The sequence below is a fragment of the Magallana gigas genome, chromosome 4, assembly GCF_963853765.1.
Source record: "Magallana gigas chromosome 4, xbMagGiga1.1, whole genome shotgun sequence".
NCBI lineage: Eukaryota > Metazoa > Mollusca > Bivalvia > Ostreida > Ostreidae > Magallana > Magallana gigas.
The window spans coordinates 45046205-45118293 of record NC_088856.1 but is presented as its reverse complement, the minus strand read 5'-3'; the positions used below and the strand labels follow the sequence as shown (position 1 = coordinate 45118293).

General features: G+C 33.4%; 3 protein-coding genes and 2 non-coding genes across 6 annotated transcripts in view; 2 read left to right on the top strand and 3 right to left on the bottom strand.

Annotated features, from left to right (window-relative positions):
* The first annotated feature begins 37657 nt into the window (after positions 1 to 37657).
* LOC136274323 (E3 ubiquitin-protein ligase TRIM71-like) lies at positions 37658 to 41552 on the top strand. Its single transcript, XM_066080839.1, has 2 exons — positions 37658 to 37731; positions 38510 to 41552. The coding sequence occupies exons 1-2, from the start codon at positions 37723 to 37725 to the stop codon at positions 40241 to 40243; spliced, it is 1743 nt and encodes a 580-aa protein (XP_065936911.1). The 5' UTR covers positions 37658 to 37722; the 3' UTR covers positions 40244 to 41552.
* A 170-nt stretch (positions 41553 to 41722) lies between these two features.
* Positions 41723 to 41794, bottom strand: Trnae-uuc (transfer RNA glutamic acid (anticodon UUC)). The gene has a single exon. It is a non-coding gene; the product is annotated as a tRNA-Glu (tRNA).
* A 4626-nt stretch (positions 41795 to 46420) lies between these two features.
* LOC117681758 (uncharacterized) lies at positions 46421 to 49797 on the bottom strand. The gene is made up of 2 exons (XM_066082565.1): positions 49042 to 49797; positions 46421 to 47779 (listed from the first exon to the last, which is right to left on the bottom strand). The coding sequence occupies exon 2, from the start codon at positions 47772 to 47774 to the stop codon at positions 46671 to 46673; it is 1104 nt and encodes a 367-aa protein (XP_065938637.1). The 5' UTR covers positions 47775 to 47779; positions 49042 to 49797; the 3' UTR covers positions 46421 to 46670.
* Positions 49798 to 62453: 12656 nt separating this feature from the next.
* Trnae-uuc (transfer RNA glutamic acid (anticodon UUC)) lies at positions 62454 to 62525 on the bottom strand. Its single transcript has one exon. It is a non-coding gene; the product is annotated as a tRNA-Glu (tRNA).
* Positions 62526 to 63841: 1316 nt separating this feature from the next.
* The window catches only part of LOC105325773 (uncharacterized), a 10783-nt gene continuing 2535 nt past the window's right edge, over positions 63842 to 72089 (top strand). Inside the window, exons 1-3 of one of the 2 annotated variants that reach the window (XM_011425469.4) lie at positions 63842 to 64094; positions 71429 to 71677; positions 71970 to 72089. The exon at positions 71970 to 72089 is cut by the window's right edge and continues 2534 nt beyond it. In XM_011425469.4, coding sequence (XP_011423771.3) covers positions 64021 to 64094; positions 71429 to 71677; positions 71970 to 72089 — 443 coding nt within the window. In that variant the 5' untranslated portion in view covers positions 63842 to 64020. Of the gene's footprint in view, positions 64095 to 65532; positions 66326 to 71428; positions 71678 to 71969 lie in introns of those variants that run through there. The other variant, XM_011425470.4, reaches the window with a different exon arrangement.

The following is a 72089-nucleotide window of genomic DNA, read 5'->3' as shown; positions in this document are numbered from 1 at the left end:
GTTACATTTGTGTTGCTAAAAATCTCTTTTACTGGTCGAGATTAGACGTGAAAAGTATGTGCTTGTACCACAAATTGTGAACACAATGGGAACAAAATGTTAGCTGAGAGTCGGGCAACGTTGATTCTATACGATTTTAACACTTTTGAATAGTATGTTACCAAGTGTGATTTTTCACTGTCTTGCAGGCATCTGAAGTAGAAACATTCACGGACTTGCAGGCTGTTATTTTGGTTATGACTATTACGTTATGAAAATAACACAAGCACACAAACACCATACACAGTAGAACATAAAGGATACACCTTTATGAGAATTCGCCAATTAGAATAAAACGTGCAACACATGAAAGCGAAACCTCATACACGCTAAAAATCTCTTTTACTGGTCGAGATTAGACGTGAAAAGTATGTACTTGTACCACAAACTGTGAACACAATGGGAACAAAATGTTAGCTAAAAGTCGAGCAACGTTGATTCTATACGATTTTTACACTTTTGAATAGTATGTTATCAAGTGTGATTTTTCACTGTCTTGCAGGCATCTGAAGTAGAAACATTCACGGACTTGCAGGCTGTTTATTTTGTTGTGATTATTTCCTTATCAAAATACCACAAGCACACAAACCTCATACACACTAAAACATAAAGGATACATCTTTATAAAAATTATCCAATTAGATAAAAATTTACAATACTTTAAAGCTTTATCTAGAGCGATAGTTATTTGAAATAAAGATGTTAACAGGTAAGACGGTGTTTACTCGATAACTGTTGCCATCAAACTATATCAAATATGATTCCATTATAAATACAATGGTAATACAAAAACCAAAAGGCGCATGAGGTTGGACAATAAAAGCACATCCAGAAGATGTTACTGTTGACTCCATAATGAGCGCTAGCTTTATGTTTAGCCATGTCTTAGAGTTCGATTCCCTAAAGCGAACACTGATATAAATCACTCGATTTTGCAGTTAGATGAATGTAAACTGAAAAGTCTGGAGCCATGCGCAGTTTCAATGTAGCACAAACTGTTGTTACATTTGTGTTGTTAAAAATCTCTTTTACTGGTCGAGATTAGACGTGAAAAGTATGTACTTGTACCACAAACTGTGAACACAATGGGAACAAAATGTTAGCTAAAAGTCGAGCAATGTTAATTCTATACGATTTTAACACTTTTGAATAGTATGTTATCAAGTGTGATTTTTCACTGTCTTGCAGGCATCTGAAGTAGAAACATTCACGGACTTGCAGGCTGTTTATTTTGTTGTAATTATTTCCTTATCAAAATACCACAAGCACACAAACCTCATACACACTAGAACATAAAGGATACATCTTTATGACAATTATCCAATTAGATAAAAATGCGCAACACTTTAAAGCTTTATCTAGAGCGATAGTTATTTGAAATAAAGTCGTAAACAGGTAAGACGGTGTTTACTCGATAACTGTTGCCATATATATTTAATGGTAATAAAAACAGAAACAAAAGGTATTGAGGTTGGACACTAAAAACACGTCCAGAAGATGTTACTGTTGACTCCATAACGAGCGCTAGCTTTATGTTTAGCCATGTCTTGGAGTTCGAATCCCTCTAGCGGACACTGATATAAATCAATCGCTTTTGCAGTTAGATGAATGTAAACTGAAAAGTCTGGAGCCATGCGCAGTTTCAATGTAGCACAAACTGTTGTTACATTTGTGTTGCTAAAACTCTCTTTTACTGGTCGAGATTAGACGTGAAAAGTATGTACTTGTACCACAAATTGTGAACACAATGGGAACAAAATGTTAGCTGAGAGTCGGGCAACGTTGATTCTATACGATTTTAACACTTTTGAATAGTATGTTACCAAGTGTGATTTTTCACTGTCTTGCAGGCATCTGAAGTAGAAACATTCACGGACTTGCAGGCTGTTATTTTGGTTATGACTATTATGTTATCAAAATAACACAAGCACACAAACACCATACACAGTAGAACATAAAGGATACACCTTTATGAGAATTCGCTAATTAGAATAAAACGTGCAACACATGAAAGCGAAACCTCATACACGCTAAAAATATCTTTCACTGGTCGAGATTAGACGTGAAAAGTATGTACTTGTACCACAAACTGTGAACACAATGGGAACAAAATGTTAGCTAAAAGTCGAGCAACGTTGATTCTATACGATTTTTACACTTTTGAATAGTATGTTATCAAGTGTGATTTTTCACTGTCTTGCAGGCATCTGAAGTAGAAACATTCACGGACTTGCAGGCTGTTTATTTTGTTGTGATTATTTCCTTATCAAAATACCACAAGCACACAAACCTTATACACACTAGAACATAAAGGATACATCTTTATAAAAATTATCCAATTAGATAAAAATTTACAATACTTTAAAGCTTTATCTAGAGCGATAGTTATTTGAAATAAAGATGTTAACAGGTAAGACGGTGTTTACTCGATAACTGTTGCCATCAAACTATATCAAATATGATTCCATTATAAATACAATGGTAATACAAAAACCAAAAGGCGCATGAGGTTGGACAATAAAAGCACGTCCAGAAGATGTTACTGTTGACTCCATAATGAGCGCTAGCTTTATGTTTAGCCATGTCTTAGAGTTCGATTCCCTATAGCGAACACTGATATAAATCACTCGATTTTGCAGTTAGATGAATTTAAACTGAAAAGTCTGGAGCCATGCGCAGTTTCAATGTAGCACAAACTGTTGTTACATTTGTGTTGCTAAAAATCTCTTTTACTGGTCGAGATTAGACGTGAAAAGTATGTACTTGTACCACAAACTGTGAACACAATGGGAACAAAATGTTAGCTAAAAGTCGAGCAATGTTAATTCTATACGATTTTAACGCTATTGAATAGTATGTTATCAAGTGTGATTTTTCACTGTCTTGCAGGCATCTGAAGTAGAAACATTCACGGACTTGCAGGCTGTTTATTTTGTTGTAATTATTTCCTTATCAAAATACCACAAGCACACAAACCTCATACACACTAGAACATAAAGGATACATCTTTATGACAATTATCCAATTAGACTAAAATGCGCAACACTTTAAAGCTTTATCTAGAGCGATAGTTATTTGAAATAAAGTCGTTAACAGGTAAGACGGTGTTTACTCGATAACTGTTGCCATATATATTTAATGGTAATAAAAACAGAAACAAAAGGTATTGAGGTTGGACACTAAAAACACGTCCAGAAGATGTTACTGTTGACTCCATAACGAGCGCTAGCTTTACGTTTAGCCATGTCTTGGAGTTCGAATCCCTCTAGCGGGCACTGATATAAATCAATCGCGTTTGCAGTTAGATGAATGTAAACTCAAAAGTCTGGAGCCATGCGCAGTTTCAATGTAGCACAAACTGTTGTTACGTTTGTGTTGCTAAAAATCTCTTTTACTGGTCGAGATTAGACGTGAAAAGTATGTACTTGTACCACAAATTGTGAACACAATGGGAACAAAATGTTAGCTAAAAGTCGAGCAATGTTAATTCTATACGATTTTAACACTTTTGAATAGTATGTTATCAAGTGTGATTTTTCACTGTCTTGCAGGCATCTGAAGTAGAAACATTCACGGACTTGCAGGCTGTTTCTTTTGTTGTGATTATTTCCTTATCAAAATACCACAAGCACACAAACCTCATACACACTAGAACATAAAGGATACATCTTTATAAAAATTATCCAATTAGATAAAAATTTACAATACTTTAAAGCTTTATCTAGAGCGATAGTTATTTGAAATAAAGATGTTAACAGGTAAGACGGTGTTTACTCGATAACTGTTGCCATCAAACTATATCAAATATGATTCCATTATAAATACAATGGTAATACAAAAACCAAAAGGCGCATGAGGTTGGACAATAAAAGCACGTCCAGAAGATGTTACTGTTGACTCCATAATGAGCGCTAGCTTTATGTTTAGCCATGTCTTAGAGTTCGATTCCCTATAGCGAACACTGATATAAATCACTCGATTTTGCAGTTAGATGAATTTAAACTGAAAAGTCTGGAGCCATGCGCAGTTTCAATGTAGCACAAACTGTTGTTACATTTGTGTTGCTAAAAATCTCTTTTACTGGTCGAGATTAGACGTGAAAAGTATGTACTTGTACCACAAACTGTGAACACAATGGGAACAAAATGTTAGCTAAAAGTCGAGCAATGTTAATTCTATACGATTTTAACGCTATTGAATAGTATGTTATCAAGTGTGATTTTTCACTGTCTTGCAGGCATCTGAAGTAGAAACATTCACGGACTTGCAGGCTGTTTATTTTGTTGTAATTATTTCCTTATCAAAATACCACAAGCACACAAACCTCATACACACTAGAACATAAAGGATACATCTTTATGACAATTATCCAATTAGACTAAAATGCGCAACACTTTAAAGCTTTATCTAGAGCGATAGTTATTTGAAATAAAGTCGTTAACAGGTAAGACGGTGTTTACTCGATAACTGTTGCCATATATATTTAATGGTAATAAAAACAGAAACAAAAGGTATTGAGGTTGGACACTAAAAACACGTCCAGAAGATGTTACTGTTGACTCCATAACGAGCGCTAGCTTTACGTTTAGCCATGTCTTGGAGTTCGAATCCCTCTAGCGGGCACTGATATAAATCAATCGCGTTTGCAGTTAGATGAATGTAAACTCAAAAGTCTGGAGCCATGCGCAGTTTCAATGTAGCACAAACTGTTGTTACGTTTGTGTTGCTAAAAATCTCTTTTACTGGTCGAGATTAGACGTGAAAAGTATGTACTTGTACCACAAATTGTGAACACAATGGGAACAAAATGTTAGCTAAAAGTCGAGCAATGTTAATTCTATACGATTTTAACACTTTTGAATAGTATGTTATCAAGTGTGATTTTTCACTGTCTTGCAGGCATCTGAAGTAGAAACATTCACGGACTTGCAGGCTGTTTCTTTTGTTGTGATTATTTCCTTATCAAAATACCACAAGCACACAAACCTCATACACACTAGAACATAAAGGATACATCTTTATGACAATTATCCAATTAGACTAAAATGCGCAACACTTTAAAGCTTTATCTAGAGCGATAGTTATTTGAAATAAAGTCGTAAACACGTAAGACGGTGTTTACTCGATAACTGTTGCCATATATATTTAATGGTAATAAAAACAGAAACAAAAGGTATTGAGGTTGGACACTAAAAACACGTCCAGAAGATGTTACTGTTGACTCCATAACGAGCGCTAGCTTTACGTTTAGCCATGTCTTGGAGTTCGAATCCCTCTAGCGGGCACTGATATAAATCAATCGCGTTTGCAGTTAGATGAATGTAAACTCAAAAGTCTGAAGCCATGCGCAGTTTCAATATAGTACAAACTGTTGTTACGTTTGTGTTGCTAAAAATCTCTTTTACTGGTCGAGATTAGACGTGAAAAGTATGTACTTGTACCACAAATTGTGAACACAATGGGAACAAAATGTTAGCTGAGAGTCGGGCAACGTTGATTCTATACGATTTTAACACTTTTGAATAGCATGTTATCAAGTGTGATTTTTCACTGTCTTGCAGGCATCTGAAGTAGAAACATTCACGGACTTGCAGGCTGTTTATTTTGTTGTGATTATTTCCTTATCTAAATACCACAAGCACACAAACTTGATACACAGTAGAACATAAAGGATAAATCTTTATGAAAATTATCCAATTAGATAAGAATTTACAACACTTTAAAGCTTTATCTAGAGCGATAGTTATTTGAAATAAAGTCGTAAACACGTAAGACGGTGTTTACTCGATAACTGTTGCCATATATATTTAATGGTAATAAAAACAGAAACAAAAGGTATTGAGGTTGGACACTAAAAACACGTCCAGAAGATGTTACTGTTGACTCCATAACGAGCGCTAGCTTTACGTTTAGCCATGTCTTGTAGATCGAATCCCTCTAGCGGACACTGATATAAATCAATCGCGTTTGCAGTTAGATGAATGTAAACTCAAAAGTCTGGAGCCATGCGCAGTTTCAATGTAGCACAAACTGTTGTTACATTTGTGTTGCTAAAACTCTCTTTTACTGGTCGAGATTAGACGTGAAAAGTATGTACTTGTACCACAAATTGTGAACACAATTGGAACAAAATGTTAGCTGAGAGTCGGGCAACGTTGATTCTATACGATTTTAACACTTTTGAATAGTATGTTAGCAAGTGTGATTTTTCACTGTCTTGCAGGCATCTGAAGTAGAAACATTCACGGACTTGCAGGCTGTTATTTTGGTTATGACTATTATGTTATCAAAATAACACAAGCACACAAACACCATACACAGTAGAACATAAAGGATACACCTTTATGAGAATTCGCCAATTAGAATAAAACGTGCAACACATGAAAGCGAAACCTCATACACGCTAAAAATCTCTTTCACTGGTCGAGATTAGACGTGAAAAGTATGTACTTGTACCACAAATTGTGAACACAATGGGAACAAAATGTTAGCTGAGAGTCGGGCAACGTTGATTCTATACGATTTTAACACTTTTGAATAGTATGTTATCAAGTGTGATTTTTCACTGTCTTGCAGGCATCTGAAGTAGAAACATTCACGGACTTACAGGCTGTTTATTTTGTTGTGATTATTTCCTTATCTAAATACCACAAGCACACAAACTTGATACACAGTAGAACATAAAGGATAAATCTTTATGAAAATTATCCAATTAGATAAGAATTTACAACACTTTAAAGCTTTATCTAGAGCGATAGTTATTTGAAATAAAGATGTCAACAGGTAAGACGGTGTTTACTCGATAACTGTTGCCATCAAACTATATCAAATATGATTCCATTATAAATACAATGGTAATACAAAAACCAAAAGGTGCATGAGGTTGGACAATAAAAGCACGTCCAGAAGATGTTACTGTTGACTCCATAGTGAGCGCTAGCTTTATGTTTAGCCATGTCTTAGAGTTCGAATCCCTATAGCGAACACTGATATAAATCACTCGATTTTGCAGTTAGATGAATGTAAACTGAAAAGTCTGGAGCCATGCGCAGTTTCAATGTAGCACAAACTGTTGCTACATTTGTGTTGCTAAAAATCTCTTTTACTGGTCGAGATTAGACGTGAAAAGTATGTACTTGTACCACAAACTGTGAACACAATGGGAACAAAATGTTAGCTAAAAGTCGAGCAATGTTAATTCTATACGATTTTAACACTTTTGAATAGTATGTTATCAAGTGTGATTTTTCACTGTCTTGCAGGCATCTGAAGTAGAAACATTCACGGACTTGCAGGCTGTTTATTTTGTTGTAATTATTTCCTTATCAAAATACCACAAGCACACAAACCTCATACACACTAGAACATAAAGGATACATCTTTATGACAATTATCCAATTAGATAAAAATTTACAACACTTTAAAGCTTTATCTAGAGCAATAGTTATTTGAAATAAAGTCGTAAACAGGTAAGACGGTGTTTACTCGATAACTGTTGCCGTATATATTTAATGGTAATAAAAACAGAAACAAAAGGTATTGAGGTTGTACACTAAAAACACGTCCAGAAGTTGTTACTGTTGACTCCATAACGAGCGCTAGCTTTATGTTTAGCCATGTCTTGGGGTTCGAATCCCTCTAGCGGACACTGATATAAATCAATCGCTTTTGTAGTTAGATGAATGTAAACTCAAAAGTCTGGAGCCATGCGCAGTTTCAATGTAGCACAAATTGTTGTTACATTTGTGTTGCTAAAAATCTCTTTTACTGGTCGAGATTAGACGTGAAAAGTATGTACTTGTACCACAAATTGTGAACACTATAGGAACAAAATGTTAGCTGAGAGTCGGGCAACGTTGATTCTATACGATTTTAACACTTTTGAATAGTATGTTATCAAGTGTGATTTTTCACTGTCTTGCAGGCATCTGAAGTAGAAACATTCACGGACTTGCAGGCTGTTTATTTTGTTTTAATTATTTCCCTATCAAAATACCACAAGCACACAAACCTCATACACACTAGAACATAAAGGATACATCTTTATAAAAATTATCCAATTAGATAAAAATGCGCAACATTATAAAGCTTTATCTAGAGCGATAGTTATTTGAAATAAAGTCGTTAACAGGTAAGACGGTGTTTACTCGATAACTGTTGCCATATATATTTAATGGTAATAAAAACAGAAAACAAAAGGAATTGAGGTTGGACACTAAAAACACGTCCAGAAGTTGTTACTGTTGACTCCATAACGAGCGCTAGCTTTATGTTTAGCCATGTCTTGGAGTTCGAATCCCTCTAGCGGACACTGATATAAATCAATCGCTTTTGTAGTTAGATGTATGTAAACTGAAAAGTCTGGAGCCATGCGCAGTTTCAATGTAGCACAAATTGTTGTTACATTTTTGTTGCTAAAAATCTCTTTTACTGGTCGAGATTAGACGTGAAAAGTATGTACTTGTATCACAAATTGTGAACACTATAGGAACAAAATGTTAGCTGAGAGTCGGGCAACGTTGATTCTATACGATTTTAACACTTTTGAATAGTATGTTATCAAGTGTGATTTTTCACTGTCTTGCAGGCATCTGAAGTAGAAACATTCACGGACTTGCAGGCTGTTTATTTTGTTTTAATTATTTCCCTATCAAAATACCACAAGCACACAAACATCATACCAACTAAAACATAAAGGATTCATCTTTATAAAAATTATCCAATTAGATAAAAATTTACAACACTTTAAAGCTTTATCTAGAGCGATAGTTATTTGAAATAAAGTCGTAAACAGGTAAGACGGTGTTTACTCGATAACTGTTGCCATATATATTTAATGGTAATAAAAACAGAAACAAAAGGTATTGAGGTTGGACACTAAAAACACGTCCAGAAGATGTTACTGTAGACTCCATAACGAGCGCTAGCTTTACGTTTAGCCATGTCTTGGAGTTCGAATCCCTATAGCGAACACTGGTATAAATCACTCGATTTTGTAGTTAGATGAATGTAAACTCAAAAGTCTGGAGCCATGCGCAGTTTCAATGTAGCACAAACTGTTGTTACATTTGTGTTGCTAAAAATCTCTTTTACTGGTCGAGATTAGACGTGAAAAGTATGTACTTGTACCACAAACTGTGAACACAATGGGAACAAAATGTTAGCTAAAAGTCGAGCAATGTTAATTCGATACGATTTTAACACTTTTGAATAGTATGTTATCAAGTGTGATTTTTCACTGTCTTGCAGGCATCTGAAGTAGAAACATTCCCGGACTTGCAGGCTGTTTATTTTGTTGTAATTATTTCCTTATCAAAATACCACAAGCACACAAACCTCATACACACTAGAACATAAAGGATACATCTTTATGACAATTATCCAATTAGATAAAAATGCGCAACACTTTAAAGCTTTATCTAGAGCGATAGTTATTTGAAATAAAGTCGTTAACGGGTAAGACGGTGTTTACTCGATAACTGTTGCCATATATATTTAATGGTAATAAAAACAGAAACAAAAGGTATTGAGGTTGTACACTAAAAACACGTCCAGAAGATGTTACTGTTGTCTCCATAACGAGCGCTAGCTTTATGTTTAGCCATGTCTTGGGGTTCGAATCCCTCTAGCGGACACTGATATAAATCAATCGCTTTTGTAGTTAGATGAATGTAAACTGAAAAGTCTGGAGCCATGCGCAGTTTCAATGTAGCACAAATTGTTGTTACATTTGTGTTGCTAAAAATCTCTTTTACTGGTCGAGATTAGACGTGAAAAGTATGTACTTGTACCACAAATTGTGAACACTATAGGAACAAAATGCTAGCTGAGAGTCGGGCAACGTTGATTCTATACGATTTTAACACTTTTGAATAGTATGTTATCAAGTGTGATTTTTCACTGTCTTGCAGGCATCTGAAGTAGAAACATTCACGGACTTGCAGGCTGTTTCTTTTGTTGTGATTATTTCCTTATCTAAATACCACAAGCACACAAACTTGATACACAGAAGAACATAAAGGATACATCTTTATGAAAATTATCCAATTAGATAAAAATTTACAACACTTTAAAGCTTTATCTAGAGCGATAGTTATTTGAAATAAAGATGTTAACAGGTAAGACGGTGTTTACTCGATAACTGTTGCCATCAAACTATATCAAATATAATTCCATTATAAATACAATGGTAGTACAAAAACCAAAAGGCGCATGAGGTTGGACAATAAAAGCACGTCCAGAAGATGTTACTGTTGACTCCATAATGAGAGCTAGCTTTATGTTTAGCCATGTCTTAGAGTTCGAATCCCTATAGCGAACACTGGTATAAATCACTCGATTTTGCAGTTAGATGAATGTAAACTGAAAAGTCTGGAGCCATGCGCAGTTTCAATGTAGCACAAACTGTTGTTACATTTGTGTTGCTAAAAATCTCTTTTACTGGTCGAGATTAGACGTGAAAAGTATGTACTTGTACCACAAACTGTGAACACAATGGGAACAAAATGTTAGCTAAAAGTCGAGCAATGTTAATTCTATACGATTTTAACACTTTTGAATAGTATGTTATCAAGTGTGATTTTTCACTGTCTTGCAGGCATCTGAAGTAAAAACATTCACGGACTTGCAGGCTGTTTATTTTGTTGAAATTATTTCCTTATCAAAATACCACAAGCACACAAACCTCATACACACTAGAACATAAAGGATACATCTTTATGACAATTATCCAATTAGACTAAAATGCGCAACACTTTAAAGCTTTATCTAGAGCGATAGTTATTTGAAATAAAGTCGTTAACAGGTAAGACGGTGTTTACTCGATAACTGTTGCCATATATATTTAATGGTAATAAAAACAGAAAACAAAAGGAATTGAGGTTGGACACTAAAAACACGTCCAGAAGTTGTTACTGTTGACTCCATAACGAGCGCTAGCTTTATGTTTAGCCATGTCTTGGAGTTCGAATCCCTCTAGCGGACACTGATATAAATCAATCGCTTTTGTAGTTAGATGTATGTAAACTGAAAAGTCTGGAGCCATGCGCAGTTTCAATGTAGCACAAATTGTTGTTACATTTTTGTTGCTAAAAATCTCTTTTACTGGTCGAGATTAGACGTGAAAAGTATGTACTTGTATCACAAATTGTGAACACTATAGGAACAAAATGTTAGCTGGGAGTCGGGCAACGTTGATTCGATACGATTTTAACACTTTTAAGTAGTATGTTATCAAGTGTGATTTTTCACTGTCTTGCAGGCATCTGAAGTAGAAACATTCACGGACTTGCAGGCTGTTTATTTTGTTTTAATTATTTCCCTATCAAAATACCACAAGCACACAAACATCATACCAACTAAAACATAAAGGATTCATCTTTATAAAAATTATCCAATTAGATAAAAATTTACAACACTTTAAAGCTTTATCTAGAGCGATAGTTATTTGAAATAAAGTCGTAAACAGGTAAGACGGTGTTTACTCGATAACTGTTGCCATATATATTTAATGGTAATAAAAACAGAAACAAAAGGTATTGAGGTTGGACACTAAAAACACGTCCAGAAGATGTTACTGTAGACTCCATAACGAGCGCTAGCTTTACGTTTAGCCATGTCTTGGAGTTCGAATCCCTATAGCGAACACTGGTATAAATCACTCGATTTTGCAGTTAGATGAATGTAAACTCAAAAGTCTGGAGCCATGCGCAGTTTCAATGTAGCACAAACTGTTGTTACATTTGTGTTGCTAAAAATCTCTTTTACTGGTCGAGATTAGACGTGAAAAGTATGTACTTGTACCACAAACTGTGAACACAATGGGAACAAAATGTTAGCTAAAAGTCGAGCAATGTTAATTCGATACGATTTTAACACTTTTGAATAGTATGTTATCAAGTGTGATTTTTCACTGTCTTGCAGGCATCTGAAGTAGAAACATTCCCGGACTTGCAGGCTGTTTATTTTGTTGTAATTATTTCCTTATCAAAATACCACAAGCACACAAACCTCATACACACTAGAACATAAAGGATACATCTTTATGACAATTATCCAATTAGATAAAAATGCGCAACACTTTAAAGCTTTATCTAGAGCGATAGTTATTTGAAATAAAGTCGTTAACGGGTAAGACGGTGTTTACTCGATAACTGTTGCCATATATATTTAATGGTAATAAAAACAGAAACAAAAGGTATTGAGGTTGTACACTAAAAACACGTCCAGAAGATGTTACTGTTGTCTCCATAACGAGCGCTAGCTTTATGTTTAGCCATGTCTTGGGGTTCGAATCCCTCTAGCGGACACTGATATAAATCAATCGCTTTTGTAGTTAGATGAATGTAAACTGAAAAGTCTGGAGCCATGCGCAGTTTCAATGTAGCACAAATTGTTGTTACATTTGTGTTGCTAAAAATCTCTTTTACTGGTCGAGATTAGACGTGAAAAGTATGTACTTGTACCACAAATTGTGAACACTATAGGAACAAAATGCTAGCTGAGAGTCGGGCAACGTTGATTCTATACGATTTTAACACTTTTGAATAGTATGTTATCAAGTGTGATTTTTCACTGTCTTGCAGGCATCTGAAGTAGAAACATTCACGGACTTGCAGGCTGTTTCTTTTGTTGTGATTATTTCCTTATCTAAATACCACAAGCACACAAACTTGATACACAGAAGAACATAAAGGATACATCTTTATGAAAATTATCCAATTAGATAAAAATTTACAACACTTTAAAGCTTTATCTAGAGCGATAGTTATTTGAAATAAAGATGTTAACAGGTAAGACGGTGTTTACTCGATAACTGTTGCCATCAAACTATATCAAATATAATTCCATTATAAATACAATGGTAGTACAAAAACCAAAAGGCGCATGAGGTTGGACAATAAAAGCACGTCCAGAAGATGTTACTGTTGACTCCATAATGAGAGCTAGCTTTATGTTTAGCCATGTCTTAGAGTTCGAATCCCTATAGCGAACACTGGTATAAATCACTCGATTTTGCAGTTAGATGAATGTAAACTGAAAAGTCTGGAGCCATGCGCAGTTTCAATGTAGCACAAACTGTTGTTACATTTGTGTTGCTAAAAATCTCTTTTACTGGTCGAGATTAGACGTGAAAAGTATGTACTTGTACCACAAACTGTGAACACAATGGGAACAAAATGTTAGCTAAAAGTCGAGCAATGTTAATTCTATACGATTTTAACACTTTTGAATAGTATGTTATCAAGTGTGATTTTTCACTGTCTTGCAGGCATCTGAAGTAAAAACATTCACGGACTTGCAGGCTGTTTATTTTGTTGAAATTATTTCCTTATCAAAATACCACAAGCACACAAACCTCATACACACTAGAACATAAAGGATACATCTTTATGACAATTATCCAATTAGACTAAAATGCGCAACACTTTAAAGCTTTATCTAGAGCGATAGTTATTTGAAATAAAGTCGTAAACAGGTAAGACGGTGTTTACTCGATAACTGTTGCCATATATATTTAATGGTAATAAAAACAGAAACAAAAGGTATTGAGGTTGGACACTAAAAACACGTCCAGAAGATGTTACTGTTGACTCCATAACGAGCGCTAGCTTTACGTTTAGCCATGTCTTGGAGTTCGAATCCCTCTAGCGGGCACTGATATAAATCAATTGCGTTTGCAGTTAGATGAATGTAAACTCAAAAGTCTGGAGCCATGCGCAGTTTCAATGTAGCACAAACTGTTGTTACGTTTGTGTTGGTAAAAATCTCTTTTACTGGTCGAGATTAGACGTGAAAAGTATGTACTTGTACCACAAATTGTGAACACAATGGGAACAAAATGTTAGCTGAGAGTCGGGCAACGTTGATTCTATACGATTTTAACACTTTTGAATAGTATGTTATCAAGTGTGATTTTTCACTGTCTTGCAGGCATCTGAAGTAGAAACATTCACGGACTTACAGGCTGTTTATTTTGTTGTGATTATTTCCTTATCAAAATACCACAAGCACACAAACTTGATACACAGTAGAACATAAAGGATAAATCTTTATGAAAATTATCCAATTAGATAAGAATTTACAACACTTTAAAGCTTTATCTAGAGCGATAGTTATTTGAAATAAAGTCGTAAACACGTAAGACGGTGTTTACTCGATAACTGTTGCCATATATATTTAATGGTAATAAAAACAGAAACAAAAGGTATTGAGGTAGGACACTAAAAACACGTCCAGAAGATGTTACTGTTGACTCCATAACGAGCGCTAGCTTTACGTTTAGCCATGTCTTGGAGATCGAATCCCTCTAGCGGACACTGATATAAATCAATCGCGTTTGCAGTTAGATGAATGTAAACTCAAAAGTCTGGAGCCATGCGCAGTTTCAATGTAGCACAAACTGTTGTTACATTTGTGTTGCTAAAACTCTCTTTTACTGGTCGAGATTAGACGTGAAAAGTATGTACTTGTACCACAAATTGTGAACACAATGGGAACAAAATGTTAGCTGAGAGTCGGGCAACGTTGATTCTATACGATTTTAACACTTTTGAATAGTATGTTAGCAAGTGTGATTTTTCACTGTCTTGCAGGCATCTGAAGTAGAAACATTCACGGACTTGCAGGCTGTTATTTTGGTTATGACTATTATGTTATCAAAATAACACAAGCACACAAACACCATACACAGTAGAACATAAAGGATACACCTTTATGAGAATTCGCCAATTAGAATAAAACGTGCAACACATGAAAGCGAAACCTCATACACGCTAAAAATCTCTTTCACTGGTCGAGATTAGACGTGAAAAGTATGTACTTGTACCACAAATTGTGAACACAATGGGAACAAAATGTTAGCTGAGAGTCGGGCAACGTTGATTCTATACGATTTTAACACTTTTGAATAGTATGTTATCAAGTGTGATTTTTCACTGTCTTGCAGGCATCTGAAGTAGAAACATTCACGGACTTACAGGCTGTTTATTTTGTTGTGATTATTTCCTAACTAAATACCACAAGCACACAAACTTGATACACAGTAGAACATAAAGGATACATCTTTATGACAATTATCCAATTAGACTAAAATGCGCAACACTTTAAAGCTTTATCTAGAGCGATAGTTATTTGAAATAAAGTCGTAAACAGGTAAGACGGTGTTTACTCGATAACTGTTGCCATATATATTTAATGGTAATAAAAACAGAAACAAAAGGTATTGAGGTTGGACACTAAAAACACGTCCAGAAGATGTTACTGTTGACTCCATAACGAGCGCTAGCTTAAGGTTTAGCCATGTCTTGGAGTTCGAATCCCTCTAGCGGACACTGATATAAATCAATCGCGTTTGCAGTTAGATGAATGTAAACTCAAAAGTCTGGAGCCATGCGCAGTTTCAATGTAGCACAAACTGTTGTTACATTTGTGTTGCTAAAACTCTCTTTTACTGGTCGAGATTAGACGTGAAAAGTATGTACTTGTAACACAAATTGTGAACACAATGGGAACAAAATGTTAGCTGAGAGTCGGGCAACGTTGATTCTATACGATTTTAACACTTTTGAATAGTATGTTATCAAGTGTGATTTTTCACTGTCTTGCAGGCATCTGAAGTAGAAACATTCACGGACTTACAGGCTGTTTATTTTGTTGTGATTATTTCCTTATCTAAATACTACAAGCACACAAACTTGATACACAGTAGAACATAAAGGATACATCTTTATGACAATTATCCAATTAGACTAAAATGCGCAACACTTTAAAGCTTTATCTAGAGCGATAGTTATTTGAAATAAAGTCGTAAACAGGTAAGACGGTGTTTACTCGATAACTGTTGCCATATATATTTAATGGTAATAAAAACAGAAACAAAAGGTATTGAGGTTGGACACTAAAAACACGTCCAGAAGATGTTACTGTTGACTCCATAACGAGCGCTAGCTTAAGGTTTAGCCATGTCTTGGAGTTCGAATCCCTCTAGCGGACACTGATATAAATCAATCGCGTTTGCAGTTAGATGAATGTAAACTCAAAAGTCTGGAGCCATGCGCAGTTTCAATGTAGCACAAACTGTTGTTACATTTGTGTTGCTAAAACTCTCTTTTACTGGTCGAGATTAGACGTGAAAAGTATGTACTTGTACCACAAATTGTGAACACAATGGGAAGAAAATGTTAGCTGAGAGTCGGGCAACGTTGATTCTATACGATTTTAACACTTTTGAATAGTATGTTATCAAGTGTGATTTTTCACTGTCTTGCAGGCATCTGAAGTAGAAACATTCACGGACTTGCAGGCTGTTTATTTTGTTGTGATTATTTCCTTATCTAAATACCACAAGCACACAAACTTGATACACAGAAGAACATAAAGGATACATCTTTATGAAAATTATCCAATTAGATAAAAATTTACAACACTTTAAAGCTTTATCTAGAGCGATAGTTATTTGAAATAAAGATGTTAACAGGTAAGACGGTGTTTACTCGATAACTGTTGCCATCAAACTATATCAAATATAATTCCATTATAAATACAATGGTAGTACAAAAACCAAAAGGCGCATGAGGTTGGACAATAAAAGCACGTCCAGAAGATGTTACTGTTGACTCCATAATGAGCGCTAGCTTTATGTTTAGCCATGTCTTAGAGTTCGAATCCCTATAGCGAACACTGGTATAAATCACTCGATTTTGCAGTTAGATGAATGTAAACTGAAAAGTCTGGAGCCATGCGCAGTTTCAATGTAGCACAAACTGTTGTTACATTTGTGTTGCTAAAAATCTCTTTTACTGGTCGAGATTAGACGTGAAAAGTATGTACTTGTACCACAAACTGTGAACACAATGGGAACAAAATGTTAGCTAAAAGTCGAGCAATGTTAATTCTATACGATTTTAACACTTTTGAATAGTATGTTATCAAGTGTGATTTTTCACTGTCTTGCAGGCATCTGAAGTAGAAACCATCACGGACTTGCAGGCTGTTTATTTTGTTGAAATTATTTCCTTATCAAAATACCACAAGCACACAAACCTCATACACACTAGAACATAAAGGATACATCTTTATGACAATTATCCAATTAGATAAAAATGCACAACACTTTAAAGCTTTATCTAGAGCGATAGTTATTTGAAATAAAGTCGTAAACAGGTAAGACGGTGTTTACTCGATAACTGTTGCCATATATATTTAATGGTAATAAAAACAGAAACAAAAGGTATTGAGGTTGGACACTAAAAACACGTCCAGAAGATGTTACTGTTGACTCCATAACGAGCGCTAGCTTTATGTTTAGCCATGTCTTGGGGTTCGAATCCCTCTAGCGGACACTGATATAAATCAATCGCTTTTGTAGTTAGATGAATGTAAACTCAAAAGTCTGGAGCCATGCGCAGTTTCAATGTAGCACAAATTGTTGTTACATTTGTGTTGCTAAAACTCTCTTTTACTGGTCGAGATAAGACGTGAAAAGTATGTACTTGTACCACAAATTGTGAACACAATGGGAACAAAATGTTAGCTGGGAGTCGGGCAACGTTGATTCTATACGATTTTAACACTTTTGAATAGTATGTTATCAAGTGTGATTTTTCACTGTCTTGCAGGCATCTGAAGTAGAAACATTCACGGACTTGCAGGCTGTTTATTTTGTTGTAATTTTTTCCTTATCAAAATACCACAAGCACACAAACCTCATACACAGTAGAACATAAAGGATACATCTTTATAAAAATTATCAAATTAGATAAAAAATTTCAACACTTTAAAGCTTTATCTAGAGCGATAGTTATTTGAAATAAAGATGTTAACAGGTAAGACGGTGTTTACTCGATAACTGTTACCATCAAACTATATCAAATATGATTCCATTATAAATACATTGGTAATACAAAAACCAAAAGGCGCACGAGGTTAGACAATAAAAGCACGTCCAGAAGATGTTACTGTTGACTCCATAATGAGCGCTAGCTTTATGTTTAGCCATGTCTTAGAGTTCGAATCCCTATAGCGAACACTGGTATAAATCACTCGATTTTGTAGTTAGATGAATGTAAACTGAAAAGTCTGGAGCCATGCGCAGTTTCAATGTAGTACAAACTGTTGTTACATTTGTGTTGCTAAAAATCTCTTTTACTGGTCGAGATTAGACGATGAAAAGTATGTACTTGTACCACAAACTGTGAACACAATGGGAACAAAATGTTAGCTAAAAGTCGAGCAATGTTAATTCTATACGATTTTAACACTTTTGAATAGTATGTTATCAAGTGTGATTTTTCACTGTCTTGCACGCATCTGAAGTAGAAACATTCACGGACTTGCAGGCTGTTTATTTTGTTGTGATTATTTCCTTATCAAAATACCACAAGCACACAAACATCATACACAGTAGAACATAAAGGATACATCTTTATAAAAATTATCCAATTAGATAAAAATTTACAACACTTTAAAGCTTTTTCTAGAGCGATAGTTATTTGAAATAAAGATGTTAACAGGTAAGACGGTGTTTACTCGATAACTGTTGCCATCAAACTATATCAAATATGATTCCATTATAAATACAATGGTAATACAAAAACCAAAAGGTGCATGAGGTTGGACAATAAAAGCACGTCCAGAAGATGTTACTGTTGACTCCATAGTGAGCGCTAGCTTTATGTTTAGCCATGTCTTAGAGTTCGAATCCCTATAGCGAACACTGATATAAATCACTCGATTTTGCAGTTAGATGAATGTAAACTGAAAAGTCTGGAGCCATGCGCAGTTTCAATGTAGCACAAACTGTTGCTACATTTGTGTTGCTAAAAATCTCTTTTACTGGTCGAGATTAGACGTGAAAAGTATGTACTTGTACCACAAACTGTGAACACAATGGGAACAAAATGTTAGCTAAAAGTCGAGCAATGTTAATTCTATACGATTTTAACACTTTTGAATAGTATGTTATCAAGTGTGATTTTTTACTGTCTTGCAGGCATCTGAAGTAGAAACATTCACGGACTTGCAGGCTGTTTATTTTGTTGTAATTATTTCCTTATCAAAATACCACAAGCACACAAACCTCATACACACTAGAACATAAAGGATACATCTTTATGACAATTATCCAATTAGATAAAAATTTACAACACTTTAAAGCTTTATCTAGAGCAATAGTTATTTGAAATAAAGTCGTAAACAGGTAAGACGGTGTTTACTCGATAACTGTTGCCGTATATATTTAATGGTAATAAAAACAGAAACAAAAGGTATTGAGGTTGTACACTAAAAACACGTCCAGAAGTTGTTACTGTTGACTCCATAACGAGCGCTAGCTTTATGTTTAGCCATGTCTTGGGGTTCGAATCCCTCTAGCGGACACTGATATAAATCAATCGCTTTTGTAGTTAGATGAATGTAAACTCAAAAGTCTGGAGCCATGCGCAGTTTCAATGTAGCACAAATTGTTGTTACATTTGTGTTGCTAAAAATCTCTTTTACTGGTCGAGATTAGACGTGAAAAGTATGTACTTGTACCACAAATTGTGAACACTATAGGAACAAAATGTTAGCTGAGAGTCGGGCAACGTTGATTCGATACGATTTTAACACTTTTGAATAGTATGTTATCAAGTGTGATTTTTCACTGTCTTGCAGGCATCTGAAGTAGAAACATTCACGGACTTGCAGGCTGTTTATTTTGTTGTAATTATTTCCTAATCAAAATACCACAAGCACACAAACCTCATACACACTAGAACATAAAGGATACATCTTTATAAAAATTATCCAATTAGATAAAAATGCGCAACATTATCAAGCTTTATCTAGAGCGATAGTTATTTGAAATAAAGTCGTTAACAGGTAAGACGGTGTTTACTCGATAACTGTTGCCATATATATTTAATGGTAATAAAAACAGAAAACAAAAGGAATTGAGGTTGGACACTAAAAACACGTCCAGAAGTTGTTACTGTTGACTCCATAACGAGCGCTAGCTTTATGTTTAGCCATGTCTTGGAGTTCGAATCCCTCTAGCGGACACTGATATAAATCAATCGCTTTTGTAGTTAGATGAATGTAAACTGAAAAGTCTGGAGCCATGCGCAGTTTCAATGTAGCACAAACTGTTGTTACATTTGTGTTGCTAAAAATCTCTTTTACTGGTCGAGATTAGACGTGAAAAGTATGTACTTGTACCACAAACTGTGAACACAATGGGAACAAAATGTTAGCTAAAAGTCGAGCAATGTTAATTCGATACGATTTTAACACTTTTGAATAGTATGTTATCAAGTGTGATTTTTCACTGTCTTGCAGGCATCTGAAGTAGAAACATTCCCGGACTTGCAGGCTGTTTATTTTGTTGTAATTATTTCCTTATCAAAATACCACAAGCACACAAACCTCATACACACTAGAACATAAAGGATACATCTTTATGACAATTATCCAATTAGATAAAAATGCGCAACACTTTAAAGCTTTATCTAGAGCGTTAGTTATTTGAAATAAAGTCGTTAACAGGTAAGACGATGTTTACTCGATAACTGTTGCCATATATATTTAATGGTAATAAAAACAGAAACAAAAGGTATTGAGGTTGTACACTAAAAACACGTCCAGAAGATGTTACTGTTGTCTCCATAACGAGCGCTAGCTTTATGTTTAGCCATGTCTTGGGGTTCGAATCCCTCTAGCGGACACTGATATAAATCAATCGCTTTTGTAGTTAGATGAATGTAAACTGAAAAGTCTGGAGCCATGCGCAGTTTCAATGTAGCACAAATTGTTGTTACATTTGTGTTGCTAAAAATCTCTTTTACTGGTCGAGATTAGACGTGAAAAGTATGTACTTGTACCACAAATTGTGAACACTATAGGAACAAAATGCTAGCTGAGAGTCGGGCAACGTTGATTCGATACGATTTTAACACTTTTGAATAGTATGTTATCAAGTGTGACTTTTCACTGTCTTGCAGGCATCTGAAGTAGAAACATTTACGGACTTGCAGGCTGTTTATTTTGTTGTAATTATTTCCTTATCAAAATACCACAAGCACACAAACCTCATACACACTAGAACATAAAGGATACATCTTTATAAAAATTATCCAATTAGATAAAAATGCGCAACATTATAAAGCTTTATCTAGAGCGATAGTTATTTGAAATAAAGTCGTTAACAGGTAAGACGGTGTTTACTCGATAACTGTTGCCATCAAACTATATCAAATATGATTCCATTATAAATACAATGGTAATACAAAAACCAAAAGGCGCATGAGGTTGGACACTAAATACACGTCCGGAAGATGTTACTGTTGACTCCATAACGAGCGCTAGCTTTATGTTTAGCCATGTCTTGGAGTTCGAATCCCTCTAGCGGACACTGATATAAATCAATCGCTTTTGCAGTTAGATGAATGTAAACTGAAAAGTCTGGAGCCATGCGCAGTTTCAATGTAGCACAAACTGTTGTTACATTTGTGTTGCTAAAACTCTCTTTTACTGGTCGAGATTAGACGTGAAAAGTATGTACTTGTACCACAAATTGTGAACACAATGGGAAGAAAATGTTAGCTGAGAGTCGGGCAACGTTGATTCTATGGTGGCAGGGGATAGTTTTGAAGGAAAGACCCGTTCAAAATTTTGAAATAAAGGGAGAACCTGGGGTTTGGCTGGTTATTTGAGGGGTATAAATTGCTAGAATATTTATTGCATTCATTTTGTGGATAGAGGAGCTCATGTCAATTTCATTGATATATGACACTTTAATACTGGTAGCACTTTTCATCAGATATGGAATGAAAATGCGAAACTGTGGCCATAATTTTCACTTTCGGTTTTGTGCTTGAAAAGTAGGGTGGGTTCAGAACACGAAATGTCACTCGAAAAGAAGGTGATTGACCCCCCATCAATTGGTGATTATTTGCATGGGTATACATTAAGCTACCAATCCTATGGTAGTTTATGGCAGTTGCTCGGGACTGGAGCGTGGTTCTGGACCCGTGAAAATGTGAAAAAAGGGCAATTTTTCAGAATATTTTGAGACCGTCCCTGGCTATTCTTTATAGTGCTATATGTAGGTTGTACTTGTTTTATTCTGAAATGTTTAAAAATTCTCAAGAGTCGGGACCATGTGTCCCCTGCATGCAAACCAATTTTAGCAAATTTAAAAACCCACTGAAAAATTAAATCTCATATATGAGCACTATCTGCCTCAAATTTCCTCAACCAAAAAAACTATCCCCTGCCACCTATACGATTTTAACACTTTTGAATAGTATGTTATCAATTGTGATTTTTCACTGTCTTGCAGGCATCTGAAGTAGAAACATTCACGGACTTGCAGGCTGTTTATTTTGTTGTGATTATTTCCTTATCAAAATACCACAAGCACACAAATCTCATACACACTAGAACATAAAGGATACATCTTTATAAAACTCATCCAATTAGATAAAAATTTACAACACTTTAAAGCTTTATCTAGAGCGATAGTTATTTGAAATAAAGATGTTAACAGGTAAGACGGTGTTAACTCGATAACTGTTGCCATCAAACTATATCAAATATGATTCCATTATAAATACAATGGTAATACAAAAACCAAAAGGCGCATGAGGTTGGACAATAAAAGCACGTCCAGAAGATGTTACTGTTGACTCCATAATGAGCGCTAGCTTTATGTTTAGCCATGTCTTGGAGTTCGAATCCCTACAGCGAACACTGATATAAATCACTCGATTTTGCAGTTAGATGAATGTAAACTGAAAAGTCTGGAGCCATGCGCAGTTTCAATGTAGCACAAACTGTTGTTACAATTGTGTCGCTAAAAAACTCCTTTACTGGTCGAGATTAGACGTGAAAAGTATGTACTTGTACCACAAATTGTGAACACTATGGGAACAAAATGTTAGCTGAAAGTCGGGCAACGTTGATTCGATACGATTTTAACACTTTTGAATAGTATGTGATCAAGTGTGATTTTTCACTGTCTTGCAGGCATCTGATGTATAAACATTCACGGACTTGCAGGCTGTTTATTTGACTATTTCGTTATCAAAATACCACAAGCACACAAACCTCATACACAGTAGAACATAAAGGATACACCTTACTAACAATTCTACAATTAGAATAAACCGTGCAACACTTAAACATGAAATTCACAAAGGTGAGAACTAGATCAAGCTTCATTTTCGACACTCTATTACTCCAAGAATGTATGTCGTCAACCTTATTATAGTTAATTTCAATTTCAATGAATGTGAGGGCAAGAGGAGTCACCTTAAGCTTTATATAGAGTGATAGTTATATGAAATAAGGTTGTTCACAGGTAAGACGGTGTTTACTCGATAACTGTTGCCATCAAAATATTTCAAATATGATTCCGATATATATTCAATACCGATAAGAAACAGAAGGTGCAAGAGGTTCGACACTAAAAGCACGTCCAGAAGTTGTTACAATTGACTCCATAACAAGCGCTAGCTTTATGTTTAGCCATGTCTTTGAGTTCGAATCCCTCTGGTGGGCACTGATATAAATCTATCGATTTTGCAGTTAGATAAATGAAAACTGAAAAGTCTCAAGCCATGCGCAGTTTCAATGTAGCACAAACTGTTGTTACATTTGTGTTGCTAAAAATCTCTTTTACTTGTCGAGATTAGACGTGAAAAGTATGTACTTGTACCACAAATTGTGAACACAATGGGAACGAAATGTTAGCTGAGAGTTGGGCAACGTTGATTCGATACGATTTTAACACTTTTAAAAAGTTTGTTATCAATTGTGACTTTTCACTGTCTTTCAGGCATCTGAAGTAGCAACATTCACGAACCTGCATGCTTTTCATTTGTTTGTGACTGTTTTGTTGTCAAAACAACACAAGCACACAAACTTCATAGTACACAGTAGATCACAAGTGATACCACAAGCACCAAACTTGATATAAGGCAGAGCAAGTGCAGAAATGATGCACTTGTTTGAAAATTATCCAATTAGAATGAATTTAAAGCATGTAATTTGTAAAGAAAAAAAAATGGAAGAGACTTGATTGTTGACACTCTAATATTCTAATTATGTATTTTACTAACCTTCTTATAGGTAATTTCAATTCAAATGTGAGCGCAAAGGGGAATCCGTTTAAGACTGTTCTAAAGTGATAGTTATTTGAAATAAGGTTGTTCACCGGCAAGACAGTGTTTACTCAATTACTGTTGCCATCCAGCTGTTGCTAATCAGGAAAATCTTTAATGTGTTCCCTTTTTGTATTCAACAGCGATAAGAAAAACAAAAAAAAAAAAAGACGCAAAAGCTTGGACACCAAAATTTCGCCCCGTAGATGGGACTGTTCATTTGATAACTAGCGCTAGCTATATGTTTTGCCATATCTTAACTTCTATCAGTCGATAATGACAAGAACCCCAGGGGCCATATCGCACACCTGAGCAACAATAGGCATGATAAAACCAGCTTAATTGAGTCATCATACAACATATATAGACAATATGGTATAATAAATGTCAACCCTTTATAAATAAAAATCTATTTTCCACCTGGTTGTTCCTATGTTTATAATCAAGTGCCATTTGAATATGATGATTCTATAGTCAAAATACATGTTGAGCATTGCAGATTTAAAAAAAAACCTCTAAACAATTGCTTTCTTTAAGAAATAAATCTACATTAAACTTTAAACTCCTTGTGAGACCCAAGAATCGTCCAGACGCGAAAGTCTTAACATTTTACAAGAATAAGCAATGTGACAAAATGCTTGCATATGGGTAAAACCATACATGTATGTGATAACATTTCAGGTTTTGTGAATAATTAAATTTGTTTCCTTAGTACAATGGGATGCCCAAGATTGGCCCCAACCGACTCCTCAGGATTTTGATTTAAAAAAATTTGAATCTACACTATCTGAAGTTGTTTCCGATAAAGTTGCATTTTTTTTAAGCAAATGGTTTTTAAGAATTTTTTTCATCTATATATTCCTATTAAAAGTTCCCCCTGTCGTGATCCAATTCTACCCTCGGAGATAATGAGTTAAACAGATTTGAATTTATACAAGCTGAGGATTCTTTCACACAGGTTTCAGCTGTCCATGCTGATTGTTTTCTGAACAGATTTTTGTTTAAAATTTACTTAATACATTCCTATGTAAAATTTCGACCTCCCGTTGTGGTCCCATCATACCTTCGGGGGTCCTAATTTGAATTTGAATCTACATTACCTGAGAATGCTTCCACATAAGTTTCAGCTTTGCTGGTTGATTGATTTCCTAGAAGAATGTTTTTAAGGATTTACTCTATATATTCCTATGTAAAAATTCGCCTTCCCGCCGTGGTCTCACCCTACCCCGGGGAATCAGGATGTTCAAAAGGTTCGCGGGTAGGTTAAGGCAACTCCGAGTTTAATGACCGTCAAAATTATGATCAATTTAAAAACTGTTTATTTTTATGAAAACAGTGCTGAATATTAATACCAAGTGAATGTGTTCACCAGGATTTTATTTTTCTACTTCGGAATCGACTCGATCTTTGAAGCTGTCGTACCATGGTATCATGTGACAGTTAAAAATAGATCACTTTTTTACCTTAACAAATAATCAAAAAGTGTAACACTACCCCGAAGTTCATTTGTATGTTTGCTACAATAATTCGATCGGCAATTAGTTCATGTTTATTAGTATTACTGCTAGAATCCTATTGTTAATCGCATAAAATAAATATTGTAAATATTTATCGGAAACCCTCTCAACTTCTATAATTGCATTGAAAATACTACGTATTTTTCGTTTAAAACAACAAGCACAGGATTCTAGCAGCACTTTTCAAGTAGTTTAGGTCATATACCGTTGATATTTACCAAAGTCATCTTTCATAATATCCGGGGTAGTGTTACACCTTTGCCTTTTTTGTACAGACTGGCAGAGGAAAGGCTGGTCAAGCCATATAAATGTCATTCTGCTTACCTTATAAAACTCGCTGAATAAACAAAATACCCATGCCTGTATTATCCTGATAATATCCTAACTGACAGTTATCTAAATCTTATGTATCTGTATTGAATAAGTCTTATTTAGGCATTGTTTACACTGCATTCCGATGATTAGTGTCTCCCGACATAGTCTTCTCTATTAAACATGCTGGTGACGTCATCAATGATAATTATACATAATAGAGAGAAATCGAAGATATATTCAGTTAGAAGAGTTTCTTGTGATATTTTATGCCTGTAGTTTTTATAATTTAAATCAGAGATAAAGTTAAAATCGACAAGTTTCTGAGTAAAATATGACATCATGCTGCTTATTGTGACGTCATATTGATCAGAGGAATTTGATCGCTGAAAGTTGCCTTATCATACCCGCGTTGAATATATTATACTATACCTAAGAATGCTTCCACATAAGTTTCAGCTTTGCTTGTTGAAAGGTTTCTGAGAAGATTTTAAAAGCTTTCCTCAATATATTCCTATGTAAAAATTCGACGTCCCACCGTGGCTCCATCATAATTTTCACAACTATGAATCCAAACTACCTTAGGATGCCTCTACATAAGTTTCGGCTTTCCTGGCCAAATGTTTTTAATAAAAAAATTCACGAACATTTTCAATAATTTCTAGTTATTTTCCTTTGTAAAAGGGCGTGGTCCTTAAATGTAACAACTTTGAATCCTCCTTCCCTAATGATATTTGTGCTAAGTTTTGTAGAAATTGGCCCAGTGGCCCGTTGGAGAAGATGTTGGGAATGTGAAAAGTTTACGGACAGATGGACACACAGACAGACATAAAGACGGACGACAGACAAAATGTGATCAGAAGACCTTATTGAGCTTTCAGCAAAGATAAACTTAAAACTAGATAATTTGAAGCTGAGTGCATCTTAACTCCTCAAGAGGCTCATAAAATTGTGAACCTATTTGGAACGAAATTTAGTTGGGAGTTGGAAAACTTTGATGCAACACGATTGAAGTTAATTGAAACAGAATGTTAGCTGACTGTAGGAAAAGGCTTATGTAAAACGTGTTTAATAATTTGTTATAGTCAAGTGTCATATGTGTTTATTCATCTGAAATAGGAACATTCATTTCGGTATTTCGGTATAAAAGTGTCCAAGCATACAAACTTTATACACAATAAAGTGTAAATGATACACTTGAATGAACAATTCCAGAGAGAATTAAATGCACGTCACTTATATAATCTAAAATAGCAAAGGTAGGAAATGGATGAGAATATATTGTCAAAACTCCCTTATTTGGTTTTTTATTTCGACATCAATATGCTTGCTTTTTAATTCAAATGTTAGTGCAATGGCAAACAGTTTAAGCTTGTTCGTCAGTGATTATTATTTGAAAAAAGGTATGTCCACAGAATGTCATCTTGCGATTATCAGTTTAAAGGGGCCTAAAGTTGATCCTTTATATTATGCATCTCCAAACAAAATAATTAACTCGTAAACCAATAGTTTTGGGCATTCACAAGACCAATCTGACAAAGAGTCATACGTTTAGCTAAAGATTGTCAAACAGGACAGAGTGCATCCACAAAATACTTTGCCTTGACGAAGTCAAATCGCGTAATCAAATTTTACACTTCAAATCCCGTTTGCAAAAAAATAAATCGTAAGAAAATGTGTTTAAATGGTTTAACGCTGCAACGTTACAAAAGGTATGCAATTCTTAATAATATTTTTAAGGAAAGGATCTTTTCTGGTTTTCGACTTGTCAAACGTAAATTTGATTAATTGTTCATTAAATCAAGATGAAAGTATATTAAAATAGTATATTTTACTTTCTTTTTTATTATGATACAACTTGGCATAGAAAAAGTAATCAATGTTTAGAATCTAACAAGGACTATATTTTTTGGCATAATATTGGCGTAGGAAAATATCACATGTTTTGCAATTCAGAATGGCTGCAGATTAATGAGTCTATTTTAGCATTTTAAAACAATAACATTAAGGATGACGTTTACTCAGAATGAAAAAAAATTCCACTGATGATAATGAAAAACCAACTATTGTGTGTTATAGACCTTTTATTGTAGTGTTATTTTTCATTTTTTCAAAAAAGTAGGTCAATGACCTACTTTTTGAGTTAATGTCCATTGTATATTTTTGGAAAATTAAAGGAAAATCACTTAAAATTTTACACTATGATTAAGATTTTCTTAATTGTGAAAATAATACAAATTGCTCAACACTTTTGAAAATGAAATACAATTCATGAATGGCAATAACACTAAATACATACAAAGAATTAGGTTTTCCTTCACAATTTTTATAAATATTCCAGTCCGAATTTCCTCTATCACTTTTCAAATTCCTACCCATTTTTGGTCCAATTTTACAAAAAGTTGAATGATGATAATACAAAAACATTTATAGTATTAAACTACTTATATTGATCTTATTCTGTTGGCATATAATTTATATGAGGTCAATGATCAACATTTTGAGATATGGTGTCTTTTCTCGTTTTTAAGCATATTTCAATATTTTTGAATTTATGCCATACGGTTATTATAATGAATAAATGAGGAAAAACTACCAGAAAATATGCAAAATTATATAGACTAAAATATATAATCTTAACTTTAATATTAGAGTACTTCCAAAAGTGTTTTAGCAGAAAACAAAATCTGCAAAATTTAGTCCGAATTTCCTCTGTTTGACTAAAAGTCTATTTTCGTTTTGGCATAATTTCATAATATAGTAGAAATATCAAATGTTATGTCAATAATAATTCATTTCACAGATACTTTTTGTGTTTAGAACAAATTTTACTCATGACATTGAGCTTTATAACAATCCGAATTCGAGAACTCAAACCCTGAGTAAACAACACCCTTAATGTTGAATTTTTTTTTACTAATGTGAACTGATGATATGATACTTGGGTTTCAGAATATGTTTTTGAAATATGATCTGCCTATCAAATTACATTTTTCTAAACCTTTTAACGCTCCCGTTCTATACATTGATTTTTGTGAAAAAATCACTAAAATCAGTTTTCTCTCTTATTAAAGGGTCAATATATTAGCTTTTCTGTCAATTTATTTATTTATATAAAGTCTTCATTATACATAAAATTAGAAATATTTTATTATTGGAAGCATAAAAAAATAATCAAATTTTAAGAAAATTAGAGGATATACGGGCTAACCAATATCAATTTTAGTTTAAATATTTATTCCAATTTAGTAGTATAAGCTGATAGACATTCTGATATTCTATCATTTCATTGAAGAATAGAATCTTCAAATCTTAAACAAATGTCTACAGAACTTCAAAGAGCAACACTTATTTTTATCATCCTTTACGTTGAGGAAAAAGGTAGTGACCTTGACCTGACCTTTTTGTGAAAACAAAAAAGGTTTAATTTGATTAAACTGATAAGTTATTTGGTAATATGATTAGTTTAACTGTGTCAAAATTTCATGAATTTCTTATTATAAGAAGTATGTTTGACAACGAGAAGACCCCTTCCTTAAATGTATTGTTAACCATTTAATTGTATAATTTTACATGGTTCATGATAATAGTGAATTGCTACAATATTTATTTATGAACTGATTGATATGTTGTTTTTTTTAATTTGTAACCTCCCTTAAACTTCTCGAGATTAACTGTGGGGTGCTGTCTGGGAGGGGAACATACTTCACCAGCAACTTTATTAATCTGTAAATGCCTTTGCAGGGGTAGAGTAGTCCGTATAAATAGATGTAAATTGCCTAAAACGGTGTAGTCTAGTGTTGAAGATGTCGGAGGCTCAATCTAGACGGGCACTAGATAGATTTGTAATTAAGTTTTACATTATTTATTTATTTGGATTTACCGAGTGGCACTATTTATATTACCGACGTTCTTGGTAAAATTATTCCACACCAAGGACTGTTTGATAAATAATATAGTGATAGCCTTTAATTAAATGGCTATCTTTCCCCTGTTATATAAAATTAACCGGTTTGCACCTAAATATTAACCAAGGTAAAATATTTTGGTAGTTTGGTTACTTGGTTAATTACCGAGTCCACTTAAATATTTACCAAGGTGGAGTCTGTGTGATTGGGTTGCCAAGTAAATCACCAAACATCACCACAACATTTTCCGAGGTGTTTCATTGATTAATAATCTATTTATTGTGTATTTTTGTTTATTAGATGAAGAATATCAAATTATTATTTTTAGATTTATAGCATGCCGACTCAATATATCGAGTATCTGGGTCGCATGCTGACTGACGTTTTTCGTACTAATTGCTTGAACATAATTATTCACCATGTTGTCTACGGACTTTTCCGTTATTCTCCCGATTAAGACAAAGAACACACGGCGGGTGTGACCGGTCAGCACAGGGTGTTCACTCTTCCTAGGCACCTGATACTACCTCCGTGGCGCTCTGCTTTGAAATTGTATTTCGTTTTAAGGATTTTTTAGATGGTTGACAGTTTGTTATTTTTTTATTGTAAATAAACTGTATATGAGGTTTTTGGTCCTTCGTTGTTATTAAAACTATAAAATATATAAAATATAAATTTGGTATTTATCAATTCTGGGAAATTCATAGTTTTCGCCAGGATCAAATACCCTAGAAATAAAACTGTGTTGACGTGTTTGCCTCGCGTCATAATACTCGTAAAAGATATTTTCTATTTAAGGCGTGACTACTTACAAAGCAGCAAGATGTTTTTTTAATGTCCCGAGCTTTAAATTTCATTTAGAGATAATGACATATACATTATTTTTAAATGCTTTCTGTCTAAAAAAAAATACTGTTTGATAACAGTTTTATCAATGTACATTTATTTGTATTTCAATTCACTCTTAATCTAAAGTTCTATATGTATTCTTCCAAATTACATTTGAAATTACAATTGCTTATAAACATACTGATAAATTTTTGTATCTATGAAATCTACCCCCCCCCCCCCTCCAAAAAAAAAGGAATTAATTATATCGAAAATCTTCTTTGATGATTAAAAAAAATATGTTTACTTATAGAAATGCAAAAAAAAGTTATTTTCTCGATACGAATGCAGCTTCCTGGTTCTTAATGTTCTTTATGTTATTATTTTTACCTGCCATAGAAAAGCCGGTCAGATTAAATGTATATAGATGAATGAATTAAATGGGTTTTTTGTAGACGAATATTTCTTCTCATAGCTTTCATTTTATAGCATTTTAATCTTTAGTTAATATTTAATTTTTGACATCAATGTATTTTGTTATCAAGGTAAGTGCTGAATTTTTTGCTATTAAAATGTGCAGTCTTATATAGACGAATGAATCTATTGAAAAGAAATAGTTCTTATTGATTAAAGTGCTTACATAAGTCTATTAGTAAAATGTTTTTATTACATGTATTTTTATAATCAATGTCTTCATATAGAAACGGTTTCATCTGTTTCAGCCCATTACATCCATAAATTACTGTTAACTCCTGCCATTTTTTTTTATATGAACAGTAATTCTGTGTTCCTATTTTACAAATTGAACTATTTTCTGACCTCGTCTTCGTGATATAACTCAAATCTAATGAGCGGATAAAACACTTAATGCTCATTTGATGATTTAATGCAATTATAATATATGAAAAAATGTTATTAAAACGATGTTAATGATAACTATATAACAAATGTTGAAACAATAATACCTTGATTTAAAAAGATTTACCTTTTATTTGATAATTAATACTTTTACTGCTACTACTACTACAACTTCTTTTACTACTACAACTTATTATATTTTTTTGACAAAAGTCGATCGTCAAATTAATAGGAAAATCATAGAAATAATATGAACGAGTATATTATTAATGAACTCTTTTTAAATTAAATTTGTTGATTAAAAACAATAAAACTATCAGATCACTGTGGGCGTAACATATATTAAAAATATTTATTTTTACATACATACATTGTTGCCGGAGGACACAATTACATGTACAAGGTAAGAAGTTAAGCTTTTTAAATAATCAAATTATGACTCGCAAGACTGGCAATGCTCTCAGTACTTTGATTTATATATAATGTGGGTTAAAACGAAGGATAACTCTTTCAAACTAACTGCGCGATACATTGTTTACGGCGTTTTGTGTTTATTTAAATCAAACTTAAGGCATGTTTTGTTACTTGAAGTAAATATAAGAGACAACGATTTCTTTGAAACGACAACAATTTGCACATTTGCGCTATCCTTATGTGCAAAAAAATGAATAATTAAAAAACGATCGACAACAAGCTATATAACAGTCATATAGTAAACAAGACGATACCCTGTATGAGAAACTTTTCCAATGATATCAATGTAATATTCCATCTTTTTAAATCATTAATCTGTTATTCAAACACTAAAGCATACATATGTTTGAGTTTTCTTAACTTATGTTTACTTATTATTTACATTATAACAGCGTAGATGTAAATAAGACTGCTACAGTTTTCCCCCTTAACGGCCGCTAACGTTGGTCAAATGTGAAAAAAAGTTGCAGGCATCTAAAGTAAAAAATTTTGAAACTACTTCATATTCCTTAGAGGATGGTGAAAATTAAAATTCATATATCTTTTTTATCAGCTCTCAAAACCTTTTGAAATCTTAAGAACACCCTTAGATTAGTCCACTCTAACATATTAGCGCGTAAAAATCATAGAAAATATTTGCAAAAGTTCCTTTCTAACCGACAGCCTGCAAGACAGTGATTTTACATACTCCGGCGCTAAGCCGGGAACCGTAGTTATATATATATATATATATATATATATATATATATATATATATATATATATATATATATATATATATATATATATCAGGCTTGGGGTAATGCTAAATGTAATGGTAATGCATTGCAATAAAAATAAAAATAAAAAATTAATATTTGAAATTGAATTTGATTAAATTTATTTATAAAGAAGAAAGAAATAATTCTTGAGATAAAAATGTTAATATTACTAAATATAACAGCACAATTTCATAACATTTTTAAGAGTGTTGTTATTAAGAGTTTTTCATCATTTAAACAATTTACTCCAATTAGTTTGCACTTCAATAAGAAATGTGTCAACAACACACTATGCCCCCAGGATAATCTAAGTATCAAAACAATCTATTGTTATAAGAAGTGCTAAACACCCCAATCTCCTTCCCTTCGCTATGTCCCAATAGAATAGGAGACACATGCACTTTTAAAAGCAAAATGAATGCAATGTCCATCCATGATGAAAATAAATATCACTTCCAATATTATTACCATATGAAAATAATTTTACTTATTATCTCTCTCTCCCCCTTTCTCTCTCTTTCTTCTGTCTCTCTTGTATCTTAAGTACACTGTACATTAGTTTGGACTGATAGAAAATACAAGATTTATGTATTTTTAGCCGGGCTCTGCTGAAAGCAGAGGCTTGGCTATAGGCAGGCAAAACGCCAATGTTACTATAAATAGCAAAAGTAAACAAAAAACCAAACAGCGTCAAAGTAAAAGCTTCCGCTATACCAAATAGTTACACAAAGAGCCACGTTTTGTCAAAAGTGTTGGCATTTTGTTTGCTCTTTTTTTTAATTTCGAAAGAATTGTCTTTATTTTTTAGTTTTCTTAATAATAACGTGTTTTATAAACAAGACTATGCATTTTGGACACAATGCGCATGGATTTCCATAAACTACTTTGCTGCGCGTTGAAGAAATGGGAATTGAATATATAACGCTTGTTGAAAAATTCAAGGCAGCAACTGTTGAATTTTTTTATACTAGACAGACATATTTTTGTTTATAGCCGCTTACAAAATTTGGTAGCTCTCTGACGCTTTGCCGACAGTAAAAGCATGAGAGAGGGAGAGATATTTCAGATATTTACTACACAATATGCATAAAGACACACCAACAGAGCTCGGCTTTCAGTACTTCAGTACTTTGATTTTCTATTATTGCACTTAAATGGGCATGGTCACGATTTTGGTCAAAAATTATTTTTTCGATTTTAATATTTACAATGCTTCATTAAGGAATTTTTAATAGGCAACCAAAATGTGAGTGTCACTTGTTGAGTTAAAAGCGATTTATAGAGCTTACAATTCTTCGCTATGTAAACAAAGAGTTTGTTTACATTTTGAATGTTGAAGTGAAAATTCCAGTTTACGACCTCAAATGAATATGTTAATCGTTAAGAACTGTTTATCTATGCTTAAAATGAATAAAAAGATAGACAAATCAGCCTGAAAAAGATTTTTTACTGATATATTGAGCCTATGTAAACAAAAACAGGACACGAGCCTTGTTTACATGACGAAGAATTGTGAGTCCTTTATCTTGCTTAAAACTCATCGACGGGCACCCAAATTTCATTTGATCATTAGAAATGCATTCCTAAAGCATTGTAAATAAGAAAAACAGAAAAATAAAATTTGACCAAAATCGTGACCATGCCCCTTTAATATATCCTTAGATAAAGATCGTTAACAGTACTTTTAAGTCCAAGCTTCGACTGCTCCTGTAAAACATTTATTTAGTATAGCTCGGAAGATTTTCAAACTAACCGGATGCAGTTAAAAGATGAACCCTTTGAAACTTCGATCATAAAGTGCAACAGTAATCTTTTGTCTTAAAGTGTCCTCAGTAGAAAGAAATACGATTAAAACACTGTATCTTAAGAAATATAACTGGGAAAAACCATCTGTTTATGAATGTCCAAAATTATAGAGATTTGTGTAATCTGGGGAAATATCTCTATTTAGCTTTTAATAACTGCAACATTATTCCATAAATTGTTTTTATGCATGTAATTCTGTGTCTCTATTTCGTATCCTATATTGTATCAAGCCAAATGTTAATCAATATTATTTTACTTATTTGATACGCATGTTGTTCATAATAACACAAAATGATTATATATTGAGCAAATAAAGAATGACTCTTGTATAGTCATTGAATTTGAACCTGATACTGAGCATGAACCTGTAGATATGTTAAAGAGTGTTTTATATTTGAAACATTTGCAGAAACTCTTTATTAGCTTTGCTTTTTTAAAACATGTAATGGTAATGTAATGCATTACTTCAAGAAAATCAAGTAATGGTAATGGTAGTTTAATGCCCAAATTCATGACGTAATGGTAATGTAATGCATTACTTTACAATGTAATTCGCCCCAAGCCTGATATATATATATATATATATATATATATATATATATATATATATATATATATATATATATATATATATATATATATCTTTTCTTTTCTTTTCTTTTTTACGTACCCCATTTCAGACAATTTATGGTTTGAGTGTAATAAATGAACTTGAACTTGTCATGCACAACCCCTGTGTACATCTGGAGGAAATAAAAGTAGTCCTGAAAGAAATGAGATTGTCAGGAACCCCACCACTTCATAAGTATTGAACTTCTTGTGTTTTTTTTAAATGACACATTAAGTTGGATTGTATAGCAATTTTGTTAAAAAATTCCAGGTTGTTCAACTACAAAATGGTTTCTCATTTGCTGCTTTATATTGTATATCAATTACTCAAAAAAAACTGCAACCTCATTAAAAAAAATTACAATTTGAAATAGTTCTTATCGGGATCAGGTTTTTTTTTCAATCGGGATAGGTTCAAATTTGATAAATTGCACTTTTTCTAAAATTTCGCATTTTCGTTTCAATTTCTTTGTAAAATATCATGGTTTGTTAAGTACCTTATATGGCTATTTGTTATTCTTAACATTACAAACATAAAAAAATAGCTTTAATTTTTAGAAATAAATATTTTTATTAAAAGTTAAAATTTGACCAGAAAATATTTGGCATGTATTTATTCAAAAATATTCATTAATTAAAAATGATTCTTTATCGATCCATCAATTAACATTTTGGTGTGATAAGGAACCTTAATGTAGCTTTGATTTATTGATGATTTGATGATGATTTGAACTGTTTGATTTTTTATTCAATTTTTGTCCTAGTATCCGTGTTAAATTCTGATGCACATTTTAGATTAAAATTATAAGCTAGACTTGAGCGTGGAATTTAACGCTTTAATTGAGCGAATATTTGAGCAGTAAAGAACCAGGTACTGTTGTGCAAGTACACAAGCCTAAAACTTTGAACAGTGTTTGTGTTGCTCACAAGAGCAAGATATTTACATAATAACAAAATGAAACTCGATAATAAATTTCAATCGGAAAATATTACCTTGCAAACCGTTGTTAAGCAACAGAAGCTTTATATATAGGCATTTTTTTTAAAAACCGGAAATTCAAATAAAATTTGGAACGCAGGCCTCGAGCAAAACCAAACATGATTCAAATGAATATATTAATAAATAGAAAAAAAAACCTTCAAAATTTGTTTACTTTGTTTAAAGCTTGTGCTGTTAGTTTCATTTTCTGTGTTGTTACGAGTTTTGGGTCGGATTCAGTGGAGGTGTACCGTGTTTAAGGATAGCATAATTTTTTCTAAACCATTATGTTTATTTCAAGAAAGAAATGTTGTCCAGATAAGATAAATGTATCGTCAGTATTTTTCATAAGTTATATTATTTTTGTCAAAGTTTAAACATGTTCAAAATAATTTATACGCAAGTTACATGATCGTCATGATGAAAATTGTACCGTAACTATCGCAACAAGCATTGATTAAAACATTTTTTATTAAAACACTTTTCATTAGCGTTATCACAGTACTAAAACATTACTTCTTAGTTAAATATAGTATAATTGTAATGAAGATCTCGATCATTTTGTAGCATGCATGTAGCTAGGTTTTTTATCGACTTTATAGCAGTCAAATTATCAAAGTATTTGCAACTGCTTCATTATTCAACGGTATTGTATTAATTATTAAAACAAATATTATTTAACATCCATGTTAAGTTTTATCTTTATAGAAAAAAGTTATAGTCCCTTATTGTTCTAAAAGGATATATCAGATATATATCATTTAGAATAATAAAGTATGGCAGGGATACACTGTTTCCATCACACTCTGGTAGACTTTTATTCCCGCCATAATATCTTGTCTTTAAAATACAACAGCTGCACGAAGTACATTTTCCGTCTTCAGCTGGTCAACTTATGATATCTTCACATCAAGTATATAGTACAGAAAAGGCTGTCTTTAAAAAACAGTTCGCCGTATCTTATTAAAAACCGACTTTAAAATGTCTTCCAATCGGGTTTTTTGTACTACTCTTTAAGAACTTTTTGGTGTCAATATTAAGAATATTATGAGACACTCTAATAAAAAAACTAACTTTTATCTTTTGATATATATTTGACACAAAACAAGGTTCTTTCAAAAAAAGAGATTAAAAATGCTTGTTGAGTACTTAAAATAAATATATGAATAAATCTACCTTTTCGTGTAATAGATACACTTTATCAGAAATAATATAGAAAAAACAACCAGGTATTGAATACTGTTTTCTTTGTTAAAATGTTTTCAAGCATGTCAAGTTATATCGACCTACTGTTTACCAAATAACGAATTACACAATGAACAATTTATTATCACCCAGTAACCGAGGTCAGTCGAAACGTCGGTAAACAAATGATAGCGTACGCATTAAAACACCAACGAGTAATGCATTTAATAAACCTAAATATAGACAATCAAGCTTTAAAGCATTCCATAATCATGGTGTTCATGAAATCAAACGGCAAGGTTATTAATGGAAAATGTGAGTAGAATATATCTAAATACAAAGAATAATTTAAAACAAAAATATATCTATTTATCAATGTTTCTAACATTTACTTTCAAAATGAACTTTGCACACTTCAAAATATAGTGAAGTATAATTCATATTTACTCAAAACTTTTTCACAAACATCGGCAATTTGTTGATTTGCTTTTAGACATTCTTTAGTTGATCCAAAGAAAAGAAAGTGCGAGAGACTAATTGGTTAACTACCAAAGAGAGTTTTTAACATATCTTTGTATGTTTTGGTTTCGTTATCGATATTTAAACAAAGAGGGATAACTCTTTTCATCTTTTATCGAGATTATCTCTTCTAGCCATATAAGATTGCTTCACCATTTTATTTTATATATTATATGTATTCATATACACTGATTATCAAATGAACGTCCCCATTGATACATTTTTATGCATTTGAACCTTATATTAATTCAAAGTATGTAATAAGCACTTTTCAGCATTTGTCTATATAGTTGTAATTCATTCAGTATGGCGAGCATGTACGTCTTTCTATCAAAGAAACCAGTTTAAAGTAAACGTATTAATGCAATTAGTGATAAAGAGAAGTGTTTAATATTTACATGTATCAAAAAAAACATTATTTCTTATCTTTAAGTAGTAGATATTGTTTTAGATTATTCATTAAATGATTTAATCAAAACATTTGCTTTAAAAAAACCTACTTAAAAGAAATATAAATTTAGGTTAGTAATGATCTCTGAACTGGTATTATAAAATTTAATTATTTTTTTCAAAGACGGGTATGTCTGAAGAAAAAGTACCCGACACAGCCCAAGATGTCTTGGCTTGTAGCATTAAAGATTGTGAGAAGAACTGCCAGTTTTACTGCAATGATTGCCACCATCCAATGTGTGAACAATGCAGAGACGAACATCAGAATGGTTCAGAAACCAAGAAACACGAATTAGTGCCTTACAGACAACGCAAACCACAACTTCCTGTGGAGAAATGCAAACTACACCCAACGCGTAACATAGAAATCTATTGTAAAGACTGCAATGTTCTTCTATGTTCTAAGTGCGTCGTCAAGAAAGGACACTCTGGTCATACACTTGAGGACTTGGAAGAAATATATGCAGAAAAGGTTGAATGTTGCAGGGCACAAATTTCAAAAATCCGACAAAAAATTCTTTTAACTTCCCAAGACTCGAAAATAAAAATAGAGGAAGATAGCATGAAATTAAAACGAGTGATGGAAAATATTAGAGATTCCGTTAAAGCTGAAACTGAGTCCCTCAAAGAGTCAGTAGAAAGGGTTACATTGAAGAAGTTAGAACAGGTCAACACGTTAGAAATCTCACTTTTCGCGCTACAAAAATCACATGAAACAACATTTGAAAATTACAATCAGTACTTGAAAACCCTCGACGAGAAGTTTAACAGTTTTCTGTCTGTAGACAATATCCAAGACTTGTTGTTTAGTGATTTTGAAAATTTCGACATCAAGCCTTCGCCTGAGCCAACTAAACTAGTCCTACCTAAATATACTGCCAGTCAATGTTTTGAAGAAGATATCAACAAATTACTTGGCAATATAAATGTTTCATGTATTGAATCTGATATCATGAAGTCCGTGGAAAGAAGCAATACTCAGTTGAAGCTCGCAGAAATAGAATCAAATCAAGATAAAAAGAAATCTGACGTGAGAAAAACACTGTCATTGTCTTCTTCTGTGGCCAAGGTCAAGGAATACACAATAACAGGTGTTGATCATACATTTCATATATCACTGGGTAAATCTGGCAAACTCTGGGTCGGTGTAATTGGTGTCATTGTTCAAACAGATATTAGTATATGTAGTATACGCAATCAAATACACAAGATAATAATAAACAGTAGTGAAGGTGATGGTAACCACACAGTCATACAGGACGGGGATCTGATCTATACAGACAAAGAAAACAAAGTCATCAATAGGATAACACCGGATGATACAATCACTGATTTCATTAAAACAGGAGACTGGGAACCACGCAGCATACACTCCTCCCACATCAACGGCGACATACTGGTGGGGATGCAGACAGATGAAGAGGCTAAAGTCACCAGGTACAACAAGACAGGGATAGAAATACAGAACATACAGAGAGACGAAAAAGGACAGGAACTATATAGTTTACCACACTACATTACAGATAACATCAATGGTGATGTGTGTGTATCAGACTTTAGCAAACATGCTGTAGTGGTGGTGGATAAATCAGGACAACACAGGTTCTCCTACACAGGTCAGGGGTCTGAGTTTTTTCCCTATGGATTATGCACTGACATTCTCGGCCACATCCTGGTATGTGATAGTGTCAGTGAAACAGTTCATCTTCTGGATCAGGACGGTCAGTTCTTGTCACTACTACTCACATCACAACAAGGAGTAAAGTGTCCCCTTTGTTTGTGTGTGGATGATGAGAACAATCTCTGGGTGGGACAATATGATTCAGACACCCTGACAGTGTACAAGTATCTACAGTGATCATCACATATTCATTCATCAAATAAGTGATGTATTGATGTTAAGAGACAATGTAACAACAACACAGTGATATTGTACACGTTTCTACATTGATATTATCTTTGAATAATTCATGCAGACATGTCTTCAGGTATGTTAGTTGACAACATAACTCATACTGTAAGTGTACATAACGGTCAATCTATAGTTACCAACACATACATGAATCTATATATCTTCTTTACCCTGGCCTTACCTCCTTTTGAAGATAGTTTTACTCGGCCTCATTTAGCGTTATGAATATGTTTAGCGTAATAAATGAACACGAACTTTCAATATACTTCCCCCGTGTACGTTTGTGAAGAAAATTAAATCAGTCCTAGATATAAAGTTTAGCTGGTAATATTGTTTGACCGATATCAATTATGGATCTAGAGGGGGGTCGCGGAGATGGTCTGGAACTCCCGTTCCTTCCGGAAATATAAAATTTCTTAATTTAGTTAAAAATGTTACATGTATTAAAAACAAATATAGGAAAATTACCAAATGTATTATAGAACTCCGGCAAACAAAATTACCACTTCCTGGAAAAAGTGCTATTTATCTGCGCATATCAATATTAAACATTGTAAAAAAAAAAGCATGTTATAAAATGGGCATCAATTTGACAGGTAAAAAGTACGCTAAGCTTATTGTTGAAATATTCAGGTAGTTTCGCATGCATTTGCATAGTTTTATTAACATCCCAAAACCAAAACAGAGCAAGCAGCTCGAGAGAAGATGTGTTGAACAAGTATGCGTTTGCACTTGATCCCAAATTTAACGCACCTTGAAAAAAAATCCAAAGAGCATAATGTTTTCAAAATGCGTTGCCACAACGCGTTCATTGAACATGCAGTCGGTACATGTAGTAACTGTTATTATTTTTATCATGTTTGAGGTTTTTATCAACGCATACACTTCCTATTCAGTGATATTTCTTTGAAACTATCTGTGTTGATCTCTTCCATTTTCATTTTTATCGAGAAATATTTTATTTATATATTTCCTGGGAGGAGGGGGTCCGGCAGGCTTCCTTTGATCCCATATTCGCCAATCGGGCAGCCCTTGTAGGAAAAAAAAATAAGAAGGTATAAGGTAATGTTTATTATACATGTACTCAAACATAAATTTTTTTTTTTTTTTAATGATGATTTGAACTGTTTGATTTTTTATTTAATGTCTGCTTTCATAAAGCGTTTGGTAAATTAGAGAATGAATGTACAGTTTATAGAAGTTCTATTATAATGTTTTCACAGTTTGAATTTCTAATATGGGTAGACTAGACTTTGTATAGCATTTTTTTCTAAATTTGATGGAATATTACTTTTAAGATTTTAATTGTATTATTAAATAACAGAGTTCTTTTTATCATGAATTTAGTGTATATAATAAACTTCATTCGTTTATAACACCTCCATTATTTAAACTTGTTCAAGTAGCAGTGCAAAAAAAGAATAATTCCGATGCCGGGAATCGAACCCGGGCCGCCTGGGTGAAAACCAGGAATCCTAACCACTAGACCACATCGGAAGATAATTGTATTGTGTCAAATTCTTTTAAGACTAGTATGATACATAAAACCTGGTGCATTTTTCGGATCACAAAGAAGGAACACACAAAAATACATTTTGTTTTATAAATCTTCGGTATATCAATGGTAAAAGTTGTCAAAAAAATCAAATAAATCATTTGTTATAGAATGAATCTAAAAATATTTAAAATTCTGTTCTATATACGGTGGCTATATACATATGCATTAATTAACATTAAGACAAAATATCGACCGTTTTTCAAAGTGAAAAAGGTTGGGGGCAGCAACACCAATATTTGAAGTTATTGGTGTGGTGTCAAATTATTTTAAGACTAGTGTGATACATAAAACTTGGTGCACTTTGGGATCACAAAGAAGGAACACACAAAAATACATTTTATGTTTTCTCATGCTGCACAACCTCACCGCAGCTCCGTTTTTGCTGTCTGATAAATGAACTCAACACTTGTGCATGATGAAATATGTCATTTATTAAAAATGACGAAAGTAAAGAAAACTAGTAGGCTAATTGTTCGAGAACAATTAGAGGTCTTTCCACCTAATATTTTAATGAATTGCTAGATTGCTCAATAAGATATACAAAACATTACTATACCTATGATATATGTTGTACTATAAAATGGGAAAACCACAAGGCCATTAATTGATAAATGGTTTTAAAAGAGATTTTTTAGTTTTATTATTATCAAGCCATTTCTTTAAAAATTCCGTGTGGTATATATCGGTAAAGATTTATCTAATTACTTTTCTGAATTTTTTTCCACTTACTATGAACAAAACTGAGCCAAGTGAATATTCTTTACACAATCGTATAAACAGTAAAGCTAACAATAGAAGAGAGTGTTCTACAGGCTAGCTGTCTTTGTACAAAATGAATAACAAGTTCCACTTGAGTAACCACAGGACTTGATGTGATACCTGGCTGACACAATTGAATACCATATTACGCAATCCAGCAAGCTATTGAAACCCTTACTATAATTCTGTATTTCTAATGATATGAAAATTCATTAATTAAAATACTTCTAAATGACGTTGACCTTTGACCTTTATGTCATTTTGTTTGGCCAAGGTAGAGGCTTCTATTTTAAGTGGTCCGAAGTCTGTACGACAAATAATAAAAAAGTTGGAAATGATTTTATAGAAAATTAAAAACTTTCAGGGGGAATAACTACTAGAAGAGGGCCTCAGATCCTTTCGGTATGAATAGATTGAAGAATTCTCCAAGTGTACTGAATACATTGGTAAAAGTTCCAAGTCTTTATCTTTTATGGTTTCAGAGGAGTAGCGATAACAAGCATTTCGTACAATAGGGGCTATAACTCTGTAATTATTAAAAAGTATGAGCCAAGGGGCTATATTTTAAATTGTCTTAAGATGTCCTACTAAATCCATAAAAAAGTTTTTCTCTACCACCCTTAACAAAAGAGATATAAAAACTCTTTAATTAACGGCTTCTCAAATTACCTTGACCTTTGACCTTTTTGTCATTTTGTTCGGCCAAGGTAGACGTTTCCATCCCAAGTGGTCCGAAGTCTCTATGATAAATAATAAAGAAGTTGGAAGTGATTTTATGGAAATTTAAATACTTTCAGGGGCAATAACTACTACAAGGGGGCCTCAGATCTTTTTGGTATGAATAGATTGAAGAACCCTCTAAATGTAATGAAGACATTGGTAAAAGTTCCAAATCTCTATCTCTTATGGTTTCAGAGGAGTAGCGATAACAAGCATTTCCTTCTCAAAGGGCAATAACTCTGTAAGTTCTGGGAGTTCTTTGACACTGGGTCAATTGGTACCATAACTTTTAATGAGCAATTACATCAAGTTCACATTGTTTGGATAACTCTAATAATAAAAAAGTCACTCCGAGCTAAATAGAAAAAAAGAAGAAGAAGAAGAAGAAAAAACATAAAGAAAACAAGAGGTCTTTCACCTGAAAGGTGGAAAGACCTAAATATAAACAACATAGTAGGGGATCAGACCCAAAACTGTTCACACAAAATGTTAATTAACTTATCAATATGCTGATCCCCTTAAAATACAGAAAAACAATATTTTGTTCAAAATTATATACAATATATACAAAACCAGCAAAAAGATGGCACCTCAAAAATAAAATATGCCATATGCAAAATAACAATATTTTGTACATGTATGCAACTTTCGAATATTGGAGTGGAGAAACGGGGATGGTGGTGGGTGTATCAAAACATTACTCGTGCTAACACTCTCATAGATGAAGACAGAATGACCCTACTCTCACTGGTCAGATACTGACCGCATCAAACCACGTGACCGTATCGCTTAATTTGATTGGCTATTAAATTAAATTTGGGGAGAATTACACCATGGAATTTTTAGCAATTACATAATAGGTCACTGGGAGGTTTTTAGACTAGGAATTTGGGCTAAAAATAGACAATGACAGTGACCACTGCAGGGAAATTACATAATATGGCCAACGACCTCTACAATGCCTGGGAAAGAAATGCAACTTATCTAATCAAACATAAACATGAAAAATACAATAAATCAGCAAATAAAATTATAGCATTCAACACATAAATACAATTATTAACATAATTGTTGTTTTATGTTTTCTCATGCTGCACAACCTCACCGCAGCTCCGTTTTTGCTGTCTGATAAATGAACTCAACACTTGTGCATGATGAAATATGTCATTTATTAAAAATGACGAAAGTAAAGAAAAATATAAACAACATAGTAGGGGATCAGACCCAAAACTGTTCACACAAAATGTTAAATAACTTATCAATATGCTGATCCCCTTAAAATACAGAAAAACAATATTTTGTTCAAAATTATATACAAAACCAGCAAAAAGATGGCACCTCAAAAATAAAATATGCCACCAAATGTGAATTGCATAATGACAATTGGCAATTCCATTGTGCCATCCAAGGTGAGTTGTGCACTTGTTGATGCTGATGTGAACACATACACAAATCACAGTTTATAGTCAAATGTACCAACAGTTAAACACTGACTTGGCATACTGTTACCAGCAGTTACACACTGACCTGGCAATAAGTGCATATAATTCATTATACTATAACCCGTACAAATGTAACATGAATGGCAATTCCAAGGTGATAACCCGCAGGCACTCTAATAGACTAACTATAAAGTTGTACTAACAATTTCTAAAGACACAATGTGCAACTAAAAAATAGCAGTTAAACACTGACCTATCATTACACATTACTACACCTGTTAACATACTATAACTAACAAAATTAATTGAGACACCCTCCTTATTTTACGCACAAGATTATCTTATGGAAAAAGTAACAAACATAAGGACATTTTTTGGTACAGATCAATAGCAGCAGTTAATCACTGGCCTGCTATAAATAAACTGCAGGGGTAAGAAAGAATGTAGATACAAATAATTACAGTTGAAACGATTGTATTCTAATATATATGTGTAATGCATTGGAGTTCCAGCGGCCTAAATGCTGAATAAAACTCTCAGAATAGCCTAACTGTGCAGCATGTGTTGCTGCCACTATCCGAAAACACCGAAGTAGATGCATGAGGCACTTTTCCTTACTGGACTGTTTATTGATTACTTCTACCACTGCCATATTATCTGACATCTGAAGATTTTTCTATTTGCCATCTCTGAACCCCAAATTTCCAAAGCCAAAACAATTGGAAACAATTCTTTTACGGCAATTTGCAAAGGTAGAGTTTGTGTCCACTCATCAGCAAACCATTTTGAACCAAACACAGCAGCAAATCCTAACAAAACCAGAAGCATCTGTAAATAGTCGCGTGACATCTGAAAATTCCCATTCCTCTGGAAAAAGAACTGATTTTCCATTGAAATTTTGAAGAAAATCTAGCCACATGGCTAAATCAGCTCTTACCTCATTATTAATTTTTTTTCGATAATAAGGTTTTTTCACACCTATAGTCAAGTCAATCAAACGACGTAAAAATGCCCTACCAGGAACTACTACCAAACAAGCAAAATTTAAGACTCCAATTAATGATTGAAGCTCCTGCAAAGTAACTTTTTTACGCCTACTAAACTGATATACAAGAGTCCAACATTTTTCTAATTTGTCTGGTGGCAGCCGACTCATCATATCAATAGAATCAACCTAAAATACCATAAATGGTGATGCATGTTACTGGCCAGAAAGTTTTCTTACCATTAATTGAAATATTAATCCTTCCACATAAATCAAACAAATTCATCAAATGATTTTTACATTTTTCAGACTGAGGAGGTATGAGACATACCCCCTGCTTCTAGCTTGTTTAACATAACCCATTGAAGAGCTGTACCTAACTTCTTAAATATTTGACAAGAGCTACTTGTCCCCAGTGGCAAACAGCGTTCGTAGTAGAACTGACCTTTCCGAGTAAAACCCAAAAAATGATAATCCTTTGGGTTCACGGGGATTATTCTGAAGGCATCCTTTATATCTGTTTTAGCCATAAGTGAAACCATCCCATATTGATGCACCAAACTGAGTATCGTATAATTGAAACATAATGAACCTGAGAGTATTCCCTAGGTAGTCCTGAGCAGGAAAGGATAAATCATGAATGATTCGAAACCGTTTTGCTCGGATTTTGGTACAACCCCCAGAGGAGAAGTTTTAAAAAGAGGTAAAGGGGGTCTTGTGAATGGGCCAGCTATCCTCTGCTTACTTAAACCCGTATGAATGTAATCTTCAATAACGTCTGGGTGCTCATATGTAGACTTATGATTATGAGGAGGATGAATGGAAGGGGACTTAACACAGCCTCATCTACACCCAAATGTAAAGCCATTCACTAACAATTTTAATTCATCTGCCTCATAACCTAATAGTTCATTGTGAAGTCTTAACGGGTTTACTGGAGTTGGAAGAACCAGCGCTATTCCTGTTTGATGTGATAGATTTGGATGACATGTTTCTACACTGAAATCGGGGGTGGGGTCCACTACAGGCTTGGCAAGTATGGGCGAATCGACAGGGTAGGGAGTTACATTGTTGCCCATCGTTATAATTGTAGCACTGTTTTGCCCGAAAGGGCTGCTGTTTACCATTATAAGCTTGGAATTGGGTAGGAGACTTTAAACCCATAGAGGCTACCTTAAGTCGCAACTCTGTTACTACTCTCTCCCACGGCAGGAGGGATGTCTCTCTTATTTTCCTAAATGACTCATCATAGGGTTGGTCCCCATGAAGCTTGTGAATCTCCCTAATTATAAACATGTATTTTAACAGATTGCATGCCTCATGGGGAAATTTCTGTAAGTAAATTGTACTGAATACCAGAAAAGCATCTGTCCATTGATGGATTGTAATAGGTGTTTTATGTGAAGCCGCTTGTTGTAGCTCAATTTTCCCCGCTTGTACCACAATTGAAAGGGGTTCATCTCCTGAGGTCGGCAATAAATTTTTTACGTCAACAAATTCATTGTTCCAAATTTTAAGTTTCAGTTTGGAGGAAACTGATGCTCCTAGAGGCACACAATCTGATAAGTGAATTTGAGGGCTACTAAAGCATGCAAAACTACTACCCGTACTCTGAGATAAATTGCCTGCGGGCTCACCTGTGAACACATTATCCAGTAATGTTCCCAGTGCAGAGGCAGGAATTGTGGCAGCCGCAGAGGCAGGAATTGTGGCAGCGGCCGGTATAGCTTCCCCAACTACTGGTGCAGTATCCTCAACAGAATTCACCATTGGAGGTTGCCCAACACTTTCACCGATGTTTTGTTTCTCACTAGCAGCTTTTTGTTGGTTTACAATTTCTTTTGCCAGAAGTTCATAATCAAGATTTGATAGCACATTGACAGTGTCAGTCTCCGCGTGTTTTCGGGTTCTTTTTTGCCCTTTTTTCCCATTATGTACTTCAGTTGGTGGTGTTGGTGGTGGTACTCCTCCCGTTGCCACATCATCTCTCATGGCTCTCTTTTTGGGTGGCATAATGGCTAAATATATAATAAGAATAATAAGTATGAATCCTATCCTTTCACATATATGATTAGCCTAACCCATAAGCATTTTTTCATAATAACTTTTGCATTAATAGATGATTTCAACCATGTACTTGGTATTTTGACCTGATAGTTAAGCGAATACCAACACAGATTTTGATATACATGTACATGTTAACATAAAATTCATAATAATAGGAACATGTCCCACTGACCATATGGGTAACACAGACCCAATGTTCCTTCATCATTATTAGTACATGTAGATTCAAACATTATGTAACTAAATAGTCCATCATGACTTTAATTACATTACATTATTAACATTAAATTCATAATTGTAAGGAACATGTCCCACTGACCATATGGGTAACACAGACCCAATGTTCCTTCATCATTATTAGTACATGTAGATTCAAACATTATGTAACTAAATAGTCCCAACATGACTTTAATTACATAACATTATTAACATTAAATTCATAATTGTAAGGAACATGTCCCACTGACCATATGGGTAACACAGACCCAATGTTCCTTCATCATTATTAGTACATGTAGATTCAAACATTATGTAACTAAATAGTCCATCATGACTTTAATTACATAACATTATTAACATTAAATTCATAATTGTAAGGAACATGTCCCACTGACCATATGGGTAACACAGACCCAATGTTCCTTCATCATTATTAGTACATGTAGATTCAAACATTATGTAACTAAATAGTCCCAACATGACTTTAATTACATAACATTATTAACATTAAATTCATAATTGTAAGGAACATGTCCCACTGACCATATGGGTAACACAGACCCAATGTTCCTTCATCATTATTAGTACATGTAGATTCAAACATTCATGTAACTAAATAGTCTCAACATGATTTTTAATTACATGTTAACATTAAATTATAATTGGAATGAAACATGTCCCACTGGTCATATAGGTAACACAGACCCAATATTCCTTCATGATTCTTTAGTATGCAAACTCACCAAACATAAAATTTATCAGTTCCAGCCAAAACGCTTAGTTCAAAATGAAAGGTAAAACTTGAACTGATACTCATCAACATGAAAAAATCACGCATTTAAATTTCAGGGAGTTAAGACATAAACTGCCCCTACACTGTCTTAATTAAAACAAATAAAATGTAAATATATATAAATATGGATATATATATTCACATATCATTGAATATCATTATTCTAGAGTGGTAGCACATAAGATCTAAAATCATATTGGCCTCAAAACTTTTGAGTGCAGGATCACTGCATTCCTAATGCTGCGGCGAAACTTCCTCATGGGCTGGTCCTCGGCAGGGGTACACAGCAGATGGACACCATCCGGGCCTAAATAATGAAAGTCCTTCCAAAACCCCCGATGTCCCCAGAAATAAATTCCACCAAGGGGCTCAGCAAAACGTTTCAAATGTTCATTAGTCTGAACCACAAAGACGTTAAAATTTTGGCATGATGCAAACTGCATTCGGCGAATTAACTGGCCTATTATCACTAATTTTACTCCAACACCATCTCTTAAATACTGTCCAAGAGATATAATATCCCTAGCTAATTTCTCACTGTTTGTACTTTCACAGATATCATTTTCACTAATCTGTAAAAACACCACATCAGAAATTGAGTCAAAATGCAGAATCTCCGCCCTGAAGACACGCTTGCTTAATCTCAAACCGCCTTTTCCACTAAATGATACTTTATACACTTTAGGGTCCAAATTCAGATTGTCTGTTTCTGTCTGCATACAATAATCTCTTATAATCTTCTGATGTAAGATTATCCAATCACGCACACATTTAAAATACTCATTGTTTACATATTGTACCCCAACCGGAACCAGCAGAAATAATCATACGATATCGCATACAACAAAAAACTAGAAACTGCGTTTCAAAAACCTACTGTATCAAAACATTACTCGTGCTAACACTCTCATAGATGAAGACAGAATGACCCTACTCTCACTGGTCATATACTGACCGCATCAAACCACGTGACCGTATCGCCTTATTTGATTGGCTATTAAATTAAATTTGGGGAGAATTACACCATGGAATTTTTAGCAATTACATAATAGGTCACTGGGAGGTTTTTAGACTAGGAATTTGGGCTAAAAATAGACATGGACAGTGACCACTGCAGGGAAATTACATAATATGGCCAACGACCTCTACAAGGCCTGGGAAAGAAATGCAACTTATCTAATCAAACATAAACATGAAAAATACAATAAATCAGCAAATAAAATTATAGCATTCAACACATAAATACAATTATTAACATAATTGTTGTTTTGTGTTATAAATCTTCGGTAAATCAATGGTAAATGTTGTCAAAATAATCAAATAAATCATTTGTTATAGAATGAATATAAAAATATTTAACATTCTATTCTATATGCGGTGGCTATAATTATACATATGCATTATTTATCATTAAGACAAAATATCGACCGTTTTTTCAAAGTGAAAAAGGGTGGGGGCAGCCTTATCCCAATTTCTTAATAATTGTATTTACTTTAATTATCAGTTGTGTTAGATAAAAAGTTTATTTCATTATTTCTTCTTATAAATATAGGAAAAAAGGTCTTCGTCAAGAAAGGTATAAAACATGTAGTTTGCTATTTTCCAACCATTAAAATGAAATCACTATATAATATATTTACGCAATATAATTTGTTATTGTTTGTCTGTCTGTTTACTTTTGTTTTTATTTTGAACAATAAACACAAAACGTTTTAAAATTTATTCTAATTAAAAACGAATAAATTTACAATCTCTATCTCAGTTTATCAAGATTGGATTGTAAGTGAAATCATTTGCATTAAGATACTCTCTTAATATTTATTCATTCTGGAGTTTAAACAAACGTCTTTACAGATTTATGATCAAATACCTTGAGTTTGTAGTTAAAAAAGATAAGAAAATATGCCTTTGTGTGACTATTCAAGGAGGACACCCAATGCCTTTGAATTTTGAACAAAAATATTATTCAGGATGTTCATGGCTAAAACACTAAAGTTTGCTTCTACTGTGTGCATTTATATTGTTTAGATCCGGTTCCTTCTTTTCTGTTGTCCCCTCCTGATAGTTTTGACATTTAAACTCGATACCCCATCATTTTGATTCAAGATCGATCTTTAAATATTTACCAATTTCGTGTTCCCTTGTTGCGATTGTAACCGCATTAAAGCAGTTATCAAAAATATTGACATGCTTTATTATTGATTGCAATAGATATTAACAATGTCTATAAATAATTGCATATACACCGTCAAATCACTCCTGCTCACATGTATATATTTATTATATCATTATTATACCCGCACTTTCTAAAGAAAGTTCGGGTATATTGTTGTTACTCTGTTCCGTCCGTCCGTCCGTCCGTCCGTCTGTCACGTTTTACTTTCTCAAACTGCTCTAACATCTTATAAACCAGCAATCTGAACTCTTAGAGTTTGATTTGGGGTGTCATGTTGTTTTGTAAAAAGGTTTTAAAAATTCTCTGGTAGTCCTGGGGGTCAAATAATTGATAAAAAATGACGTTTTTTCACAAAAAACCTTCTTCCTCGAACTCCTCCTACATTTTCAAAAGTAGACAAATCATCTCTTGGAATATGTTTTAGGGTATCCTATAGATGCGCAATAAGGTTTCGGAATTTTCAATTTTGTCCTGGGGGTCAATAAATTGCTGAAAAATGACGTGTTTTTTTTTTTTACAAAAAAACTGGTTTCAAAAACGTCATTTTCTTTTTGCAGTAGCCAAATGATCTTCTAGAATATGATTGGGGGTGTCATATTGAAGTGTGATCAGGTTCGAGAATTTTTTTTTTATTAAGGGGATCAGTGGGCAACAAAAAATGACGTTTTTTTTGCAAAAAAAGTATGGTTCCCAGAACTCCTCTCACAACTTTTGGGGTAGCTACGTCATCTCTTGGGATATATTTGGGGCTGTCCTAAAGATGTGCAATAAGATTTTTAAAAATCTAAATTTCATCCAGGGAGTCAAATAGTAGCAGAAAATTGACGTTTATCACTCAAAAAAACCCCATAGATCCCAGAACTCCTCTTATGATTTAATGGATAGACACATCATATCTTGGGATATGATAGGGACTGTTCTATAGATGTGCAGTAAGGTTTTAAAAATTTAAATTTCATCCAGGGAGTCAAAAAGTAGCAGAAAATTGACGTTTATCACTTCAAAAAAACATAGATCCTAGAACTCCTTTTATATTTTAATGGATAGACACATCATATCTTGGGATATGATAGGAACTGTTCCATAGATCAACGTTGATGTGCATTACAGTTTTGAAAAAATAAAATTTAACCCTGAGGCCCATTACCTACATATCTTTTGATGCCCTTTAAGGATCAAGAATATATATGGTTAAGGGGTGGGGATCTCAACCGTTTTCGAGATATTTTGTGTACTTCCTGTTCAAGGGGGGTCATGACCACCCCCGGGGCCCATGACCTTCATACCGTTTGATGCCCCTTGACACAAGGAACAAGAATATATATGGTTTAAGGGTGGGGATCTCAACTGTTTTGAAGATATTAAGGGACTTGCTGTTTGAGGGGGTCAGGACCACCCACAGGGCCCATGACCTACGTAACATTTGATGCCCCTTGACATCAGAAACATGAATATATATGGTCTAGGGGTCATGATTATAACAGTTTCTGAGATATGTGGTAGTTTCAAATTCCTGGGGGGTGGGGATGACCCCAGGGGTCAGATCTAATAAACCCTATATATTGCCAGTAACAGTCAATATATGATTATGAAAACCCTATATTCTTATCTTTGTCCGTTTTCAAGTTACCATTTAAAATAGAGTCTACGATTCTTCCTACAAGGTTCAATGTTAGACCCCACACCCTTTTGACACCCGTTAGGGTCATGACTTACATGCCATAATGATCTGATGTGCCATGACCTAAGGAGGAATAATATCTTTGGATTAAGGTGGGGATATCAGTGGTTTTTATGATATTTGATAATTTTAGGAAGAGCAATTGGGATCACCTACATACCATCTGAAATGCCTTGAACAAAGAAACAATAATATATATATAATATGTACATGATATATGATTCAATTTAAGAACCCAGATATACCCAGATATAGATCAATCATCTATGTTTTGTAATACTTCCTATGTATATATACATGTATCAGTTTGTGTTTTGTTCTATACTATTCATGTTCATGACTGTAGTATGGCTTTGTCTTATTCTAAATTACATTAAAAAATTGTCAAATATATGACTTGGAACCCCCAACCCCAAACAAACTCAAATATAAAGCGGCCCTTCCCCCCTTAATTGTCGAATGATCTATTAAATCAAAATATAATTTGGGTGTCTAAAAACTTTTATAAACTGGTAAAAAAATTTATTCAAAAAAAAATTGCATTACACCTTGCATAATTGACAAATGATCTATTGAGATATGATCAGAGGTCTTATTTCTACCTTGGGATCAATAATTAGTATTCATTAACAGTTAAAATTAATAACAATAAATGATTCAAATTATAAATGTTTATACTCCACATTCACCCCCCCCCCCCCCAAATCTAACCTGGTTCTTAAGATTCAGTCTTCCTAATACATTCTTACGTGTGTGCAGTAGCAAATTTTAAATCATTTCTTGATTGCTTTTCCTCTCCTGATGCACATTAACATTTTGAAATTGCTTTATTCAGTTTTTAAGATTTATAAACAAAATGTATTATGCATGTGTATTCACCTTTTTGGGGCAATTTTAAAGTCTCCTAAACAAAGCAGTGACATCATTAGGCTAGGAATTACCCACATGGATCAAACACTACTGTAACATATGAATATCAAGATAAAATACTTTATTGGGAGTTGATTTTAATCAACTCTCCTATATGCACTTACTCGGGCAAAGCGAGTTAAAGACAACACCCGGGGGTCATTAATGTACTTTACACCATTTGATGCATCATAATGACATTAGAAGATATTTTGTATTTTCCTGTTTCGTGGGGTCAGAACAGCTAGTCCCATAAGGTCATGACCTACATTGTATTTGATGCATTATAATACATTAAGAAAGAAATGCTCCTTCCTTCCTATTATAACTCATATAAAAATGATAATTAAGTGTCTAGTACACTTACTTACATGTAATACACAAATTTAATAAGAAATTGTTTATACAGGGTCAAGATGGGGTCAACTCAATAGTGCAAGTCTGACAAATGAAAAAAAATGACATTTGCAACTAAAATGACAGAAACTTTACAAATGCGATAGGATAGGTAACGACGATAAGCTTATTTAAATATTAAAAGATGATGATACAGTATGCTGTCAAAGGGAGATCACATTTAGAAGGTGAAAGTAGAACTTATGTATGCTGGCATATCATTATATTGTGCTACTGCTACTACATGTATTATGCTAACCTATATTGGTCAGCATCATAATGATAATCCAATTAAAACACAATAATGAATTCCTTTAGCTGATCTTAACTAATCCTTTTCTGCATATGAAAAACACAGACATGATATATATATACACGCGAACCCATCTAATCGAAGAGCTGGGTAAAACTAGTACCCGCTAATGATACCTGCAGACCTGTGTTGTGTACGTAACTTCAGACAAAGATCAGTTATTTGTAACATGCATGTATTTTTATGACCTATTATTTAAATTCACTTGCACCATTTTATTAGGTAAATAACAGCTTTAAGGTGATGCAGGACACCTGCATATTGTGATGTATACTTCCTATTGAGATAAATAATAGAGTATATTAAATATTAACCCCCAAATAATGTTACCTAACATTGAAGCGCAGTGGGTTAGAGCGTTTACATGTCTGTAAGAGCACTGGGGTCCAAGGTGTATTTTTGGTAATTTTAAAATTGATATAAATGAATTTTCATGGGGGGGGGGTCTGGACCCCTCACTCCCACCCCTTCTCTAAATCTGTGCACACGATGATGTACATGTACATATGTATGCACACAGAAGCAAATCTAAAACCAGCAACCGCCACGGGGAGGGGGCATAATTTAATTTTTAATTTTGTTTGTGATAATTATATAGACCGTTATACTTTCTATGACATGAAATGTTAAGATTATTGATTAACTGAAAATTCACTGCAAACAGTTCAATCCCAAATTGCACATAAAGTACTGCTCATGTGTATTATCATATGGGAAGGGATCTCATCCTTCAGTTATGAAAATTATAATTTTTAAATGTATTACCGGAGTTTGCATGTGGCCTTCATTTTTAATTAAACTGGTACAAAACAGTGTTATTTAGGGGCAAACACTTGGTGCGGGTATTACTGTCTAATGACAGCATCTAGTATTTATTTTGTATTATTCTTTATTATTGCTTTCAGTAATGAAATAAAATACTTTAACAGAAATATCACTCAAAATAAGAAAACTTAAATGTCAATTTAAAAAACCGATTAAACGGTGGTATAGCGTCCATATTCTTGAATATCTCGACTACCATACACTTAAATATTCATACAGTTTCTTGACAAAAAGTTCCAAAGCAATATGTCATTAAACAATAAAAGAGATGTATATTCTGAGGATTCTTAAAAAATGAAAAAAGCACATACCAGAGACCTCTTCACCTGTCCTACCTGCGTTTACCGCTTGCAAATTATTTTCAAGTGACATGAAAAAATCTAAATACTAATCCCGGTATATGACCAATTGAATCCGCTTTTACTCACTTGAAGCCCCCGACACACCGTACAACCGTTTTGAATCATTTCGTTCAAGTGCCTTGTGATACATTCAAAATTGTTTGTTTACCTGGTTCCGATTTCACCAAAAAACTCTCAAACTTCAGTCTGAGTTTTTCTCAAATATTTGAGGTTTTTTTCTCAAATTTGAGAAAACTCGGTCTCTGCATTACAACAACAAAAATCTTAGTCGTTATTTTTAGTCAATTTGGGAAAAAAGACTTAAGTTGCCTCCATAGCAGACTTGAGTCAAATCTCCAATATAAATTTGTCATAAACACAAATAATACAGTATTATATTGTCTGTAATGTTCATTTCTTAAATCTATTCCACTCAGTTATCAGCGTTTATGAAGTTTTTCATGCAGGTTTGATAAATATTTTGGGATAGTTATCTTTATTGACAAAATGTTTGTGTTAAATGGAATAACTGTGCAGTGATTCTACGTTATAATGATTTTAAGGTAATAATTATCTAATTAATGTGAGGTTTATTTTGTTTGATATATATTGTATTAGCCCATTTTGTTATGTAATCCATATTTAGCATAACATAGTGTAAATTTCATGACTGATTAACATTTTAATTATGACACTTGTTGATTTAATCCGATTTTCCTCTGTTTTAAACATAAGCAGACGATTGTTTTTATTGAGAATAAATAAAAAAAAAAGAAAACATATAGAAGTTATAAGGGCCAACTGGGACAATGAAAATTCTTCACTCCGCTAACTAACAAATTCAACTCATCTGAGAATTGATTTTAAGTTTGTTTTGTGAAACGCATTTTGACTAAAATTTCAGCGGAGTAAATTATCAGGATTTAAAATTAACCTTAGGTAAAAACTTAAGTTTGTAATAATTGTGAAATCGGAGCCTGGAGAGCAGACGTTCATTTGGATAAGAAATATTCTTTATTGCCAATCTTAAGCAAATATTAATTTTATAATATTTGGTTAAAAGTAGAGTTAATTAGTTGCTCTTTTATCATCAGTCTCTTAAAAAAATCCAGCGTTGTAATATGAAGAGTTTTGAGCCATTGTAGGCTATATTTTCTGATATTGTATTATTCCGATATCACACGCCGTATTAGTTTGCTAAGTGTCCAAACCTCAAAGTTTGTATTTTCCCCCAAAAAATTGCACAAAAGATGGCTCAAAATTCCTTATGTGACAAAGTCTGTTAAAAACGAGATTGATGATAAAAGTGCAACTATTTAACTTCACTTTTAACCAAAGGTAAGCTCATCTAACGTCTATGGCCCCGGAACCAGGTTCAGGAAATCAAGGACAGAGATACAGAGCATTGATAGGGACGTGGAAGGACAGAATCAAATTTACCAAACTACATTACAGAAAACATTTGTGGAGATGTGCGTGTTTGTTTCAGGCTGTGAATGGGAAGAATAAATCAGGAAAACATAGACAGCACTAGCTAAACAGGGTTTATTCCTCTAGTAATGGAATATATATTGATATTCTTCGTCACACCGTGGTGTGTAATTGTATGACTAAAGTAGTTTATCTCCTAGGTTAGGACGGTCACTTATTGTCTCTGCTACTTACAGAAAAAAGAGGGATATAGTATTCTCGTTGTTTGTCTTTATATGATAACAATCTTTATGTAGGACAAAGCAACACCAACGCTCGATTAGTTTTCAAGTATATTCAATGATCATTATTGTATTGGTAAACGATTAAGGTTATTCAATTTAATGTACACACTGTTCGGGTAGTGATTCAATGCTGAAATATTGTAAAGTATTCAAATAATACAAATACCTTTCATGTAATTTTAGCATTCATGCACAGGTTAAAGCAATATGAGCTGTATTTTTTTTTTAGAATTTTATTTTGCTGTAAAAACCTGTTAGTATCCTAAGTCTGCATGTAACTTAATTTTTTATGATAAATAAGGCTGGAAAAAATAATTAATTTTTGACAGAAGAAAGATATCTCTTCTAAGGAACATAAAGCAAATAAATTTTTGTACAGGACGACGATAATTCAATTTTGCTCCAATTAAGGATCCTTCACGGCCCTTTTCACAAAAATTTGGCGAAAAGAATTTTAAAAACCATAATATTTTTGTCATTTTAGTAGAAAATAAAATTTTCGTTTAAAAAATTAATCAAGAAAAATTGCAGCTCATATTGCTTTAATTATAACTTATATTGAACTAGCATTGAAGGGTTGTGACTTTCTTGTGCCATTTTCCATTTACACGACAAACACGGTATGTCTTAATTAACGACGGTATACAAATGATAACAAAAGTTTGAAAATTAGAACAAGTAAGTTATTTAAGGAGGCCGACTTAAGTTTGCATTGCGCATGTTTTTGCGCATTCTAATATAATACAGTTGATTTATACTTCTTATGAATTTTTTCGATATCATTTATAAAATTGAACACAATAAACAAAACACAGATAAAAATATTTATATTGTTAAAGGAAATTTTTATTTTTAACACGATTTTTACGTTGTGCGGTAGTGGAGCATTGCCATTGCGCTTTTATGACGTTATGATAAAATGAAGCTTTGTAGGAGTACGTTATAAGAAATAACATAAAAGAAAAAGTAAAAATTTTACGCTGTTGAAATTCTATATACAGAATGATGCTATCCTCGTGGACATTTTCCTCATTTTTGGAATGAATCCATTATATCAATCACCATTCGTGATGATCCAAATATATAGCAAAATTTGGTGCATTTTAATATTTTGAGATGGCCCCCACTAAAAACCAGACGGTAGAATTTTGTGTTTTTTACATATAAGGTAGGAAAAGCTATTTAATACTAATCATATACATGTATAACAATTTGAGAAAAAAGCCATTATAGTATTTTTTTAAAAACTGCTTTGATGTGCAGAAGTGCAGTTTCCTATATATTCCTATAGTAAATGTACCTCTATTTTGAGATGGTCCCTAAAAAGAACCAGACGGTCGATTTTCATGAACTTTCGCAAATAAACTAGAGTTGGTTTTAATTACATATGGTTAAAAAATAAAGAGTTATGCTATTGTAGTTTTTCCGCAAAAAAACCGAAATCGGCCTCCTTAAATACACAATATAAGGCATTGTCTCCTAAAGCATTCCATATATAAATATTCCATGCAAAATGGACACGGTAGCTATTTACAAATGTAAGTAGAATATTTATAACGAGATTGAAGTGTTCTAAAAAAATTTATTTTAATTTACATTTCATAGAACATTACTGGTGTATTTTCCTTCCAAACATCGATTAAAGTGCATATAAATGCAAAACAAAAACAAACCGGTGTTTTCCAAAGACATAATCAATAGGAACCTGATCTGAGTGAGAGAAAATACTAAATGTGAAGTATACTTCACATTTATTTTACGTGTACGAAATATCATTTTGAAAATAAAAATCATTGTGAAAAATAAAATGTTATATTTTATTGGTAATGCATTTCTAAATAAAATGAAATTTTAATTGAATATTTTACTTTCATTTTCAATGTAGATGAAAGAGAAATAACTAAAAATTTTCATTTTTTATCAAGACAAATTTCGTTTTAGTCATACAAGATCATGTCACTGTTAATGTGTACACTTAATAGGTTTATTCGACAATGAAACTCCACATTGATACATTAAAGTTAATTTTTAATTGAAATTATGTTATTTCACTAAGTAATAAACCTTTTTTTTATTGATCATATTTGTTTCGATTTACTCAAACTGGACAACGTCATTTTATCAAGACATCTATTTTAACGTTAAGGTATTCGATTCGTATTCGTAAATTAGAAGTAATACAAAGGAAACAACCATATTATATAAAGATTACAATCGAAGTGTTTCAATATTTATAAAAAAAAATCAAGCCAAAGTTTTATCTTAAATTCTGAGATCTCTTTTCAATTATTCATTAAACAATTCAAATAAATTTTTCTTTACGAAACTTGCTTGAAAATAGTTTGATAATTTATGATTTGCTCTGTTGGTTGGGATGTTATATATAAACAGTTATGATTATTTTTTCATAGATGGCTATGTCTAAAAAGAACAAACCCGACACAGTCCAGCATTTATCGATGTGTGGCAGTGAAGCCTGTAGGAACCACTGCCAATTTTACTGCAATGATTGCCACAAGCCAATGTGTGAACAATACAGAGATGACCATCAGAAGAGTCCAGAAACCAAGAAACACGAATTAGTGCCTTACAGACAACGGAAACTTCATGTTCCTGCAGAAAAATGCAAGCTACACCCAACACGACAAATAAATGTCCTTTGTAAAGATTGCAGTGCGCCTTTATGTTCTAGGTGTACCTTCACGAAAGAACACCTTGGCCATCAATTTGACGACTTGGAAGAAAGGTTAGCTGAAAGGTTTGTATGTTGCCAGACAAAAATATTCAATATCCGAGCGCATTTTCTCTCAATTTCCAAAAGTTAAGTTTAAAACTTGAGGTACAAAAAGATTGCGCCACAGTTAGGAAAAAAATGGATGACATCAGATATTTCAAGAAGGCTGAAGCCGAGTCCCTCAAAAACCTGGTAGATATTGCGATTTCAAAGAAACTAGAAGAAGTAAATACCATGGAAGAGTCCCTTATCACAAAGTTAAAGTTACAAGAAACAACTTATGAGGAATACATTAATTACCTTGAAAATCTTGATACAAAGTTTCACAGCTACCTGTCATTAAGCAATATCATAGATTTAGTTTCTGGGGATTTCGAAAATTTCGAAATCAAGTACATTCCAGAATCAACCAAACCGGTCCTTCCAGAATTTACTTTTGGGCAGTTTTGCGAAGATGATATTAATGAATTATTTGGGGATATAAGTGTTCCAAATATAAAACCTGCTATGAGAAAAATAAAACCCATGGAAAATGCTTCTTCAGAGTTAAAACCAACAGGAAAAGAGCAAAAAAAAGGAGGGAGAGAATCCAAGCAGAAAACAAACACTGTCTCTATCTTCCTCTGTCACCAAGGTCTGGAAGTACAAAGTACCATGGGTTGATGATATATATCATGTATCTCTAGATAAATCAGGTAGACGCCGACTCTGGATCAGCGGTATACATGCTAACCTTGTTAAAACAAAACTAGCTCTGAAGGGGAATCAGCTACGAAGATACAAACCAGTGGTGGATCTGAAGGCTACCACACAGTCACACAAGACGGGGATCTAATCTATACAGACAGAGAGAACGATGTCATCAATAGGTCAACACCCGGTAATACATGTATGATCAGGGGCTTCATTAAAACAGGAGACTGGGGACCACTCAGCATACACTCCTCCCACATCAACGGGGACATACTGGTGGGGATGATCAATGAAATAGGACAATCTAAAGTCACCAGGTACAACAAGACAGTAACAGAAATACAGAACATGTAGAGAGACAATAAAGGACAAAAACTGTACAAGTATCCACACTACATCACAGAAAACATCAATAGTGATATCTGTATATCAGACTATATGATATGCGCTGTTGTGGTAATAGATAAATATAGGACAATACGGGTTCTCCTACACAGCTCAGGGGTCAGAGTTAGATCCCTATGAAATATGCACTGATGTTCTCCGCGGTCACATCATCATATGTGATGCACAGAGTGACACCGTTCATCTCCTCGATCAGGACGGTCAGTTCTTGTCTCTACTACTCACATCACAACAGGGGGTGTGGAATCCCCGTAGTGTGTGTGTGGATGATAAGAACAATCTTTTGGTGGGACAACGCTTTACCAACACAGTGAGAGTGTACAAATATTTACATGGATAATAATATATCTAACTTGTACACGTGTGAATATTCGTGGACAATAGAACACATTTATATATAATAATGCGCATGACGGTACATATATATCTATAGTGACCAACAATCCACATACATCTAACATGTACCAATCTGCAAGTCTGAGGGAAATTATTGAAGAACCGAACAGAACATCGCTCCCAAAACTATTCTCCACCTACTGGAAAATATATTGATATGGATCTGCGCATGTAAAATATGGAACACTGTAAAGATCATGTACTTCAATTGCCAGAGCACCAATCTGACAAGTAAAAAATACGCTGAGTTTATTGTTGGAATTAATTATCAGCTAGTTGTGCATGAATTGGCTTATTTTCATAAACATCTAAGAACCAAATCAGAGAAATTCGTGCATGGGGTTCGAGTTGTGTTTTAGACAAAAGTATTAAAAGTGTATTAAACCTGCAGTATGTAGTCACCGTTATAATTTTGACTTAAAGTCATGTTAACAGTGAACAACTCAAAATGAATATTCAATTGACCTATCAAGAATTTGAAGGAAACAAAAGACATTTTCATCGCTTAGTCGTCCTATTCCGTTAAATTTGTTTCAAACTTTCTGTGATCCTCATATACATGTATGCATGTTTTATCGAAAAATCTTTTTGATATCTTATTTATTTACTTTTTGTTAAGGGTGGAGGCTTCCTTTGATCCCACATTTAGAAAAAAACGTACATATTACTGAAGTTTTCCCATTATGTTTTTTATTGTTTAAATTCTTATATACAATAGAGTGGAATTTTGCTCTAGAAATAAATGATTGTTAATATAAAACTGGCCTTAGTTGTTTTTTTATATCACAGGATTTGATTGTATATTTAGGAAATAAACATTCATCTGATTCAATCAACGCAAAATATCATATGAGCATCACAAATTACCAAAAATAATTTAAAATAATATTACATGTATGTATATAAAAATATAACATCGATTTTCTACGAAATTATCAATAACAGTGTGGAAAAGAACGTACCATGGGATTTTTTTTATAAGCGTACGATTGATAATAATCTGTTTCATAACTAACAAAAAAAAGGTCGTTCCGATGCCGGGAATCGAACCCGGGCCGCCTGGGTGAAAACCAGGAATCCTAACCACTAGACCACATCGGAAGATGAAAATCGTGAGTCAAAGTCTTTTCATATTAATAGTATACTTATATATGTACACATTGTGATCACAAGGAGAGATAACTCAAATACACACATTGCTTTTATAAATCTTCGCTATACCGGGAAAAAATTGTCAGTCATTAGTTTTAGAATAAATTTAAAGTTCAGTTTAAAAGTTCTATTCTTTAGTATATGCGAATAGAAATGTAATCATCAAAGTCAAAATCTTGACCGTTTGTCAAAATGAAATGAATTTTTTTTTTTGTTAAAGTGAAAAGGGACCGGGGTTGGGTTGGCGGTTGGGAGTGGGGGTGGGGGGGGGGGGGTCACCCATATTCTTCAAACCTTTCAACTTTAATTATCAATTTTGTCAGGTTGAAAATTTATTTTTGTGGCAAATTTAAGCGTCTCTGTGACAAATGACAAAATTTGTATCAACAACTTTATGTTAACATTTCAGTGCCCGATTCACTTAATTATTATATTTTCTCGCATGGCATTCTAGATTTAATATAACGCTCTTGGTTTCTTTTATTTTCTTTTGATTAGATTTATGTTTAAATTACTAATTTATTTCCTGTGACAATAATCTCTATACAGAGGAAATAAAAGATGAATGAATGAATTTTAAACGACAAATACACAACTAAACAAAAAATATTCCAATATTCGAAGAAACAACATATCATAGCAAATAATTAAATTTTCAATCGGTTCTATCTTAATCAATAAATTGAGGTCGCGATCACAAGTGCCCTTAATTTTATGATCGATTTCTAATTTTTATTCTCTATAGAAATGCCACCGAGTTTCGCTCTTATGCATTCTAATATTATTTCAAATAAAATTACTTCTCTTTAACAATTTAAGCTGGAGTTTAAACAAACTTCTTTTAAGATTTCCATTGAAATGCACTCGCATTTTAAAACAGAAAAGAAAATATGCCTTTGTGTGGTCAAGGAGGACACCAAATGCCTTTGAATTTTGATATCATACATGTATGCATAATGATAAGCATATTTTAAAAGAATGTACAAGGCTAAACCCAAATTCTACCTTTAATGTATTCATTGTTATTGTTCGGATCCGATTCTCTCTTTCTTTTGTCCTTCCGAGCTGATTGTGACATTTGAACCCGGTACCCCTGTCATTTTGGTTCCAAATCATTGATTCTTTACCAATTTTTTTCTCTCCCCCTTGTTACGATTCCTAGCTCATAATGGCAGTTACAAAAAAATATTGACATGCTTTATTATTGATTGTAATAGGCATAACAATGTCTATATTCTACAATTGCATATACACCCGTCGAATCACACCTGCTCTCAGGTATATGATTACAGACAAATAGGTGAATAGCCACGGCGCTTCCATCAGCCGTCTGGCTATTGTGTATTGGTGCGGTGGGATTAAAAAAATTGGACGGTGGGTTCTAAAGATCTCGCGCGGCCGTGCCATTTTGCTTTGAAACGGGGATCATATTTTTCCTGATGAAATGGCCGGAATCAAATCTCCAAAACTCACCCCCATGGATCGTCCGTGGAGAGGCCCAGTGGTCAGAAATGTCGGGTAAGTATACTTATGTTACGCAGTCGTGTACTCTATTTATAGATTCGTACATATAGCAGCTACAAAGCTACGGCTATCGGGTGAAAAGGAATGACAAACGAAAACTTAAGACTTGCAGCTAAGGAAAAAATGACAGACACACACTGTATATATACTTCTTTTATCTCCCCAGAAATACTATGCAAAATATTTGCAGTTTTAAGTTATCAGATTAATAGGAAAGATGAACGGGAGGTGCAGGGGGGGGGGGGGGGGTAGGCGGCAAGTTGGTTTTTAATGCCGTTCGGTTCAAGAACGTTGATGAACATAAACTGGCATGAAAAGCTGTAATTTTTTTATCTGCTTACTGACAATTTTCATATATTGAAATTACAAAGATAAAATTGCATTTTTGTTTTCATTATATACACAATCAACGACATAGATATCATTTTAGAAAAAAAAGTAAAGCAAATTTCTTTATAATATAAATAATATTATACGTTTAAATTATAAAAACGTTTCATATCACTTGAACATTTTTATTGATGTCGAAAAACGATCAAATACCCTTTGATCTAGATACAAAAGCATCCCCCTTTAAAACTAAACAAAGCCTTCGTATAACTTTCTTTATTGAACATGACTTCATAAAAGTACCCGATAAAACGCACCGTTTGGCGGCTGGATGTCCTTCTTCTTATGTAGAGGCAAATCAAATATGGGCAGTTTTTAATTAATTTCCCGACTTAAGATCTATGGTAACTTGTACCTTCGATTATATTTCCTATATCAATATAAAAGTTCTGGTAAGAAAAAAATTGATGTTGGCGTGTATTGCAAGAGAGAGAGAGAGAGAGAGAGAGAGAGAGAGAGAGAGAGAGAGAGAGAGAGAGCATTCTAAGTGAAAATTTTCAAATTAATTTATCTCCAGTCTTCCCCGAAGAATTGAAAACATGTCGCAATGCCGATGCTTTTATTTTATTAATATTGTTCAATTTAAATTGTTCGGAGTAATGAATTGTGCGGATAAACAAATTACAACGTTTAAGAAATAAAAAAAACCGTCCAGTATAGAATATTCGGGTCTTTTGAATTAAGTGTTTCAGTAAGCTTTTATCCAAATGCAGGTATGTTCTCAGTCACAATTCAGTCAATTTTAGCGCATCATTTAGGGATACCTTTTTGTTAAAAAAATTCTCAATATTCAAGCAGATGAATACAATTAAGTTCATCTACTGATAAACTTTATTTATTTAATATGCGAAATCCAAGTACATGTATGACGAAAATTATAAAAAAAAAAATGTAACTTTAAACGAATCTAACACCCCTTTTATGCCCTGTACAAAACATACAAAATCAATTTTATTTAAAGTGGTTTGATCGATCAATCAATATATACCGCACTCTTCTAAAACATATTAATATTTAAACATTACATAATGTTTCAGTCGCTCTTTCCAAAGCAGACGGCGATTTAAAAGATTTATGTCAATTTCATAATTACACCTTGAAGATGATGTAAATTTACTTTAAAGATACGGCTTTGTGGAGTAGAAAGAGTCCTTTTTAATGGTCGATGTTTATTTCTGATACTCTCAGAATAACCCATTCTGCGTAAGAATATAATAAGTTTGATCAAGTGATCAATTAGTGTGTGTCAAATTCAATGGCGACCGAGCGTTTAGCGTACATTAAAGAATATTGGACCAAATATTTGCTTCCCAGCGCGGATAATTTAACTTTAATGTCGATATATCATTACTCCGTTTTTAATTTTCTTATTTCGGGTCTTTAGCTTTATAAGTCTCTTGACATTCGAAGCTTCGATTAACAAGATAAACATGCAGTCGCATTACTCAAAGAAACGAAATCAACAAACCATTGATTAACCTAATACGTTATTGATGAAATAAGTTTTAATAACTCCGAATTAAAAAAAAAAAATAAAGTACTTACAAAATAAGTCTTTCTAGCTTTAAACAAAGGTGACCAATGCCCCCTAAAAGCCCACCTAGATGATTAAAAAAATGTATGTATGAGATTAAGTCCGGAAAGAAACCTTCAACTTGGATTCAAAGGGGATTTAATGTTCAAGTTGGATATGGAATACACACTTGGTTTAGTTTTGGGGTGTTACTAATTGACGGAAAGGATGGGGAATGGTTAAGTAAGGAGGAATCTTAGAGTGAGATGTCACAGCAGAAACACAGCGATGTCATCAAGACGCTTTGTCTGTGCTGCAGCGTGTAAGTACCTTAATAGAATAAGTACTGTCTCGCATTAAATCAGGTGATTTGACTGATGGTAGAAAATGTAGAGCGAATTTTAATTTTTGTTTTGTTTTAAGTTAAGTTTGTTGGTTTAATACATAGTTTATCGGTACCATTTATTCGCGAATTCATATAGTTATTGCAGAAACGTTATTTTCGAAGTATATTTTGTAATGAAGTATTAAACATGTACATATTTATCTTTTTATCAATTTTTGAGAGTGAATAAAGTTAATCTTTGTACTTATGGAGAGTTATTAAAATATGCTTGGAGATTAATGAAAATATGCTTTGTGAATCCATGTACACGGCTTATTTTGTTTGCTCATATTCAAATTTAACAAAAACTAATTTTTAAAATTCCTTAAACGATAAAATGCTATTTTTTTTAAAAATTACACCCGGTCGATATTTCATATGAATAGCTTACATCAACATCTACGTAATTTATCAATGTTATCATTGGCATATAAATGATAAATTACCAGTCCTGTCCAATAAACAGTTTAATTAAACGGGATGACATTGATAAATGAGAATAAATCTCTATTATACATTTATACCAGTTTAGGTGTACTTCACCAAGTTCTGTATAGTTCTGTGTTCAGTATGATATATTCACATGGCTTGTGCCATTTCAAAACCTTTTTTGTTGATTGCTCGATTTCAATATTTATTATGCTTACAAAATAATACATGCTGTTCTGAACAGATTCTAAGCTAACGCTATCACGCTGGCTTTAAAGGCTTAAAAACCCAAAAACACAAAACACACAGAAAAAAGAAAAAAAAAATCCCCGAACAGATATGTAAAGCTTTATTTCTGATCTGTAATAAGAAACACACAGCTTAATTTTTTTATAAAAAAATTTTATAAAAATTTTAGCCCATAAAATATTTTCATTAAAGCACGTGCTTTATTGAATTCTACAAATGAAATCAAATGCCATTATACTATATGTAGTAATTGCGAAATCATGCTTACATGTACATAATGTACATGCAGCTGTTTATTGAAACTTAATATCAAATAGAATTATAATACATTGTTGATTCTAACTTGATAACTACACTTATGGTTTAAAAACTATCTTTGACACTTTTTCTCTCTTCGCTTTGGCACTTGCAACAACAATTCGCGGTCTATTGAGTAGAAATAATCAAAACTGACCTTTATTCACTTGAACGTATTACCCAAGGTTTGATTACCTTCAACATTCAAATATATCAAAGTCTGACATGCAAAAAGAAAACACGAAAATATTCTTGTACAGCCGATCTCGGAAGTAGCCCAAAAGTGTGAAAATATTAGTCTTTTGTAAACTTTCTTCAACCCTTGGGTGTTTAAGAGGGAGTCAGTGAATTGTTGTCTCTAAATATTTGTGTTTGTTATTTGACGCAAGGACGTTGGTCTCCAAATTTTAGAAGTTTTAAATTTCATTCAATAACCAAAAGGTACAACAGACATACACACTATATGACTGAATATTTTATTACATTTTATGAGTCTCGAAACCACTTTTCAGGTTATTCTACTCGATCTAGTTTCTTTTAAAATGTTGGACCATGCCACAAGTTAAGAGGGCTCGAATGTTTGGACCATTTTTAAACTGTATTGATCTCCTTTAAAAGAAAATCTATATTAAAATAAAGGAAAATGCGTAAAATCTAATAAATTATTTTTTTTCTTTACTGCATCATATTTTATAGCTTAACAAATCATATCTTTAAATTTAAGGTAGATCTGATGGTTAATGTGTTGACCACCCAGCCTCCTTTCACTGAAAGTTTCACCAACGATCACCCCCAACCCCCCTGCATATCCTCGTTCATGACGCCAGGCATCTTGTCTGACTGTCTGTCTTCCAGCCTTGTGTTCATTAGACAGACATTGCCATTTTTTAGAATTTGGAAACACCAAGATTTCTTGAATTCATTGATACATGTATATTCCCTTCTGAAATAAACAAGTCATCATTACCATCTAACCATCTTTTACAAATTTATTTGAACAAAATTTAACGCAAAGGTCAATGCGTTGGTTGACATTAATTTGGGACCAATTTTTGCATATACTAGAGATTTGTCATCAAAGCATAGTTTTTTTCAGGGCATCATTTTTAAATCCATCTTTTTCATACTGAGGACGAAGGATGTCAATAAATTTTACATTTTAAGACGATATATAATTCTTTGTGGTTTCTCCCCAGTATATGATAAAAAAAATATCAGATATATATTGCCAAAAGGGATGCTTATATTTCTTTAAAAAAAATCTAAATTCCGTTGCACTTAACATGCCTTAAGACTTATGAAACATAATCGCAAAGATTTATCATTCTTTATATCGTATTAACAAAATATTTTCGAAAAACAAACCTCAAAACAATAAGCACACTGAACTGAATACAAAAGCAGTGTTTACCAAGCCCAAGCTTTTTAAAATGCAAATGCAAAATGCATGTCTCAGTTTTATAAATTCATTTAAACCGGTTGCACTTTGTTCTTCAAAGAAGGCAGACGACACACGCCACGAGACATGTCACGTGATCGCCCCCATTTTTCTTCTTTTATTTGATCTTTAGGAACTGATTATTGATAATACACTTCTTAAACTAGATAAGTTCGGTCTTTTTATATGTCCTAAGCGGGCCATTTAACCTCTTTTGTCGTGCATTGATCGCAGTACATGAAAAGGTTCAGTTAAGAATACTTAAAAACCTGCGGTGGTCTTTAAATTTTGACAAGATTAAGGGGTTGGGGGGGGGGGGTGCAACAAAAAAAAAAATGAAAAATTTAAAATACATATTATACAAAAGTCTTTTCTTCTAATATATGCTCGTCTACTCATTCCGCAAGATAAAGAAACGAGACAATTAATGAAAAAAGAGGATATTGCAATGCACTTCATTTTTGATTTTATATTTTGCTTGAAGAACGATAAGAATTGACTCTTTGGGCGATAGTTCCAATATACAGGTCCATGACTCGCCAGATTATCAAGGTCTGCGATGTCCAATGATAAAATCTAAAGTCGTCATTATCTGATAAATTGATACATGTACATGAACTCTTATTATCTTATCAGGCACTGATCATAATGTTAATTAATCATGATGCAAACTAAACTCGTCTGGTTTAATCATCTAATATACAGGCATTGGTGTCATATACAGGGGTATTTTAAATTCGCGATTTCAAAAATACAGAATTTGTTTTTGATTTGTGATTTTGAAACATATTCAGGAATTTGATATTTTTCGAAAGTTTATTTGACTAAATTATATAACGTTCAATGCAATGATTTGATAAAGAATGTGTGTTTAGTTTTCGGAATAAAGAAAAAAAAGTGTAAGCACCTGAAGTTTGTAATAAGGTGCATATTTTTGATAAGACAAATCCAATTAATATTTGTGAATTTGAACAGGCTACACTGCACGGTCAGAAGTACTTACATAGATTCAGATTTAAATCTGTCATTTTTCTCATAACGCGCCCCGTGGATTACAACAAAACAAATTTCTCTGCCAGAAAGTTACGAGATTACGCAACTTTTACATTAAGTAGCAAACACACGACGGCATTTAACCAATAAATAGGTTTAACAGCTTAGCCAGGAGTTAGGACAAAGCCCTGTTAATTAGAGTATACAAAACCAATATTTGTAACTTTAACGGTTCCCAAATAAAAAGCGGGAAACTTTCTCTCGCTTATATCGATTTCGATTTCTTACAACCTCTTGCTTATTAATTTCATTGAAAAAATTTTGACATACGTTATACATAAAATTCTCATTAATACATACAAATACCTACAAAAGAAGCCATTAGGATCAACGAATTCACGGGATTAAGACCGTCAAATTGATTCGAAATCTTCATAAAAAAAACCGTGGTGGTTTTTCTTCTCTTTATTCATTCTAAACATTTCTAACACTTCGAAAAAAGGTTATCAACACATTTATCTAGAGAATCGCTTTAGCGTAAAAGGGATTTTTGTGAAAGGCTTCAGATATATATACGTGTACTGCTGAAAAAAAGCGAATCCTGCTAAACAAATAATGGCGGTAAAGCATACATGTTGGATGTAAATTCTATTATGGCGAAAACGGAAGCAAAATGTCGTGGCCGAGTGTGTTTAAGGAAACTTAGTTGGACAGGGTACGTATGTAAACATGCAATGTTTAGGTTAACAGATCAATTCAGTTTTCAGTTTCTCTGTTGCGGAAGGCAAACATCTTTTTTTAAAAGCATAATTATTTCGTGACCGAAAATAGAAAAACAAAGGGTCAGAATGACATATGACACATGTGTGTGGGCTGGCGTAACTCCTACTATAGAGTATAGAACCATTTTAACAATCAAAACAAATTTAAAAATGGCGCCAGCATTTCGATGAAATTTGCACATATTACACAGTCTGCTGAAAAGCCAGGCAAATCTTGTTGATTTCAAAGAGCAATGGCTGAGTGGCTGACAATGAAATAGACAGGCCTACGTCACATTGCTGTTTGACACCAACAACATAGCTCTTCTTAAAATGGTTCTATACATTGATGATGAATTAAAACTGACTTAGGAGTAACTGATTGACTGTATAGAGATTATAGTGGTGTTGTTTTAGAATAAATATGCTTACATTGTAACTAGCGAGAATGGTGTATAGCAAAAAAAAAAACCTCAAATTTCAAAGTGCCTGCAGATAAAGATATACCGCCAAAGTTTACAGTGTATAACAATTTCATAGTATTTCATTTGTATGTCAGCTAGAAAGGTACTTCAAACTCCCCATAATTATATGTCATTCCTTTCCTATACACCTAATTTATCCAAAAGAGTCGAACAAAGTACAATAAACGAAATTGTTCCTGTAAAATGTTTTAAACAAAGTTGAAATTTTAACCAACCCATATTAAATTAAAGCACATGACAGTTTTGACTAATTGTGCCTTCAAAAACGCCCAAAACTCGGAAGACATACAAATCAGGGGACACTTCAATAATACCAACAGATCGAGCAGTTGTATATCGAAACTTCAGAATAGCTGGAAACTGTTGTTGAATTTAGTTATCTTTGCAGCCGAGAGGAAGTGGCCACGAAGGAAGAGTCCTCCGCCTGGCAGGATCTTATCAAAGGAGGGACGATCCCCACCGCGGCGTCTCTCCGTGTCCCACCGGCCCGCATAGGACTGTCGGCGAAACCGGACCCACTGCAGGGGTTATCTAGTCGCGAGGTGTCCGAGAGGTACATCCTTAAACTCCAGAAGGAACGTGAGCGGACCAATCAGGCCGTGAGTCGTAGTCTGGACAATCTACCAATCAAAATTAAGTGAGTATTAAGGTTAATATGTTTTGATTCTTTTAAACTTGATCATGACTTGTCATGTCAAATTTTAAAGAATCATTGATAGTTTGTTCTTGACACTATTTTCTTGAGAAATCAAGACTGTCTTTAAGTATTTCGCAGACAGTTTGCTTCTGGATAGATTTGGGTAGATTGAAAAAAAACCAATGCAATACAAGATAAACTTTTTAGATGTATTAATGTTTAAACGTGTGTATTACCTAACGTTATAGACTATCGATGCGTTTATCTCCTAACAATGGTTTTCATGTTTCAGACAAATGGTAAAAGAGAAAACAGACCCCGAGTTATTAAAGGCCAGGTTTATCAATGATTACAGAAATGGAATGTATACTAGCAGAAGCCAGAGTTATCAACTTGGGATGGGAACAAAATA

Bases quoted from the DNA above. Each gene is read 5' to 3' on its own strand.
- LOC117681758 (XM_066082565.1), bottom strand. From the start codon at position 47,774: ATGCCACCCAAAAAGAGAGCCATGAGAGATGATGTGGCAACGGGAGGA.